The sequence below is a fragment of the Cibotium barometz genome, chromosome 60 (assembly GCF_041138505.1).
Source record: "Cibotium barometz isolate CiBa-2024 chromosome 60, ASM4113850v1, whole genome shotgun sequence".
Classification (NCBI taxonomy): Eukaryota; Viridiplantae; Streptophyta; class Polypodiopsida; order Cyatheales; family Cibotiaceae; genus Cibotium; species Cibotium barometz.
This window is the reverse complement of record NC_141105.1, coordinates 24,226,849-24,298,937: the sequence shown is the minus strand read 5'-3', so window position 1 is coordinate 24,298,937 and position 72,089 is coordinate 24,226,849. Positions and strand designations below refer to the sequence as shown.

General features: G+C 37.8%; 1 protein-coding gene across 3 annotated transcripts; it reads left to right on the top strand.

Annotated features, from left to right (window-relative positions):
* Positions 1-48,896: 48,896 nt before the first annotated feature.
* Positions 48,897-56,231, top strand: LOC147605155 (protein Brevis radix-like 2). 3 transcript variants are annotated; one of them, XM_086793889.1, is made up of 5 exons: positions 48,897-49,236; positions 49,744-50,168; positions 52,464-52,599; positions 53,088-53,341; positions 56,086-56,231. In XM_086793889.1, exons 1-5 carry the CDS (start codon positions 49,114-49,116, stop codon positions 56,162-56,164), a joined length of 1,017 nt encoding a protein of 338 aa, XP_086650015.1. In that variant the 5' UTR covers positions 48,897-49,113; the 3' UTR covers positions 56,165-56,231. The 3 variants fall into 3 exon arrangements, with proteins under 3 accessions (XP_086650015.1, XP_086650016.1, XP_086650014.1); XM_086793890.1 differs by lacking the exon at positions 56,086-56,231 and adding an exon at positions 53,989-54,562 and having other exon boundaries at positions 48,898-49,236; positions 53,085-53,341; XM_086793888.1 differs by having other exon boundaries at positions 48,900-49,236; positions 53,085-53,341.
* The last annotated feature ends 15,858 nt before the right edge of the window (positions 56,232-72,089 follow it).

Sequence of the window (72,089 nt, the reverse complement as noted above, 5' to 3'; positions counted from 1 at the left end):
ACTTATTGATTTACACATGGGCACTAGTCTTATTCATCACATTGACTCTAAGGAACACGTAAAAGATGCATGGTGTAAGATTCCTCCCCAGGCCCTCAAAATGTCAAGTTTCTTCCCCTGTAATCAATTCCCTTTTCAGAATAATAAAAGATCTTGTTTTTACCTGTTTTGGCCTAGAGAGAGAAAATATTCTAGAGAGAGGTAATTCAGTTTTTAGATATCTTTGGATGGAAAAATTTCCCTTAGTATTAAAATAAATTCCCCCGAAACAGAAGTTTAAAAAGAAATTCCTAAGGTGCATTAGAAATAAATTATAATGTGCATAAAAGACCTTAGCCTAAGGGTCAAGATTTTTTGAAAATTTTGGATTATGGTCCAATTAAGGTTCCTATGGACCAATAAGATTAATCCAAATGTAGGGAGGAGATAAATTGAAGAATAAAAGAAAAACCCCCAAAAAATGAGTAAATGCTCACATAAGATGAAGAGTGGACTAAGGACCAAAGAAAAGAATTAAAAATCTGAATTTTGACACCTCTCAGAGTGGGGATCTCCCCTCATGAAGTAGGCGCCTTTTTCTCATCATTACCCCCAATTTTTAATCAATAAAATGAGATATTTTCATCTCTCCTCTCTCCTGTTTCAAAACTAGATCCAAAAAGTAAGTTGAACTGACCCAAAAATGGTTAAAAATTGACCAAACTGATCTGGAAAATTCTAGAATCAGTTACTTGGTTAGAGGCTCACTTTTTCCTATAAATAGAAGCCTCCCCCTTTGTAAAAGCTTAATGGTGTCTATGCACTATTACTCTACTCCTGTCTCCTGAGCCATCTACATTGAATTTTTTAATAATTCAATTGTGTTTTGCCTAATCCTCTCCAAAGTGAATTGGTGGCCACTCTTGCTTCAAACAAGAGTAGAACCCTCAATCCCTCAAGCCAAAGGAGAGCTTACAAGCTCCATGTAAGCTAATTTTCTTACTTTGTTTACAAATTTTTAATGAAAAATCTATGGTTTTCTTGATTTTTAAGTTTTGTAAATGATTGAATTAAATTCAAATGCTATGCCTTTGTTGATGAAAAGGCCACCCCCTTGTCTTCTTTACATTCCAACCTTTCTTAATCCTAGAAAGATTAACTAAGTGATTAATTAAACTCTTCTTATTGTTTTCTCTATTGAATTAAGAAAATTATGTAGATTAGAGTTCTATAATTCTAAATTGGGTTAATTAAGTTAAGTGTATATAGATAAAAATGAGAAATAGTTAACCATACAAAGGAGGTTATGGCAAAATTTTCTAGAATTTTGTGAAAAAGAAGTTTGTTTTTATATTATTCCAAAAGAGTAATTCCCACCATTTTTTCATCTAAAAGAAATAATCTAATTACTCCATGTACATATTCACGTATGAATATGCATGGATATTACTGATATTAATTATTAAATTTGATTTCTATGCATAGAAAGATGCATAAAGGAATTTTTCTATTACAAAAGTGTTATTCTTATTAAATTTGATTTTTATGCATAGAAAGATGAATAAAGGGATTTTTTAAATTACAAAAGTGTTATTCTTATTAAATTTGATTTTTATGCATAGAAAGATGCATAAAGGATTTTTTTTTAATTACAAAAGTGTTATTCTTATTAAATTTGATTTTTATGCATAGAAAGATGCATAAAGGAATTTTTTTAATTACAAAAGTGTTATTCTTATTAAATTTGATTTCTATGCATAGAAAGATGCATAAAGGAAATTTTTTAATTAAAAAAGTGTTATTCTTATTAAAATTGATTTTTATGCATAGAAAGATGCATAAAGGAAATTTTTATTACAAAAGTGTTATTCTTATTAAATTTGATTTTTATGCATACAAAGATGCATAAAGAAATTTTTTTAATTATAAAAGTGTTATTCTTATTAAATTTGATTTCTATGCATAGAAAGATGCATGAAGAAATTTTTTTAATTACAAAAGTGTTATTCTTATTAAAATTGATTTCTATGTATAGAAAGATGCATAAATGAATTTTTTTATTATAAAAGCATTATTCTTATAAAAAAATTTTATGCATAAATAGATGCATAAAGAAATTCTTTTTTTTATATAAAAGTGTTATTCCCATTGAAGTTGATTTTTATGCATAAATAGATGCATAAAGAATTTTTATATCAAATTTAGAATTCTCTTAATTTCTATGTTTAAATTCTGAGTATTTTATAAATGAATAATTAAATACTCTAAGAGAGAAATTCTATCATTTTATACTCACACGGATTGTAAAAAGAAAATTTAGGAAATCTATCGAGATCAAAATATTCAGATAAATGATTGATTTATTCCTCGTTGGAATTCGTAACTAATTTAGAAATTAATTAAGTGAATATTCAAAGAAAGAAATTCAGTAAAATCGTAAACTAAATTATCAAACCTTTTTGAGAAAGATAGTTCAGGAAAAATCTTATCCGACTCGAACCTTGAATTAGACTATGACCAAGAACAAACTCTTTCGTAGTTTCGAGAAAAGAAGGTGTGACCAGTTTAGAAAAATACACTCAAAACTCCGCCAAATCTGAAACTAAGTTTGAGACCCTTCGAGTTGATCTGTGGATCAAGGGTATAGAATTCGAGGAATTCTGGTATGAAATTCATAATTACGATCAAGAAGTTTTTGGGATATTGATTCAAGAATTACTCCTTGTATTCAAAAGAAAATCAAACTGAAAACTTGCATAGAAACCCTGTTTTCTTAAAGGACTGTCTTACGCCAAAATGCTGGAGGGAGCATTTGGTATATGTTTTTCTAAGGGAAGTTTGGTTGCAACAGCTGGCAGGGAGTGTGCAAAGGAGAGCTCACGTGGTAAAGCCTGGTGCGCTTCCGCTGGTACGATGGGCGAGGGCCGATGAAGCGGTCACTGAGTGAAGTGCCAAGATACCTAAGGAGGATCCTGGAGGATTCTGACCAGGCGATGCACGGGCTCGCGGTACCTAGGACACCCATGCGTATATCATGGAAGATATGTATGATGGACGAAATGATTATTGTAATCTGTTACTGGATCTCTGTTGACCAGTTGGTCTCAACGGAGAGTCCAGAGTGATACTATTTTTTGAGAAACAAGGGACTGGATGGAATTTTTGAGTTATGACATCTGTAACCAATAACTGTTTGTCAATGGATTATTTTAAATGTTAAAGTTTTAAAGAGGAGTGTGTGCGTATCTGTATTCGAAAGTAAAAGTTCAGAAAGGCATTCAATTATGGGTGGGTGAGTAATTGTCTGGTTCTACCGTTTCCAGTGGTTGGGCTAACCCATGGGCCGGATGGGGTAGGCTGGAATCAGTGGAGTTTTAATAATTAAATTGAAATAATAGGAATACGCTTAGAATTTGAGTAGTTAAATAAAAACCTGAAGAATTTCTCAAATGAGTAGATCAATGGCCGTGTCATCTGGCTTCGATTAGGAAAAAAGCGTTGATTTTCTCAAATGATTAGATCAACGGCTGTGCCTGATTTTGGTTAGGAAAAAAGCGTTGATTTCTTCAAATTAAGTCAGTGATAGTTTTCCTTCTATTTGGTTTAATCAGGTGAAGGATAGTTTAATCTCTTGAACCCGTTAGAAAATTCGTTAAGAAAATCAAAAAGAGGGAATCATCCTCGTTTTTCGGGCAAGGGAAATTTTCCCGGTTTCGGTTTCGGTTTCGGAATGACCACCAGATTAGTCTCGTGTCTGGACATTTGTTGAGGGCGAGGCTCCGAGTGGGAAACCCTACCCTGTGCAAGAGGAAGCTACTTTTGCTCTGCTAGCCGGGAATCCGATGCGCGGAGGGGCCGCAGAGGGGTCTCACAGCTGGTATCAGAGCGCTGTTGTAAACTTACGAAATAGCGGCAGAAATTGCTTAAAATTTTAAAGATAATCTAGGAAATAATGTTTTCACTTGTTAAGATTATGTTTGAAATGAACTTCATAAATTGAAAACTCATAAATTGAACTGGATTTTTAGATGGATACCCCAAATCTGTCTAGCATTCCTGGACTCTTCCAAAGTCAGGATATGATCACCTTTGCCTTCGAAAATCTCATCAACTCCGCTACAACCCAAGAAAGCAGAGTGAGACTCGCTCGTCACACTTTGAGGATCTATACTTTCCTGATCCAGTAGAGCGATGTCAGCATATGTGGTTCTCTAGAGGGTGAAGTATTCACGTCATTACCAATCAACGACAGAGACTCAGATAGAATATCTCGCTAACCATGATCTTGATATAAGGCTAGGAGTTGTTCATTATATACAACTCTATAATCACTCACCCCGAAATTTTAGAATTTCTTGCCATATTTTTAGACTTCTTAGCCACTTTATTCCTAGGAGAAGAATTACAGCACCATTATCAATGATAAATCGTGTATATCATAGCATGTCTCCATCGCAGTATCGCCTTTTTATGTGTACGCGATTGAGGCGGTGACTTTTGGAGCCGAGACACTTTGTATATATCAAAAACGTTTGATAATAAGTGATGTTTTGTAAAAGATTCCAAATTGTTTTCGTGGTTGTGAATATTGATTAATAAAATTATCAGAGTGAATCTTGTTTTCAAGAATTATGATGGAATATTTATTTGTTTAAGAAATAAATCTCAAAAATTAAATAGTCATAAACCTGATGACAAAGTTAAGTTGACAAAAATATCATTTTGTAAGAATCATGAGGCGCGCGGCCCGTGGTAGATAGCCGGATCCTCTTACCGATGATGAAGAGTAAGATCCGGATGTTCGTAAAGCCCTGCACCGATCCCAACCTAGTCCCTTCAAGGGTGAAGGGGAACAGTTAGGAGAAGTAGTGGAAAATGGATCGAGGCAATGGAAGAGTATTTTGATGTAACCGGTTATAACGAGAAGAGCAAGATGGCTCTCGTCCGCCAGATTGAAAATTGTGGAAATAGCCAGGGTCGCATGGAGGAATGTAAGGTTCCTCCCTTCTAAAATGGGGGAAATACTTAAGATAGTCCACTAAGTCTTGACTTGGAGAAAATTTCCTATTCATCGACACCTTGACCATGTAGAGATTCAAGGATACGATTCATAGGTAAGACCTAGTTCTATCTCGCAGGGGGAGCGCGTGATCTTCTAAACATCAAATCACCCATAGGGCAATTGATCATAAATTAGGCAACTACTAGACTTGATTTCTAGAGACAACGCTTTTTTCCTCATCTTATGCAAGGCACAGCCGCCCGCTGGCCTAGTCTTCTAGAATAGAGTTGCCCAAGAACCTATTTATCTAGCGTAGGGCTTTCACACTTAATCTGTTGGAAAGCTACCCGACTAATCGGGTCCACCTGTCCATAGGATAGTGCCGTCGGGGCATTCCATCCTCCCACTTTCCACCCTACTCACGCATCAATTTGTTTTCTAACTAATCATACCACACTGTTTGACATAAATAAACATGTTCCTTAATTAAGACCCTTTTTCACAAGGTTTGTTAAAACAGCCTTTTTACACAATACAATCATGCCAAAGACAAGATATATTTATATAAAAAGTTTATACATGAATCAATTCCATACAAGCCAAACCGGCTCTCTTATTCTTATACTGCCGATGATCTAGAATTCGGCCTTCCAGTCTCTACATGCTGGGCAAAACCCTACGGGACCATACACCTCATCGTCGGCCGCTGGCGAGGACTCAAGCCGGCCTGTTGCCCTCTCAGGCTCCATCGCTCAATCCTCCCGCCCCTCAGAGGGATGTCTGTGCACTAGGGTGGGCTTATTTACCGCACTAGCCTGGGCCCGCAGAACTAGGTAGCATCATAATCTCTCGCCTCAATCGGCGATCCTTATTCTCCCAATGGTATGAGGGATACCTTGGGCTGTTCCCGGGCCGCCCGGCTACACAAGCACGGAACGGAGTTAGCGTTGAAGCCAAAAAAAAAAAGCTTGCACTCTTTAAAGATAACAATTTCAATGCAATTTATTGAATATAGCATTACACAATTCGTAAAGATAACAATTTCAACGCAATTTACTGAATACAGCATCACATAATTCGTAACTTCATACAATTTTATGTCGTTATTTTAAAAGGAAAAGATACACATTTATTAATACTAATTTAAGGAAAAACTCTTCTTTAAAAAAACTAACCAAGCTAACCTGGCCACCATTTCCTTGAGGAGCTTGAAAAGGGAGGGTTGGAGCCGCATTGGGAGCATCTTCCCTAATCTCGTTGTTGCGCGCTCCTCTTGAGGCAATATTTTGACGTCTCCGAGAAGAGGCCATCTTGGGCATCTCCTTGTAGAGCTCGCTGCCACGATCGAAAGGCTTCAGTCGGATCTTAATTCTGAGATCGTTTGCTCACCGTATGAGCAAAAGATTATAGCGCACAAACCCTTTCTTAAGGCAAAAAAAACCCTTATTAAAGTCTACGCAAAGGGGGGGGATTGTGAGATGTCCTTAAGAGCAAAAACGTGGAGAGGGCTGTGAGGGGTTGCTGTAAGTATCTTCACACGGGGGGGGAAGAAGAGTTAAGGACACTGCCTCCTAGCAAGAGGGGGTGTGAGAGGAAAATTGGCTTATCTGAAAAGAGGCAAATGAGGGGGTGTGAGAGGGGTGGCTGCAAGGGGCGGCTGTACTAGCAAGAGGGGGATGGAGGAAAATTGGCTTATCTGAAAAGAGGCAAATGAGGGGGTGTGAGAGGGGTGGCTGCAAAGGAGCGGCTGTACTACAGCAAGTACGCTGCACAGGGACAGACGGCGGTACGGATGGCGAACACCATATTGGGGAATATGGGAATTTTCCACAAGTTTGGGATACGTGGTCAAAAGTTTGGATTAACCATAACTTGAACACCACTAATCCAAAATGAGCGCTTTATAGCTCTTTAGATTCCATTTTTCAAGCGCTTTCCAACGATAGGTCATATGATAGGGTTTTGAGAAACTTACAAACATGTTATCCATGTCCCCATTTTTAAGTATTCAAAAATGGGAATTGGAAAATTCTTAAATTCACTAATATGGTGTTGGCGGTACAACAGGGCATACGCTACACAGGAATGCCTGTGGCCTGTGGAGCACCCCGGGGTTTATATAGCTGTGGGGTACGGGCGCTGCGCAAAGCGAGGACGAAAGGACGGTGTACCAGCAAAGGCTATGGATCAGTGGCCTGCATGGGTCTAGGGGAAAGGTATGGTGCCGGTTGTCAAGGAAAGGAGTGGTACGCATGTACCTTATCTGGTCTGGGGTAGCATGGGTGTCCATGGGTGTCCACGTAGCGGTGCGTGTGGACCACACAATGGGCGGCCGTCCTTTGGTTCTTGGGCGGCCATCGTACGGGCACCCTAGTAAGTGTGTACGGTCCAAATTTTGGGATAGGGTACCCAAATTTGGGGCGTCCGCCTCGATTTGCGTGTCAGACCGCCCGGGGGGCGAAAATTTTTTTTGTCCGGGAGGTTCTCCTGGTCATTGGGGTTCAGACCGTTCATCAATCGGACGCCCGATCGTGCATTTATTAAGGTTTAAAGGTCGTCGTTTTTTAACTAAAATGACTGAAATTTGCATATAGGCTTGATCCGGTGTCCGTTTTGGATGCTGTAAAATCCTATATCAGGGTAAAATCGCACGCGGATTCCAAATTTGGGCTCATAATTTGAAGATACTAAGTAGAAATGAGTCAAATAATAAAATCATTGATTTTTATACCATAAAAACTCGTAATTACATGGATATTTCTTTATTAGTGAAGATGGGTATGTTACAAGGAACAATTGCGAGACAAATCGTCTCGACCGAAATACCCAGACCTGGTCAGATCTTAAAGCTTACCTCAGGAAGAGGTTCTGTCCTCCGGGCTTCCTAGAAACCAAAATGAATGAGTTCTTGGAACTGAAGCAGGATAGTCGGACGATTGAAGAATACCATCAGGCATTTGCCCTTCTCCTCAAATATTCTCCACTTTTGGATGGAGCAACTGATGGCCAGATTCATTCGAGGGATGAACAAACCATTGGACACTTTAGTAGTGAAAAATGCCAAACCAGTCTCAATGGCAGAAGCTGTCAGAATGGCAAAGGACTTTGCCAAAGCATTTGTTGTTAAGGTCCCGCCAAAGCCTGCACCCTCAAACTTTAAAAGGTTCCAAACCCCGAGAAGTGCTTCAAACTTTCCACCCCAAAGAGGCATCAAGGCCCTAATGAGAATCAAGATGCTGGGAAATTTAGAAGTGAAGGAAGACCCTTCCCTCAGAACAATTTCTCAGGAGCCCCACCTCTTTCAAGGATTTAGAGGGATGAGCTTAGAAGTGAGAATAGGTGTTTTGGGTGTCAGGGTTTTGGTCACCAGCTTAAAGATTGCCCGACTCCTGCCATGTCAAGAGGATAGCGAAGTCAAGGACCTAGAGTGCAGAGACCAGCCCCTTTGTATAAGTGAAATCAGGGTCCTGTCTCGCCAAAATCAGAGCAATCCCAAGAGGACTACCATCTGCCTCTATTCAGAGTAATCTTAGAACTCCCTCCCAGAACTGGGGTATCCAAAGAGAAAGAGTTCCGCCCCAATGTGCAGCAAGCCAGAGCAGTTACAATAGCAGAAGTGATGGAAGAGGAAAAAGGTCAGATTTATGCCGCGATTCAAAACCAAGGGTCAAATCGTCAATTCTCTGTCATCCATGCTCCAACTGAGTATAAGGGTAAGCCATTTAAGCTTTTGATTGATTCAGGCAGTACTCATTCATTTATTTCCCTAGGATGCTTGCGTTTGCTAGTCTTAGAACAGAAATGAGGAAACCTATGCAAGTTGAATTGGCCAGTGGGAAGATTCTTTTCACTCACCATGAGACAGATCGTATTCACTTTCATCCAGATGGGAATGTAATGGACTGCCAGTTCAGATTTAGTACCTTTGGGAGTTTTCGACGGAATCCTTGGAATGGATTGGCTCCACAAAAATCAAGCTGACATTCACTCTCACAATGGAACCATTTCCTTCCGTGATCTTCACGGGAACAAAGTTCAAGGGACTGGAATTTCAGGATCCCCAGATCTGCAATTAGTAAAAGCTTCTAGGTTACTGAAAGGACTTAGAAAGAAGCAGCTCATTTATGTTATCAAAATGAATCCGGTAAACACAAAGTTAAAGGCTAAAGAACCAGAATGGTTAAGTGAGTATGATGATTTATTCTCAGCAGAGCTAACTGAGATACCTCCAATTCGGGAAGTAGATCATGAGATAGAATTGACTCCCTGGAGCTCACCCAGTAGCAGCGCACGTATAAAATGCCAATCCCTGAAGCCATTGAACTCAAGGAACAACTTAGGCAGCTGTTAGAACAAGGGTTTGTAAGACCCAGTTTTTAACCTTGGGGAGCGCGAGTTCTCTTTCAGAAAAAAGAAGGATGGAACGTTAAGACTCTGTGTGGATTACAAAGGTCTCAATCAGCTGACAGTTTTAAGAATAAGTATCCTATCCCCAGAATTGATGAGCTTTTGGACAGACTAAATGGAGCCCAAATCTTCACAAAGATAGATCTCAAATTAGGGTATTACCAGATCAAGATTAATGATCAAGATATCATGAAGACAGCCATCAATACTCGCTATGGGCACTATGAATTTACTGTCATGCCGTTTGGATTGATAAATTTACTAGCTACATTCAATCGCCTAATGTAGGACATTCTCAGAGAATACTTGGATGATTTTGTTCTTGTTTTCTTTGATGATATTCTGATTTACTCAAAGAATGCAGCTAACCATGAAGCTCACGTCCGTTAAAGTTCTTGAGATTCTAAGGAAGCACCAACTCTTTGCAAAAAAGAGCAAATGCACCAACTCTTTTCAAAAAAGAGCAAATGCACTTTCTCTGTCGACCATGTTGAATACTTGGGCTTTCTGGTATCCAAAGACGAAATTTCTCCAAATTTCGCAAAAGTCCAAGCAATCATAGATTGGCCTGAACCAAAGACAGTGAAAGAAGTCAGGGGATTCTTGGGATTAACTGGTTGGTATAGAATTTTTATACCTAAGTATGCTCTCATAGCTTCCCCCTGACTAATCTTCTCAAGAAGAATACCCCGTTTCAATGGTCTGCTAAGTGTCAGAGCGCTTTTGATAAGCTGAAGACCGCCTTGGTAACCAATCCCTTCTGAAGTTGCTAAAATTCTCTCTACCCTTTGAGGTAGTAATAACTGATGCCAGTGGTTTTGCCCTGGGAAGTGCGCTCATGCAGGAAGGTTATGCAGTGGGGCCTATGAATCCCGAAAACTTAGAACGCATGAGAGAAATTATGTTGTCCACGACCTGGAGCTACTTTCAGTAGTCTATGCCCTGAAGTTTTGGAGACATTACCTACTGGGTCAAAGATTCACTTTGATGATGGTGACAGATCATCAGAGCTTAAAGTGGATCTTCACTCAGAAGGATCTAAACATGCGCCAAAGAAGGTGGATGCAGACCCTGCACGAATTTGATTTTGAAATCAAGTACCGCCTAGGCAAAGAAAATGTGGTAGCAGATGCCCTCAGCAGAAAAGCCTCCTTGCTTGTAATCACAGTGGTGTCAAATCCATTGATTAATGAAGCAAGAGAGAAGATCATGCATGATAGATTCTTTGGCCCTATTGCTACCCTACTTATGCAGGAAAGCAAAACTCCTCATAGGAGTTGAATTGAGTTCAAGGGTATAGCCTAGATGAAGGAATTATGTATTATAATAGCAGCTATGCATTCCCATGATGAGGGAACTAAGAGTCAAATTCTGAATGAAGCCCATGATAGCCTTATAGCAGGACATCAAGGTTTCATCAAGACCTACATGTCTGTAAAGAAAGGCTTCTTTTGGCCTAGACTAAAAAAGGATGTACTTAATCATGTACGTCAATGCCTGATATGTCAGAAAGTCAAAGCCGAGAGAGTAAAAATGCTTGGGAAGTTACATCCATTAGACATTCCCGAGATAAAGTGGGAATGTATCAGTATGGATTTTATTACTAGACTACCTCCACTGTAATCAGGTTACAACTCCATCTTCGTGGTAGTTGACAGACTAACCAAGGTTTCCCATCTGATTCCAATAAAAGAAACCTACACTACAGTGGATGTGGCCAGAGTGTTCCTCAAGGAAATCTTCAGATTGCATGGCCTACCCAGGAGAATAGTAAGTGATCGAGATCCCAAATTCACATCAAGATTCTGGACTACTGCATTCTTCGAAGCAGTAGGAACTTTCTTGGATCTCAGCACAGCTTACCAGCCCAAGACCGATGGTCAAACAAAAAGGGTGAACCAAGTAATCGAAGATATACTTCGGTCATGCTGTGGTGGCAGGGAACCCAAGAAGTGGCTGAGCTATCTGCACCTAGTCGAATTTGCCTACAATGCTTCTTATCACCGAAGTATCCAGATGAGCCCTTTCAAAGCTCTATATGGACAAGACTGCCTAACACCATTAACTTGGTCCGACCCATTGATTAGGGTCAAGATGTCCAGACAGATGCTTGACGACATGGAGTAGCAATAGATGCAATCAATCCGCAAGGATATAAAAGCTGCCCAGGATAGACAGAAGTAGTATGCAGATAAGAAGAGGTCAGACCGAAAATTCGAAGAAGCAAATATAGTCTTCATTCGAGTACGCCCCAAAAGAAGTTCTCTATCTCTTGGGAAGCACAAGAAGTTATCCCCCAGATACTGTGGGCCATATTTGATTACAAAGAAAGTAGGTGACTTAGCCTATGAACTTCTTTTGCCTCCTCATCTCAAAGTACATAATGTATTTCATGTCAGTCTACTTAAGAAGTATGTACTAAGCCCGAATCATGTCCTTAATGATGAACTCTTAACTTCTTCAACCCAAGGGTGAATGGAACTCCAACCTGAAGAAATCCCTGATGTTCGAGAGAAGGTTCTCAGGAACATAATTCTGAGAGAATTATTAGTCAAATGGAAGTTCTATCCTTTTGAAGACTCCACCTGGGAGAAAGAAGCCGAACTAATGTGGGATTACCCCCAATTTGCGAGATGAGGACATCTCGCGTTTTTCAAGTGGGAGAGGATGTAAGATTCCTCCCCAGTCCCTCAAGATATCCAGTTTCTTCCCCTGTAATCAATCCCCTTTTCAGAATAATAAAAGATCTTGTTTCTACCTGTTTTAGTCTAGAGAGAGAAAATATTCTAGAGAGAGATAATTGAGTTTTTAGATATCTTTGGATGGAAAAATTTTTCTTTTAATTAAAATAAACTCCCCCGAAACATAAGATTAAAAAGAAATTCCTAAGGTGCATTAGAAATAAATTATAATGTGCATAAAAGACCTTAGCCTAAGGGTCAAGATTTTTTGAAAATTTTGGATTATGGTCCAATTAAGGTTCCTATGGACCAATAAGATTAATCCAAATGTAGAGAGGAGATAAATTGAAGAATAAAAGAAAAACCCCCAAAAAAAATGAGTAAATGCTCACATAAGATGAAGAGTGGACTAAGGACCAAAGAAAAGAATTAAAAATTTGAATTTTGACACCTCAGAGTGGGGATCTCCCCTCATGAAGTAGGTGCCTTTTTCTCATCATTATCCCCAATTTTTAATCAATAAAATGAGATATTTTTATCTCTCCTCTCTCCTATTTCAAAACTAGATCCCAAAAAGTAAGCTGAACTGACCCAAAAAAGGTCAAAAATTGACCAAAACTGATCGGGAAAATTCTAGAATCAGTTCCTTGGTTAGAGGCTCACTTTTTCCTATAAATAGAAGCCTCCCCCTTTGTAAAAGCTTAATGGTGTCTATGCACTGTTACTCTACTCCTGTCCTGAGCCATCTACTCTACTCCTGTCCTGAGCCATCTACTCTACTCCTGTCCTGAGCCATCTACATTGAATTTTTTATTAATTCAATTATTTTTGGCCTAATCCTCTCCAAAGTGAATTGGTGGCCACTGTTGCTTCAAACAAGAGTAGAACCCTCAATCCCTCAAGCCAAAGGAGAGCTTACAAGCTCCATGTAAGCTAATTTTCTTACTTTGTTTACAAATTTTTAATGAAAAATCTATGGTTTTCTTGATTTTTATGTTTTGTAAATGATTGAATTAAATTCAAATGCTATGCCTTTGATGAAAAGGCCACCCCCTTCTCTTCTTTACATTCCAACCTTTCTTAATCCTAGAAAGATTAACTAAGTGATTAGTTAAACTCTTCTTATTGTTTACTCTCTTGAATTTAGAAAATTGTGTAGATTAGAGTTCTATAATTCTAAATTGGGTTATAAAAGTTAAGTGTAGATAGATAAAAATGAGAAATGGTCAGCCATACAAAGGAGGTTATGGCAAAATTTTCCAGAATTTTATGAAAAAGAAAGTTTATTTTTATGTTATTCCAAAAGAGTAATTCCCACCATTTTTGCATCTAAAAGAAATATTCTAATTACTCCATGTACATATTCACCTATGAATATGCATGGATATCATTGATATTAATTATTAAATTTGATTTCTATGCATAGAAAGATGCATAAAGGATTTATTTTATTACAAAGGTATTATTCTTATTAAATTTGATATTTATGCATAGAAAGATGCATAAAGGGATTTTTTTATTACAAAAGTATTATTCTTAATAAATTTGATTTTTACGCATAGAAAGATGCATAAAGGAATTTTTTTTATTACAAAAGTGTTATTCTTATTAAATTTGATTTCTATGCATAGAAAGATGCATAAAGGAATTTTTTTATTACAAAAGTGTTATTCTTATTAAATTTGATTTCTATGCATAGAAAGATGCATAAAGGAATTTTTTTATTACAAAAGTGTTATTCTTATTAAAATTGATTTTTATGCATAGAAAGATACATAAAGAAAATTTTTAATACAAAAGTGTTATTCTAATTAAATTTGATTTTTATGCATAGAAAGATGCATAAAGGAAATTTCTTTTATTATGAAAGTGTTATTCTTATTAAATTTGATTTCTATGCATAGAAAGATGCATAAAGGAATTTTTTTATTACAAGTGTTATTCTTGTTAAATTGATTTTTATGCATAGAAAGATGCATAAAGGAATTTTTTTATTATAAAAGCGTTATTCTTATAAAAATTAATTTTTATGCATAAATAGATGCATAAAGAAATTCTTTTTTTTAATATAAAAGTGTTATTTCCATTGAAGTTTATTTTTATGCATAAATAGATGCTTAAAGAATTTTTATATCAAAACTAGAATTCTCTTAAATTCTATGTTTAAATTCTATGAGTATTTTATAAATGAATAATTAAATACTCTAAGAGAGAAATTTCTATCGTTTTATACTCACACGGATTGTAAAAAGAAAATTCAAGAAATCTATCGAGATTGAAATATTCAGATAAATGATTAATTTATTTCTCATTGGAATTCGTAGCTAATTTAGAAAGTAATTTAGAAATCAGTTGAGTGAATATTCAAAGAAAGAAAGAAATTCAGTAAAATAGTAACTGAACTATCAAACCTTTTCGAGAAAGATAGTTGAGGAAAAATCTTATCCGACTCAAACCTTGAATCAGACTATGTGACTAAGAACAAACTCTTTTGTCAGTTTTGAGAAAAGAAGGTGTGACTAGTTTAGAAAAATACACTCAAAACTCTGCCAAATTTGAAACTAAGTTTGAGACCCTTCGAATTGATTTGTGGATCAAGGTTATAGAATTCAAGGAATTCTGGTATGAAATTCAGAATTACGATCAAGAAGTTTTGGGGATACTAATTCAAGAAATACTCCTTGTATTCAAAAGAAAATCAAATTGACAACTTGCATAGAAACCCTATTTTCTTAAAGGACTCTCTTATGCCAGAATGCTAGAGGGAGCATTTGGTCTATGTTTTTCTAAGGAAGTTTGGTTGCAATAGCTGGCGGGGAGTGTTCAAAGGACAGCTCACGCGGCAAAGCCTAGGTCTTGACTAGCCTCGGTATGGTTAAAAAATGGTGCGCTTCCGGTACGATGGGTGAGGGCCGATGAAGCGGTTCCTGAGTGAAGTGCCAGGACACCTAAGGAGGATCCTGGAGGGTTTTGACCAGGCGATGCACAGGCTCGCAGTGCCTAGGACACCCATGCGTATGTCATGGAAGATATGTATGATGGACGAAATGATGATTGTAATTTACTGGATCTCGTTGTTGACCAGTTGGTCTCAATGGAGAGTCCAGAGTGATACTGTTTTTTGAGAAACAAGGGACTGGATGGAATTTTTGAGTTATGACATCTGTAACCAATAACTGTTTGTCAATGGATTATTTTAAATGTTAAAGTTTTAAAGAGGAGTGTGTGCGTATCTGTATTCGAAAGCAAAAGTTAAGAAAGGCATTCAATTATGGGTTGGTGAGTAATTGTCTGGTTCTACCGATTCCAGTGGTTGGGTGGTGGCTAACCCATGGGTCGGATGGGGGTAGGCTGGAATCAGTGGAGTTTTAATAATTAAATTGAAATAATAGGAATACGCTTAGAATTCGAGTAGTTAACTAAAAACCTGAAGAATTTCTCAAATGAGTAGATCAATGGCTGTGTCTGGCTTTGGTTAGAAAAAAAGCGTTGATTTCCTCAAATGATTAGATCAATGGCTGTGCCTGATTTTGGTTAGGAAAAAAGCGTTGATTTCTTCAAATTAAGTCAGTGATAGTTTTCCTTCTATCTGGTTTAATCAGGTGAAGGATAGTTTAATCTCTTGAACCTGTTAGAAAATTCATTAAGAAAATCAAAAAGGTGGAATCGTCCTCGTTTTTTGGACAAGGGAAATTTTCTCGGTTTCGGTTTCGGAATGACCACCAGATTAGTCTCGTTTTCGGACATTCGAGAGCGAGGCCTCGAGTGGGAAACCCTACCCCACGCAAGAGGAAGCTACTTCTGTTGTGCTAGCAACCGGGAATTTGGTGCGCAGAGGGGACAGAGGGGTCTCACAGCTAGTATCAAAGAGCTAATGTAAACTTACGAAACAGCAACAGAAATTACCTAAAATTTTAAAGTTAAGATTATGTTTGAAATGAACATAAATTGAAAACTCATAAATTGAACTGGATTTTTAGATGGATACCCCAAATCTGTCTAGCATTCCAAGACTCTCCCCCAGAGTCAGGATATGATCGCCTTTGCCTTCGAAAATCTCATCAACTCTGCTACAACCCGAGAAAGCAGAGTGAGACTCGCTCGTCACTTTGAGGATCTATACTTTCCTGATCCAGTAGAGCGACGTCAGCATGTGTGGTTCTCTAGAGGAGGGCGAAGTATTCGCGTCATTACCAATCAACGACAATAGAGACTCAGATAGAATATCTCACTAACCATGATCTTGATAAGGCTAGGAGTTGTTCATTATGTACAAATCTACAATCACTCACCCCGAAATTTTAGAATTTCTTGCCGTATTTTTAGACTTCTTAGCCGCTTTATTCCTAGGAGAACAATTACAGCACCATTACCCCAATGATGAATCGTGTATATCATAGCATGTCTCCATCACAGTATCACCTTTTTATGCGTACGCAATTGAGGCGGTGACTTTTGGAGCCGAGACGCTCTATGTATATATCAAAAACTTTTGATAATAAATGATGTTTTGAAAAAGATTCCAAATTGTTTTCGTGGTTGTGAATATTGATTAATAAATTTATCAGAGTGAATCTTGTTTTCAAGAATTATGATGGAATATTTATTTGTTTAAGAAATAAATCTCAAAAATTAAATAGTCATAAATCTGATGACAAAGTTAAGTTGACAAAAATATCATTTTGTCAGAATCATGAGACGTGCGTCCCGTGGTAGATAGCCGGATCCTCTTAACGATGATGAAGAGTTAGATCCGGACGTTCGTAAAGCCTTGCAGCGATCCCAACCTGGTCCCTTCAAGGGTGAAGGGGAACAGTTAGGAGAAGTAGTGGAAAAATGGATCGAGGCAATGGAAGAGTATTTTGATGTAACCGGTTATAACGAGAAGAGCAAGATGGCTCTCGCTACATTGAAAATTGTGGAAACAGCCTGGGTCGCATGATGGAGGAGCCATTGCGAGACAAACCATCTCGACTAAAATACCCAGACCTGGTCAGATCTTAAAGCTTACCTCAGGAAGAGGTTATGTCCTCCGGGCTTCTTGGAAACCAAAATGAATGAGTTCTTGGAACTAAAGCAGGATAGTCGGACGATTGAAGAATACCATCGGGCATTTGCCCTTCTCCTCAAATATTCTCCACTTTTGGATGAAGAGCAGCTGATGGCCAGATTCATTCGAGGGATGAGTGGACACTTTAGTGAAAAATGCCAAACCAGTTTCAATGGTGGCAGAAGCTATTAGAATGGCAAAGGAATTTGCCAAAGCATTTGTTGTTAAGGTTCTGCCGAAGCCTCCACCCTCAAACTTTAAAAGGCTCCAATTCCCGGGAAGTGCTTCAAACTTTCCACCCCCAAAGAGGCATCAAGGCCCTAATCAGAATCAAGATGCTGGGAAATTTAGAAGTGAAGGAAGACCCTTCCCTCAGAACACTTTCTCAGGAGCCCCACTTCTTTCAAGGATTTAGAGAGATGAGCTTAGAAGTGAGAACAGGTGTTTTGGGTGTCAAGATTTCGGTCACCAGCTTAAAGACTACCCCGACTCCTGCCATGTCAAGAGGACAGGGAAGTCAAGGACCCAGAGTGCAGAGACTAGCCCTTTCGTATCAGTCAACGTCTCGCCAAAATCAGGGCAATCCCACGAGGACTCCATCTCAACCATCTTCCTCTATTCAAAGTAATCTCAGAACTCCCTCCCAGAACTGGGGTAACCAAAGAGAAAGAGTTCCGCCCCAATCTGCAGCAGCCAGAGCAGTTACGATAGCAGAAGTAGTGGAAGAGGAAAGAGGTCAAATTTATGCCGCGATTGAAAACCAAGGGCCAAATCGTCAATTCTCTGTCATCCATGCTCTAGCTGAGTATAAGGGTAAGCCATTTAAGCTTTTGATTGATTCAGACAGTACTCATTCATTTTTTTCCCCAGGATGCTTGCTGCTAGTCTTAGAACAGAAATCAGGGGGAAACCTATGCAAGTTGAATTGGCCAGTGGGAAGATTCTTTTCACTCACCATGAGACAAACCGTATTCACTTTAATCTAGATGGGAATGTAACGGACTGCGAGTTCAGAGTCTTACCTTTGGGAGTTTTCGACGGAATCCTTGGAATGGATTGGCTCCACAAAAATCAAGCTGACATTCACTGTCACAAAGGAACCATTTCCTTCCGTGACCTTCATAGGAACAGAGTTCAAGGAACTGGAATTTCAGGATCCCCAGATGTGAAATTAGTAAAAGCTTCTAGGTTACTGAAAGGACTTAGAAAGAAGCAGCTCATTTATGTTGTCAAAATGAATCCGGTAGACACAAAGTTAAAGGCTAAAGAACCAGAATGGTTAAGTGAGTATGATGATTTATTCCCAGCAGAGCAACTGAGATGCCTCCGATTCGGGAAGTAGATCATGAGATAGAATCGACCCCCGGAGCTCAGCCACCAGTAGCCCAACGCACGTACAAAATGCCAGTCCCTGAAGCCATTGAACTCAAGGAAAAGCTTAGGTAGCTGTTAGAACCCAATTTTTAACCTTGGGGAGCGCGAGTTCTCTTTCAGAAAAAGAAGGATGGAATGTTAAGACTCTGTGTGGATTACAAAGGTCTCAATCAGCAGACAGTTAGGAATAAGTATCCTATCCCCAGAATTGACGAGCTTCTGGGATGACAGACTAAATAGAGGCCAAATCTTCACAAAGATAGATCTCAAATCAAGGTATTACCAGATCAGGATTAATGATCAAGATATCCCGAAGACAGCCATCAATACTCGCTATGGGCACTATGAATTTACTGTCATGCCATTTGGATTGACAAATTCCCCAGCTACATTCAATCGCCTAATGCAGGACATTCTCAAAGAATACTTGGATGATTTTGTTCTTGTTTTCTTTGATGATATTCTGATTTACTCAAAGAATGCAGCTGAAGCTCACGTCCGTAAAGTTCTTGAGATTCTAAGGAAGCACCAACTCTTTGCAAAAAAGAGCAAATGCACTTTCTCTGTCGACCATGTTGAATACTTGGGCTTTCTAGTATCCAAAGACAGAATTTCTCCAGATTTCGCAAAAGTCCAACCGGTCATAGATTGGCCTGAACCAAAGACAGTGAAAGAAGTCAGGGGATTCTTGGGATTAACTGGTTGGTATAGAATTTTTATACCTAAGTATGCTCTCATAGCTTCCCCCATGACTAATCTTCTCAAGAAGAATACCCCGTTTCAATGGTCTGCCAAGCGCTTTTGATAAGCTAAAGACCGCATTGGTAACCAATCCTGTTCTGAAGTTGCCAAAATTCTCTCTACCCTTTGAGGTAGTAAAACTTATGCCAGTGGTTTTTCCCTAGGAGGTGCGCTCATGCAGGAAGGTCATGCATTGGCCTATGAATCCTGAAAACTCAGAACGTATGAGAGAAATTATATTGTCCATGACCTGGAGCTACTTTCAATAGTCTATGACCTGAAGTTGTGGAGACATTACCTACTGGGTCAAAGATTCACTTTGATGACAGATCATCAGAGCTTAAAGTGGATCTTCACTCAGAAGGATCTCAACATGTGCCAAAGAAGGTAGATGCAGACCCTGCACGAATTTGATTTTGAAATCAAGTACCGCCCAGGCAAAGAAAATGTAGTAGTAGATGCCCTCAGCAGAAAAGCCTCCTTGCTTGCAATCACAGTGGTGTCAAATCCATTTGATTAATGAAGCAAGAGAAGATCGTGCAGGATAGATTCTTTGGCCCTATTGCTACCCTACTTATGCAGGAAAGCAAAACTCCTCAGGAGTTGAACCGAGTTCAAGGGTGTATACAGCCTGGATTAAGGAATTATGTATTATAATAGCAGGCTATGCATTCCCAATGATGAGGGAACTAAGAGTCAAATTCTGAATGAAACCCATGATAGCCTTATAGCAGGACATCCAAGTTTCATCAAGACCTACATGTCTGTAAAGAAAAGCTTCTTTTGGCCTGGACTAAAAAATGATGTACTTAATCATGTACATCAATGCCTGATATGTTAGAAAGTCAAAGCCGAGAGAGTAAAAATGCCTGGGAAGAAGTCACATCCATTAGACATCCCCCAGATGAAGTGGGAATGTATCAATATGGATTTTATTACTAGACTACCTTCACTGCAATCAGGTTACAACTCCATCTTCGTGGTAGTTGACAGACTAACCAAAGTTTCCCATCTGATTCCAGTAAAAGAAACCTACACTGCAGTGGATGTGGCCAGAGTGTTCCTCAAGGAAATCTTCAGATTGCATGGCCTACCCAGGAGAATAGTAAGTGATCGAGATCCCAAATTCACGTCAAGATTCTGGACTGCATTCTTCGAAGCAGTAGGAACTTTCTTGGATCTCAGCACAGCTTACCACCCCGAGACCGATGGTCAAACAGAAAGGGTGAACCAAGTAATCGAAGATATACTTTGGTCATGCTGTGGTAGGGAACCCAAGAAGTGGCTAAGCTATCTGCACCTAGTCGAATTCGCCTACAATGCTTCTTATCACCGAAGTATCGGGATGAGCCCTTTCAAAGCTCTGTATGGACAAGACTGCCTAACACCATTAACTTGGTCCGACCCATTGATTAGGGTCGAGATGTCCAGACAGATGCTTGATGACATGGAGCAGCAGATGCAGTCAATCTGCAAGGATATAAAAGCTGCCCAGGATAGACAGAGGTAGTATGCAGATAAGAAGAGGTCAGATAGAAAATTCGAAGAAGCAGATATGGTCTTCATTCGAGTACGCCCCAAAAGAAGTTCTTTATCTCTTGTTGGGAAGTACAAGAAGTTATCCCCCAGATACTGTGGGCCATATCTGATTACAAAGAAAGTAGGTGACTTAGCCTATGAACTTCTTCTGCCTCCTCATCTCAAAGTACATAATGTATTTCATGTCAGCCTACTTAAGAAGTATGTACTAAGCCCGAATCATGTCCTTAATGTGATGAACTCTTAACTTCTTCAACCCAAGGGAAAATGGAACTCCAACCTGAATAAATCCTTGATGTTTGAGAGAAGGTTCTCGGGAACAGAATTATGGGAGAATTATTAGTCAAATGGAAGTTCTATCCTTTTGAAGACGCCACCCACCTGGGAGAAAGAAGCCGAACTGATGTGGGATTATCCCCAGTTTGCGAGACGAGGACATCTCTCATTTTTCAAGTGGGAGAGGATGTAAGATTCCTCCCTAGCCCGTCAAGATGTCCAGTTTCTTCCCCTGTAATGAATCCCCTTTTCAAAATAATAAAAGATCTTGTTTCTACCTGTTTTGGCCTAGAGAGAGAAAATGTTTTAGAGAGAGATAATTCAGTTTTTAGATATATTTGGATGGAAAAATTTTCCCTTCTTATTAAAATAAATTTCCCCAAAACATAAGTTTAAAAAGAAATTCCTAAGGTGCATTAGAAATAAATTATAATGTGCACAAAAGACCTTAGCCTAAGGGTCAAGATTTTTTGAAAATTTTGGATTATGGTCCAATTAAGGTTCCTATGGACCAATAAGATTAATCCAAATGTAGGGAGGAGATAAATTGAAGAATAAAAGAAAAACCCCCAAAAAATGAGTAAATGCTCACAAAAGATGAAGAGTGGACTAAGGACCAAAGAAAAGAATTAAAAATTTGAATTTTGACACCTCAAAGCGGGGATCTCCCCTCATGAAGTAGGCACCTTTTTCTCATCATTAACCCCAATTTTTAATCAATAAAATGAGATATTTACATCTCTCCTCTCTCCTGTTTCAAAACTAGATCCAAAAAGTAAGCTGAACTGACCCAAAAATGGTCAAAAATTGACCAAACTGATCTGGAAAATTCTAGAATCAGTTCCTTGGTTAGAGGCTCACTTTTTTCTATAAATGGAAGCCTCCCCCTTTGTAAAAGCTTAATGGTGTCTATGCATTATTACTCTACTCCTGTCCTAAGCCATCTACATTAAATTTTTAATAATTCAATTGTTTTTGGCCTAATATTCTCCAAAGTGAATTGGTCGCCACTCTTGCTTCAAACTTGCTTCAAACAAGAGTAGAACCCTCAATCCCTCAAGCCAAAGGAGAGCTTACAAGCTCCATGTAAGCCAATTTTCTTACTTTGTTTACAAATTTTTAATGAAAAATCTATAGTTTTCTTGATTTTTATGTTTTGTAATAAATGATTGAATTAAATTCAAATGCTATGCCTTTGATGAAAAGGCCACCCCCTTCTCTTCTTTACATTCCAACCTTTCTTAATTCTAGAAAGATTAACTAAGTGATTAATTAAACTCTTCTTATTGTTTACTCTCTTGAATTTAGAAAATTGTGTAGATTAGAGTTTTATAATTCTAAATTGGGTTAATTAAGTTAAGTGTAGATAGATAAAAATGAGAAATGGTCAGCCATACAAAGGAGGTTATGGCAAAATTTTCCAGAATTTTATGAAAAAGAAAGTTTGTTTTTATGTTATTCCAAAAGAGTAATTCCCACCATTTTTGCATCTAAAAGAAATATTCTAATTACTCCATGTACATATTCACCTATGAACATGTATGGATATCACTGATATTAATTATTCAATTTGATTTCTATGCATAGAAAGATGCATAAAGGAATTTTTTTATTACAAAAGTGTTATTCTTATTAAATTTGATTTTTATGCATAGAAAGATGCATAAAGGAAATTTTTTTTATTACAAAAGTGTTATTCTTATTAAATTTGATTTCTATGCATAGAAAGATGCATAAAGGAATTTTTTTCAATTACAAAAGTGTTATTCTTATTAAATTTGATTTCTATGCATAGAAAGATGCATAAAGGAATTTTTTTCAATTACAAAAGTGTTATTCTTATTAAATTTGATTTCTATGCATAGAAAGATGCATAAAGGAATTTTTTATTACAAAAGTGTTATTCTTATTAAATATTATTTCTATGCATAGAAAGATGCATAAAGGAAATTTTTTTATTATAAAAGTGTTATTCTTATTAAATTTGATTTCTATGCATAGAAAGATGCATAAAGGAATTTTTTTATTACAAAAGTGTTATTATTAAAATTGATTTTTATGCAGAGAAAGATGCATAAAGGAATTTTTTTAATTATAAAAGCGTTATTCTTATAAAAATTGATTTTCACACATAAATAGATGCATAAAGAAATTCTTTTTTATATATAAAAGTGTTATTCCCATTGAAGTTGATTTTTATGCATAAATAGATGCATAAAGAATTTTTATATGAAATTAGAATTCTCTTAAATTCTATGTTTAAATTCTATGAGTATTTGATAAATGAATAATTAAATACTCTAAGAGAGAAATTTCTATCGTTTTATACTCACAGGGATTATAAAAAGAAAATTCAAAAAATCTATCGAGATCGAAATATTAAGATAAATGATTAATTTATTCCTCATTGGAATTCATAACTAATTTAGAAATCAGTTAAGTGAATATTCAAAGAAAGAAATTCAGGAAAATAGTAAGTGAATTATCAAACCTTTTCGAGAAAGATAGTTTAGGAAAAATCTTTTCCGACTCGAACCTTGAATCAGACTATGATGACCAAGACCAAACTCTTTCATCAGTTTCGAGAAAGGAAGGTGTGACCAGTTTAGAAAAATACACTCAAAACTCCGCCAAATCTGAAACTAAGTTCGAGACCCTTTGAATTGATCTGTGGATCAAGGTTATAGAATTCAAGGAATTCTGGTATGAAATTCAGAATTACAATCAACAAGTTTTGGGGATACTGATTCAAGAAATACTCCTTGTATTCAAAAGAAAATCAAACTGAAAACTTGCATAGAAACCCTGTTTTCTTAAAGGACTGTCTTACGCCAGAATGCTGGAGGGAGCATTTGGTATATGTTTTTCTAAGGAAAGTTTGGTTGCAAAGGGCCGATGAAGCGGTCCCTGAGTGAAGTGCCAGGACACCTAAGGAGGATCCTGGAGGGTTCTGACTAGGCAATGCAGGGGCTCGCGGTGCCTAGGACACCCATGCGTATGTCGTGGAAGATATGTATGATGGACGAAATAATTATTGTAATCTGTTACTGACCAGTTGGTCTCAACGGAGAGTCCAGAGTGATACTATTTTTTGAGAAACAAGGGACTGGATGAAATTTTTGAGTTATGACATCTGTAACCAATAATTGTTTGTCAATGGATTATTTTAAATGTTAAAGTTTTAAAGAGGAGTGTGTGCATATCTGTATTCGAAAGCAAAAGTTAAGAAAGGCATTCAATTATGAGTGGGTGAGTAATTGTTTAGTTCTACCGATTCCAGTGGTTGGGTGGTGGCTAACCCATGGGCCGGATGGAGTAAAAACCTGAGGAATTTCTCAAATGAGTAGATCAATGGCTGTGTCTGGCTTCGGTTAGGAAAAAAGCGTTGATTTCCTCAAATGATTAGATCAATGGCTGTGCCTGATTTCGGTTAGGAAAAAAGCGTTGATTTCTTCAAATTAAGTCAGTGATAGTTTTCCTTCTATCTGGTTTAATCAGGTGAAGGATAGTTTAATCTCTTGAACCCGTTAGAAAATTCGTTAAGAAAATAAAAAAGGTGGAATCGTCCTCGTTTTTCGGGCAAGGAAAATTTTCTCGGTTTCGGTTTTGGAATGACCACCAGATTAGTCTCGTGTCTGGACATTCAAGGGCGAGGCCCCGAGTGGGAAACCGTGCCCCGCGTAAGAGGAAGCAACTTCCGCTGTTGCTAGCAACCGGGAATCCGGTGCGCGGAGGGGGCAGAGGGGTCTCACATGTGAGATCCCTGTTCCCACCGCGCAACGGATTCGGGTTACTAGCAGCGGAAGTAGCCCTTCTTGCGCGAGGCAGGGTCCCACACTCGGGACCTCGGCCACAGATATCCGGACAAAAGACTAATCCGTCGGTTTTTCCAAAACCGAACCCAGAAAAACTTCCCTTATCCGGAAAGCACGGGCGATTCCTCCAGGATAACTTTTTACTCTAACGTAGTCAAGACCATTAGTGATCAAACTGATCACCTATAAAGATACTCGGTCAGATCAAGGAAGAACTTGCACTTGGATCATTGGGATCAACGCTTTTTTCCCCATCAAGAGGCACAGCCGTTGATTCCTATCCATAGAACAATTACTATCCGGGACTTACTTCATCTATCGTAATAACAGAAATTGAGTCTCGATTTACGGATCCATCAGTCCAGCCTAACTCCATCCGATCCCATGGGTTAGCCAACCGCCCAACCACTGTAGTGATGGGATCCAATTTGGAATTTGGTTAGGTTTTGTCCCGGGTACCAAGGAAAAGAGTTCCAAGGTCCCCTAGCCGGAAGTTCATGCAAACATAAAACTAGCCACACCACTTACACACCCAATATGAAATTGCCTTTTTCTTAGCATCAACTAACTTTAAAACAATCCTTTAATGAAACCATAGTACCACTGATCACAATCTTCCAAATTATCCGATTGATTCTTAATTTCCCATCATTCCTTCATGCGAGTATCTATGGCATCATTGGCAACTAGAACGCTCACCACCTGTCCACTCAGGGGCCTTTTCAATAGTTCCTAGCCCAAAATACTCGGTAATATAATCACTTATAAAAATAAAGATGGACTCTCGTTGAAGATCAGCAAGATCAACCAACAGATCCATATAAAGAGCCATGGACTCATCCATTGAAGACCAGCAAGGTCAATCAGCCAGATCCATGCCCGGTTTCACAAAACAACTCTTACTCCTTGTTCCAATATCTTCCTCGACGCACGCGTGGGTATCCTAGGCGACCCAGAGCCCGAGCACCGTATGGTCAGCACCCTCTAGGATCCTTCGCAGGTGACCTAGCGCTTCACTCATAGGCCGCTTCCTTGGTCCCTCATCCACCGTACCGGAAGCTCACCATTTTAATCGAACCGAGGCTGGTCAAGACCTCGGCCGACTTTGCTACGCGAGACATCCTCCATTGACTCTCCGTCAGCAGTTGCAACTTTATCAGTTAGGTCTCCACGACCTTAATCACAAGACGGTCAAAATGCTTCCCCAGCATTCTTGACATAAAACAGCCATTTACAACAAACAACATTTACAAACAGTTTACAAATACAGTTTCTATATTAACTCTCATTTTTCCACATTATCCCTCATTAATCCACATTACTTATTCCACATTCCATTTATATGTGTACTCATCCCATCACATCATTTTCCATCTCATCACTTCAGATTCCTTCACATCACATATCATATATTCACATACATATATCCACATCCATACCCACATTCACATCCATACATCCACAACTACATTCATGCATCTATTTTCACATCCACATCTACATGCACATTCACATCCATACATCCACATCTATATGCGTACATTCACATCTACATGCATACATCCACATCCACATCCACATCTATATGCGTGCATTCACATCTATATGCGTACATCCACATCTATATGCGTACATTCACATCTACATGCATACATCCACATCCACATTCATACATCTACATCTACCTGCATACATGTACCTCCACATTCACATCCACATCTATACATCTACATCTACATCTACATTCACATACATTAACATCCACATTCCACATTCACATCTATACATCCACATCTACATCCACATTCACATACATCCACATCCACATTCCCATTCACATCTATACATCCACATCTACATCCCCATTCACATACATCCACATCCACATTCCCATTCACATCTATACATCCACATCTACATCCCCATTCACATACATCCACATCCACATTCCCATTCACATCTATACATCCACATCTACATCCACATACATACATACATCCACATCCACATTCCACACATTCACATCTATACATCCACATCTACATCCACATTCACATACATCCACATCCACATTTCCATTCACATCTATACATCCACATCTACATCCACATTCACATCTATGCATATACATCTTCATGCATACATCCATTTTCACATTCATACATCCACACTCCCATCTCCACATCCACACATCCACATACATACATCCATTTCCACATTCCCATTCATATAATCCTATATGCCTTCACATCTAATCTTTTACATCACATCCATTCTCGCCCTATCCCAACCCATATACATCTTATCCTATCACATACACTTCTTACCTCATCCCATACACATCTTATCACATCTTAATTCATCTTATCACCTCCTAACTTATTTCATAAGCATCTTATCACCTCTTTATCACATCTTATACACCTCTTATCATATCCTATCACATCTCATATCTATTTATAGAATACAAGAGAATTCTTATATTTGATATAAGATTTCTTTACACATTTATTTATGCATCAATTCTATTTAAGGAGATTAATACTTTCGAAGTAAAAATCAATCTTTTATGCATCTTCCTATGCATAAATTCATTTTAAATGAAAATGACACTTTTGAATTAAATTTCAATCCTTTATGCATTTTCCTATGCATAAATTCAATTTAGATGAGAATGACACTTTTGAATTAAAAATCAATCTTTTATGCTTCTTATGCATAAATTCAATTTGGTAGGAATTACACTTTTAGAATAAAAGAATTTCTCTTATGCATCTAAGTTATGCATAAAATCCATTTATGATGAAAAATCACACTTTTAGTATAAAAAGAATATCTTTTATGCATACCTCTATGCATGAAATCCAATATGATAAAAGTAACACTTTTATAATAAAATAATCAACTTTTATGCATACCTCTATGCATGAAATTCAATTATGATAAAAGTCACACTTTTATAATAAAATAATCATCTTTTATGCATACCTCTATGCATGAAATTCAAATATGATAAAAGTAACACTTTTATAATAAAATAATCATCTTTTATGCATACCTCTATGCATGAAATCTAATTATGATAAAAGTAACACTTTTATGTTAAAATAATAATCTTTTATGCATACCTCTATGCATGAAAATCAATTATGCATAATTAAAAATCAATTTCTCTAGGATTACAATGAATATCTTTCAATTAATCTAGGATGATAATTCCTAGAATATGGTAGGAAGTCCTCTTTTCATGCTTTGAATGAAATTATTTTATGCGTAATTTTTATAAAAAATTTGCCATGGCTCCGTTGCTATGACTGATAAATCTCAATTTTTCTAAGGGATAAAGCTTATCATTAAGGAAATAATTAGAATGATCCCTAATTGGATCATTAATCCATAATGGATTGAATCATCAATATTCATGAAATACATAAACTAAAAGCATAGAAAAAAGCCATTAATTTGGCCTCAAGCATAGATTAATCTTGGATTAAGGAAAAGCTTTATGAAAAGCTTCATTTGGATTGAGAATGGGTCATGAGTATGACCATTTCTTGAGTGAGAGAGAGAAATTACATAAAAACCATTTGAATTAAGCATAAATATAAATTTATGTAATTCTTAACTATCATTAATCAATTAACTTCAATAGCATTCATCAAATTATGTAACTCTTCACTACCATTCATCAATTAACTTCAATATCATTAATCAATTAACTTCAATAGCATTCATCAAATTATGTAACTCTTCACTACCATTCATCAATTAACTTCAATAGCATTCAAAAACCATTCCAATTAAGCTTCTCAAGCTTGAGAGGGGTTGAGAAGAGAGAAGCATTGAGAAATTATAGAAAAGATCAAAATTCACCATTTACCTTACAAATTGCTTGATTCTTTGTTCACGGTAGAGGCCCCCAACCAATCAATTGGTTAAGTATGTTGATGGAGCCACCAATGGGGATTGAAGAAAGAGGGAAGCTCCAATTTCTTCAATTTGGAGAGAATTTTAGAGAATAGTAGAAATTAGCATTATTTCAGCATAACTCTAGTATAGTAAAATTCTTCTATTTTTTTCAAAGGACTCATGTTCTATTTATAGGAGAGGGAAGCTCTAACCAAAGCTAACTGAATTCTAGAATTTTTCCAAATTCAGTTTGGTTGAATTTGGCTAGTTTGGTTACTTTTTTATTCGGTTTGGTTCCATTTTGATTTGGTTTGGTTCAAGAGAGAGGAGAGATAAAAATATCACATTATTTTTGAGTTTAAAACTCATTCAAGCATGTGAAATATGCACCTCCTTTAATGGACTCCCCTTCCTTACATATGTGTCAAAATGGAATCATTATACCCAAAATATCTCATATTATTAATGTTGCTCATAGTTTTTTACTAATAAACCTTGTACATTTTTAACTCTTCATCTTATGTGAGTATTTACTCATTTTTGGATACCCAAAATATCTCATATTTTTAATATTGCTCATAGTCAACTCTTCATCTTATGTGAGCATTTACTCATTTTTGGATATCTTCTTTTACAAATTGGGTTTATCTCCTCCCTACACATGCATTGATCTATTGGCCCATAGGAACCTTAATTGGACTATAATCCAAAAATTTCTGAAAATCTAGACCCTTAGGCTAAGGTCCTTCATACCCATTTCCAATTAATTCCAATTGCACATTGGAAAGTTCTTTTTGAATTTCTGTTTCAGGGGAACTTATTTTAATAAGATGAGTTATTTTTCTATCCAAAAATATTCATAATCTGAATATTCTCTCTCTAGAATATTTTCTCTCTATGTCAAAACAGGCAGAGACGAGATCTCTTATACTTCTGAAGAGGGAATTGATTACAAGGGGAAGATGCTGGACATTTTTAGAGGCTGGGGAGGAATCTTACATTCTCTCCCACTTGAAAAAACGCGAGATGTCCTCATCTCGCAAACTGGGATAATTTCGCAAGATGCACGAATATGAGACTAAGAGAAAATTTAATTAAGATTAACCACACCAAGAAAAGTCTCAAAGAGAGCAAGACTCAAGACAAGAACAAAGATTTCAACTTTATTCATTCTTGGAACATAAACAGCAAGATAGAAGAACTTTTTACAATTCCATAAGCCCGTCCATCATATGGTCACAAAAGCAGCACTCACAAGCTGCACACGTATAAGGTAACTCATCTATGGGAATAATTCAGCTAGTTATTGCAGCACCTACCTCAGTGGTATGAGGTGATCTAACAAAAGGACCTCTAAGAGGCAAGCCGAACATGGGATAAAGGCATATCTTCTGGTGAGGAAGAAAGCACGCTAGTAAGAAGACCCGCTCAGAAAATCCACCATGCCTTGATCTCATCACGCAGTAGTATCAGGGACCCAAACCCAAAGCTTCAATAACCATAGCCAAGCGGACATTGTTACGGAAGTGCTGTCGCCCCCACGGTGTTACTCTAGTTATATCTCAACAGGTCCGCCATTTGGTCTGAGCTACAGAAGTTCCCAAGCGAGGAAAAAGTGAGCGCTCATACAGTTCTATAAAATCCTTCTTCACAGACTCGCTTGCGTCTTGAAGGTGAGAAATCATCATGGATAAAACCAATTCCTGCTGCCAAGCCATAAAGGAGATTAAGAAGAAAGGAGATCGATGGAAGTAAGATTACTGCGAGCGACAAGTAAGAGTTACGACTTATATAAAAGAAGGAGCTAGCGTAACCTAGAAGCCAACGGTATCTTGCCACTGAAGTTTTACCGTCTTTCCATGATTTGGGTTTGGCACATATTTCTATAGAAGGCTTACATGAAATACATTATGAACTTTGAGATGAGGAGGTAAAAGAAGCTCGTAGGCTAAGTCACCTACTTTCTTTGAATTCAGATAAGGCCCACAATATTTGGGGGATAATTTCTTATACTTCCTAAGAGATAAAGAACTTCTTTTGGGCCGTACTCGAATGAAGACCAAAACCTTGATATCCAAAACACCGATTTTCACTTCTGAACTCATTGTTCTGAATCCCTAAAACAGGTGGGACTCCTGAGAAGTATTCTAGGGAAAGGGTCTTCCTCTTTTAAACAAAATCTTTCTTTTATTTTAGAGAGGGAATAATTATAAGATCAAAAAGGGAGATTCTTACTCCTGTATACCTCGAAGGCTGGGGGAATCTTACATTCTACCCCACTTAAAAAAATGCGAGATGTCCTCATCTCGCAAGGTAGATGACAACTCTTTTTCTTAAGATCCAATTTTATTCTGGGGTTCCTTATATTCTGGTCAACCCAACAAAATACTGGGATAAATATCCCTTATATAGAACTCATCATTAAATAACAATTCATTCAGATCATATCATTCATATCTTTAACATGATAATTGTCCATTAGACCGAAAAATTTCCTTCTGCTGAACATTCGTCCACACGGGAATTTCAGTCAAGTAAGCTCTCAATTTGTCATCCCTTAACTTGATCTACCGGTCAAGTGTTAACAGTAACAATTTGACAGCACAACCCACTAATCTCATAGTGATTTGCTGAAATCATTATCATCATTCTAGTTATGAATATCATCACAGGGACTCGTCCCATTCATCCTCATTGTGATTTCGCTCAGGTTATTATATTTCAACTAAATTTCAGAAATCATCATTTTTCAATCAGAATCCAAATCAATTCATCAATTCTCAAACAGAATTAAAAATCATATCAACCACATTCGAAATCATCATCTGGATAGCATTAATGCTTATAATTTCAAGTCTTAGATTTACTCGTATATACTGTCGGTAAAGAGCTGCAATTATACCCTCGGTATATACGGGTAGTCATGGTACTTGGAACTATAAGGTAAATACCATCATGTCTAGGCCTCAAGCAAGTCCGGGATTCCAATAATTGCGGTACTTCCATTTGAAGACCCAATTACTAATTTACAAATTTTTAGTTTGAATATCAAATTGTATGAATTATATCACACAATTATAACCTTTTTGTGCTTCTTGATAAATTTTTGACATATTTGGCTTCTCAGTTGATCTTTATTAACCAATTTGCTCTGATACCAACTGTGAGATCCCTGTTCCCACCACGCAACGGATTCGGGTTACTAGCAGCGGAAGTAGCACTTCTTGCGCGAGGCAGGGTCCCACACTCGGGGCCTCGGCCAAACGGATATCCGGACAAAAGACTAATCCGTCGGTTTTTCCAAAACCAAACCCGGAAAAACTTCCCTTATCCGGAAAGCACGGGCGATTCCTCCAGGATAACTTTTTACTCTAACGTAGTCAAGACCATTAGTGATCAAACTGATCACCTATAAAGATACTCGGTCAGATCAAGGAAGAACTTGCACTTGGATCATTGGGATCAACGCTTTTTTTTCCATCAAGAGGCACAGCCGTTGATTCCTATCCATAGAACAATTACTATCCGGGACTTACTTCATCTATCGTAATAACAAAAATTGAGTCTCGATTTACGGATCCATCAATCCAGCCTAACCCCATCCGCCGATCCCATGGGTTAGCCAACCGCCCAACCACTGTAGTGATGGGATCCAATTTGGAATTTGGTTAGGTTTTGTCCCGGGTACCAAGGAAAAGAGTTCCAAGGTCCCCTAGCCGGAAGTTCATGCAAACATAAAACTAGCCACACCACTTACACACCCAATATGAAATTGCCTTTTTCTTAGCATCAACTAACTTTAAAACAATCCTTTAATGAAGCCATAGTACCACTGATCACAATCTTCCAAATTATCCGGTTGATTCTTAATTTCCCATCATTCCTTCATGAGAGTATCTATGGCATCATTGGCAACTAGAACGCTCACCACCTGCCCACTCAGGGGCCTTTTCAATAGTTCCTAGCCCAAAATACTCGGTAATATAATCACTTATAAAAATCAAGATGGACTCTCGTTGAAGATCAGCAAGATCAACCAATAGATCCATATAAAGAGCCATGGACTCATCCATTGAAGATCAGCAAGGTCAATCAGCCAGATCCATGCTCGGTTTCACAAAACAACTCTTACTCCTTGTTCCAATATCTTCCTCGACGCACGCGTGGGTATCCTAGGCGACCCAGAGCCCGAGCACCGTATGGTCAGCACCCTCTAGGATCCTTCGCAGGTGACCTAGCACTTCACTCATAGGCCGCTTCCTTGGTCCCTCATCCACCGTACCGGAAGCTCACCATTTTAATCGAACCGAGGCTGGTCAAGACCTCGACCGACTTTGCTACGCGAGACGTCCTCCATTGACTCTCCGTCAGCAGTTGCAACTTTATCAGTTAGGTCTCCACGACCTTAATCACAAGACGGTCAAAATGCTTCCCCAGCATTCTTGACATAAAACAGCCATTTACAAACAGCATTTACAAACAGTTTACAAATACAGTTTCTATATTAACTCTCATTTTTCCACATTATCCCTCATTAATCCACATTACTTATTCCACATTCCATTTATATGTGTACTCATCCCATCACATCATTTTCCATCTCATCACTTCAGATTCCTTCACATCACATATCATATATTCACATCCATACATATATCCACATCCATACCCACATTCACATCCATACATCCACATCTACATCCATGCATCTATTTTCACATCCACATCTACATGCACATTCACATCCATACATCCACATCTATATGTGTACATTCACATCTACATGCATACATCCACATCCACATTCATACATCTACATCTACCTGCATACATCCACCTCCACATTCACATCCACATCTATACATCTACATCTACATCTACATTCACATACATTAACATCCACATTCCACATTCACATCTATACATCCACATCTACATCCACATTCACATACATCCACATCCACATCCACATTTCCATTCACATCTATACATCCACATCTACATCCCCATTCACATACATCCACATCCACATTCCCATTCACATCTATACATCCACATCTACATCCCCATTCACATACATCCACATCCACATTCCCATTCACATCTATACATCCACATCTACATCCACATACATACATACATCCACATCCACATTCCACACATTCACATCTATACATCCACATCTACATCCACATTCACATACATCCACATCCACATTCCCATTCACATCTATACATCCACATCTACATCCACATTCACATCTATGCATATACATCTTCATGCATACATCCATTTTCACATTCATACATCCACACTGTTGAGATATCGAGCTCTAGTGAGGCGGTGGACACTGATGACCCGCCTGGGGGATAGGCCCCACACTTACACCACTGGCATGGTTGGTGAGATCTTGGGTGATATGCGGCCAGTGGGATGACAGGCTGTGTGACAGCCACTCTAGAGACTGGCATAGTTATAGCGCCAGCTCATTTAGTCGGGTTCACACTATAGAGAACCCGTGTATGTATTTGGTTGAGTACCTTTCATATTGGGTGTACTCTTATTCTTGTATATGGTGTGTTGAGTGTTGAGTAGAGAAGAAGAAGATTTTCAGCCTCTCACCTTGTGTGTTCTCTATTAGGGTTTTGTGAGTGTGTGTGTGTGCTTGCAAGAGCTCAAGCTCTCTTCCCCCCTGCATCTTTTCATGGTATCAGAGCCTGGTTCGTGCTAAGGGCTGAGCTGCAAGCAAGAGAACCACAGGAAGCGGTACGAGGGTAAGAGCTTCAACTACTCTTCCCTATTGTGTTGGTGACTACACCCTTGTCGGGAGCTCTACGGGAGGCACCGGCAAACGATCTCCGATTGAGGAGCTTTCTTCGCGAGAGTGAAGCTATAGGGCAACTATACAATACTTCGGACTGTCCTTCGGACTGAAATTTGCGGGCCACAAAAGCATTTCGGGCGCGTCTGGACCTCCGTTTTTCAGAAAGTAGGCGATTTCGAGCACTGCGGGTAAGTCATCGATTCTCTGCAGAACTCTGTTTTAAGAACTGCAGGAAGACAGATTGACTGTGCAGACACTTTGGGTGCTGCAAAGAGGTCTACAGTTGCCATTGGGTGTATGTATGTGCATTGAGGTCACTGGTTGTGACATTTGAGTGGATTGCAGTACCGCTGTGCAGAAAATACTGCAGGTTGTGCAGAAAAACCAGAGTGCAGTTTCTGGTGAAATTGTGTGTTTGGCAAGATGTCTAATGATGGCATAACACAGATTGTGGCTGAGAAGCTGGATAAGAATAACTTCCATGCTTGGAGGTTCAGGTTAATGAATTTCCTAATGGGAAAAGGCTATTGGGACTACATAGAAGGTGAGCATGAAGAGGCACCGGAGATACCGGATATAAATCCGACTGCTGCAGATGTGAAAGAGTTTAAAGACTGGAACCAAGGAGCCAGGAAAGTAATGTATTGGCTTTCCATTAGTATACAGGACACCATGATTGGGCACATTCAGGATGCCAAGTCCCCCAAGGAGGCGTGGGACACCTTGGTAAAGCTCTATGAAACAAATACCAAGGCACGTAAGATACAGTTGAAGAATGAACTTCATACTGTGGAGAAAAAGAGCATGTCTGTGAATGACTATGCGCTGAAGATAAAGGGTATTGTGGAATCCCTTGCATCTATTGGTGTGTCAGTAGATGATGATGACAAGGTGGAGGTCTATCTACGTGGTCTCGGAGGGCCACAATACAAGGCGTTTAAGACGTCTATTCAGACTCGGGAAAACATTCCCAACTTTACAGATTTGGTGTCTATGCTGATTATCGAAGAGAAGAACTTGGGTGAAGACCAACAGTCTTCACAAAGCAAAAACGGTTCAGAGCAACAGGCCTTCTACACGAGTTCAGGAAGAGGACGAGGTAGAGGAGGCCGTGGACGCGGTCAAGGAGGTGGCCGAACAGGTAATCAGAATTATGGCCAGCAGCAGCAGCAGCAACAACAGTCCCAGAATCAACAACAACAACAACAACACGCAGGTGGAAGAGGCAAATTCAGAGGCAGGGGGAGTCAAAGAGGCCGTGGAAATTGGCAAAGGCAATATAATGATGCACGTGAATGCTATTATTGTGGTAAGCCTGGACATGTGCAGTCAGAATGTTATAAGAAGCAGGCTGACATGCAAAATGGAAAAGTGCAGCAAAACAACTATGCATCCTCAAGCAGAAATAATGAGGATAATGAAAGGTTGTTTGTTATGCAGCATGTTGTGAATGCCATGTCTGAAAATGTTGATGCAGCACAAAAAGATAATGTATGGTATGTGGATTCAGGCGCTTCGAACCACATGACGAGTCATGGGGAATGGTTCAAGGAGATGAAAAACCCGGAAAGGCCAAGTTTTGTGGAAACAGGGGATGACACTGCTCATCCAATTGCCCACGTTGGAGATGTGCCATTGTCTATGCAGGATGGCAAAGTGAAGTACCTTGCAGATGTACTTCATGTACCAAACATAACAAAGAATCTGGTTTCAGTTGGCCAGATGATTGAGCAGGGTTTGCAGGTTAGGTTTAACCCTGATGGGTGTTATGTCGAAGACTTTAAAGACAAGTGCAGGTTGGTTGCAAAAGGCAACAGAGTGGGCAGAATGTTTACGTTGAATGTAGACATGCCTGAAATGAGTGCTGCAATGTTTGCAAATGGTTCAGGAGTTGTTGCAGACACAGACATATGGCATAAAAGAATTGGACATGTAAATGTGCAGAGATTGAAGTCTATGCAGACAAAAGGAATTGTGACAGGGCTACCAAAATTTAAAGTGGAAGGTATGCAGAAAATATGTGAAGCATGCCAATTTGGGAAGCAAACAAAGCATGTGTTTCCACGTAACAGATATGTGAGCAGAAATGCACTAGATGTTGTGCATTCAGATGTATGGGGTCCTACGAAAACCGTGTCTATGGGAGGCTACAGGTACTATGTCACTTTCATTGATGACCACACAAGAAAAGTGTGGGTATATTTCATGAAGGAGAAGAGTGAGGTGTTCACTCACTTTCAGAATTTCAGAGTTTTGGTTGAAAAGCAAACAGGGAAATATGTAAAGTGCCTAAGGTCAGATGGAGGGGGAGAATACTTCTCCAATGAGTTCTCTGAATTCTTGAAGAAGAATGGTATTCGGAGACAGTTCACATGCAGATATACTCCGCAGCAAAATGGAGTTGCTGAGCGGAAAAACAGGCACATTGCTGAGATTGCGCGAGCATTGATGGAAGAGAAAAATATGCCGCATTGCTATTGGGCTGAGGCTGTTTCTACAGCAGTATACATCATGAACAGGACTCCAACTGCAGCCATACATGATGTAACTCCAGAGGAGAGGTTTACTGGCAGAAAACCAGATTTATCTCATCTGAAAGTCTTTGGATGCATTGCATATGTGCATGTGCCAGATGAGCTGAGAACTAAGCTGGATCCGAAAGCTGAAAAATGTGTGTTTATTGGATATTCCCTTGAGCAAAAGGGATACAGGTGTTATAACCCTGCTACACGTGAGTTGAGGGTAAGCAGGAATGTTGTCTTTGATGAGATGAGCAGCTGGTATGCTGCTGAAAAAGAAGCTGTTGGGGCTGATGTGAGTGGAAGTGTGGTTGCACAGAATGTAGGTCAGCAATCACAGTCTTTGAGTGGACCAGGAGAGTCCTCATCTAGTGGGTCTGTTGATAGACCATGGAGTGGCAGGCTGCGTCATAATACCAGCCCTGCAAATGTGATTACTACATCACGTAAAGGAAAAGAGAAAATGGTTGAGCCCCTTGGTATGCCTGACATTTCTGCAGGGCATTCTCATGTTGATGGAGAGTCTAGTGGCTCAGATATGAGCCTTGATGAGGAGCTTGGGATCCCAGCTATGAGAACACCTGGTGTAAAGAAGGCTATGGAAGCCATGAATGAGAAGCTGCGAAGATCTGGGAGAGTGAAGAACCCTGTGCAGAGATTTACTTATGATGGTTATGTGGCACATCACTATGCATATACGGCAAAGGTTGTGCAGGTTGTTGAGCCCACATGCATTGATGAGGCTATTGGAAATGTGTGTTGGGAGAAAGCTATGGATGAGGAGATGGATGCACTATATGGAAATGAAACTTGGGATTTAGTGCCATTGCCTGAAGGCAAGAAAGCCATTGGATGCAAGTGGGTGTACAAAGTTAAACATAGCAGTGATGGAAGCATAAACAGGTACAAGGCTAGATTGGTAGCCAAAGGATATGCGCAGACATATGGGATTGATTATGAGGAAACTTTCAGCCCAGTTGCCAAGATGGCAACGGTGAGAGTTGTGATAGCAGTGGCTGCGTCAAAGCAATGGTCTTTACATCAGATGGATGTAAAGAATGCATTCTTGCATGGGGATTTGCAAGAAGAGGTGTATATGTTGCAGCCACCTGGTTATGAGGATGAGGGTCACCCCGAGCATGTTTGCAGGTTGAAGAAAGCCTTGTATGGCTTAAAGCAAGCACCAAGAGCATGGTCAGACAAGATTTCTGAATATCTTGTCACTATTGGCTTTCATGTAGCCAATGCAGATTTCTCATTGTATGTGAGACATGGTGATAGAGGGGTTGTGCTTGTTGTCATCTATGTAGATGATTTGATCATTACGGGGGACCATGATGCAGAGATCTTTGATGTAAAGATCTTGCTTAGACAGAAGTTTGAGATGAAGGATCTGGGGGAGCTCAGATATTTCTTGGGCATTGAGGTGATTAGGTCACCACATGGTATTGGATTACTGCAGAGACAGTATGGCTTGGACATGTTGTCCAAGTATGGTATGACAGGCTGTAAGCCTATTTCTGTGCCATTGGATCAGAATGGCAAGTTGAGTGCAGATTCAGGAGAGATCTTGGAGGATCCTACTATGTACAGGAGCATAGTAGGAAGTTTGATCTACATGACGATCACCAGACCAGATTTGAGCTATGCTGTTGGGTTGGTGAGTCAGTTTATGCAGGTTCCACGAAAACCGCATTTGGATGCTGTGAGACGCATACTGAGGTATGTGAAGTCTACTTTACATTGTGGACTATTCTATGAGACTGGGACAGAGATATGTGTACATGGGTACACAGATGCTGATTGGGCTGGTAGTATCTCAGACAGAAGATCTACCAGTGGATTCATGTTTTCTTTGGGGAGTGCTGCTGTGACTTGGAGCAGCAAGAAGCAGCCTACGGTTGCTCTATCGAGTACGGAGGCCGAGTACAGAGGAGCTGCTATGGCAGCATGTGAGGTAGCTTGGTTGAGAAAGCTACTTGCAGATTTGGGTCTATCAGTGGATAGACAGGTTGTCATTTTCTGTGACAACATTAGCAGTATACAGTTGGCCAGGAACCCAGTCTTTCATGCTCGTACGAAGCACATAGAGGTCCACTACCACTTCGTCAGAGAGAGGGTCTTGGCAGGAGACCTTGACCTTGTTTATGTCAGCACAGAGGATCAGGTAGCTGACATTTTCACCAAAGCATTGGGTACAGAGAAGCTCCGCAGATTCAGGGCTTCGCTTGGTGTACATGAGATGGAGTTGAGCTCGAGGGGGAGTGTTGAGATATCGAGCTCTAGTGAGGCGGTGGACACTGATGACCCGCCTGGGGGATAGGCCCCACACTTACACCACTGGCATGGTTGGTGAGATCTTGGGTGATATGCGGCCAGTGGGATGACAGGCTGTGTAACAGCCACTCTAGAGACTGGCATAGTTATAGCGCCAGCTCATTTAGTCGGGTTCACACTATAGAGAACCCGTGTATGTATTTGGTTGAGTACCTTTCATATTGGGTGTACTCTTATTCTTGTATATGGTGTGTTGAGTGTTGAGTAGAGAAGAAGAAGATTTTCAGCCTCTCACCTTGTGTGTTCTCTATTAGGGTTTTGTGAGTGTGTGTGTGTGCTTGCAAGAGCTCAAGCTCTCTTCCCCCCTGCATCTTTTCACACACTCCCATCTCCACATCCACACATCCACATACATACATCCATTTCCACATTCCCATTCATATAATCCTATATGCCTTCACATCTAATCTTTTACATCACATCCATTCTCGCCCTATCCCAACCCATATACATCTTATCCTATCACATACACTTCTTATCTCATCCCATACACATCTTATCACATCTTAATTCATCTTATCACCTCCTAACTTATTTCATAAGCATCTTATCACCTCTTTATCACATCTTATACACCTCTTATCATATCCTATCACATCTCATATCTATTTATAGAATACAAGAGAATTCTTATATTTGATATAAGATTTCTTTACACATTTATTTATGCATCAATTCTATTTAAGGAGATTAATACTTTCGAAGTAAAAATCAATCTTTTATGCATCTTCCTATGCATAAATTCATTTTAAATGAAAATGACACTTTTGAATTAAATTTCAATCTTTTATGCATTTTCCTATGCATAAATTCAATTTAGATGAGAATGACACTTTTGAATTAAAAATCAATCTTTTATGCTTCTTATGCATAAATTCAATTTGGTAGGAATTACACTTTTAGAATAAAAGAATTTCTCTTATGCATCTAAGTTATGCATAAAATCCATTTATGATGAAAAATCACACTTTTAGTATAAAAAGAATATCTTTTATGCATACCTCTATGCATGAAATCCAATATGATAAAAGTAACACTTTTACAATAAAATAATCAACTTTTATGCATATCTCTATGCATGAAATTCAATTATGATAAAAGTCACACTTTTATAATAAAATAATCATCTTTTATGCATACCTCTATGCATGAAATTCAAATATGATAAAAGTAACACTTTTATAATAAAATAATCATCTTTTATGTATACCTCTATGCATGAAATCTAATTATGATAAAAGTAACACTTTTATGTTAAAATAATAATCTTTTATGCATACCTCTATGCATAAAAATCAATTATGCATAATATAAAAATCAATTTCTCTATGATTACAATGAATATCTTTCAATTAATCTAGGATGATAATTCCTAGAATATGGTAGGAAGTCCTCTTTTCATGCTTTGAATGAAATTATTTTATGCGTAATTTTTATAAAAAATTTGCCATGGCTCCGCTGCTATGACTGATAAATCTCAATTTTTCTAAGGGATAAAGCTTATCATTAAGGAAATAATTAGAATGATCCCTAATTGGATCATTAATCCATAATGGATTGAATCATCAATATTCATGAAATACATAAACTAAAAGCATAGAAAAAAGCCATTAATTTGGCCTCAAGCATAGATTAATCTTGGATTAAGGAAAAGCTTTATGAAAAGCTTCATTTGGATTGAGAATGGGTCATGAGTATGACCATTTCTTGAGTGAGAGAGAGAAATTACATAAAAACCATTTGAATTAAGCATAAATGTAAATTTATGTAATTCTTAACTATCATTAATCAATTAACTTCAATAGCATTCATCAAATTATGTAACTCTTCACTACCATTCATCAATTAACTTCAATATCATTAATCAATTAACTTCAATAGCATTCATCAAATTATGTAACTCTTCACTACCATTCATCAATTAACTTCAATAGCATTCAAAAACCATTCCAATTAAGCTTCTCAAGCTTGAGAGGGGTTGAGAAGAGAGAAGCATTGAGAAATTATAGAAAAGATCAAAATTCACCATTTACCTTACAAATTGCTTGATTCTTTGTTCACGGTAGAGGCCCCCAACCAATCAATTGGTTAAGTATGTTGATGGAGCCACCAATGGGGATTGAAGAAAGAGGGAAGCTCCAATTTCTTCAATTTGGAGAGAATTTTAGAGAATAGTAGAAATTAGCATTATTTCAGCATAACTCTAGTATAGTAAAATTCTTCTATTTTTTTCAAAGGACTCATGTTCTATTTATAGGAGAGGGAAGCTCTAACCAAAGCTAACTGAATTCTAGAATTTTTCCAAATTCAGTTTGGTTGAATTTGGTTAGTTTGGTTACTTTTTTATTCGGTTTGGTTCCATTTTGATTTGGTTTGGTTCAAGAGAGAGGAGAGATAAGAATATCACATTATTTTTGAGTTTAAAACTCATTCAAGCATGTGAAATATGCACCTCCTTTAATGGACTCCCCTTCCTTACATATGTGTCAAAATGGAATCATTATACCCAAAATATCTCATATTATTAATATTGCTCATAGTTTTTTACTAATAAACCTTGTACATTTTCAACTCTTCATCTTATGTGAGTATTTACTCATTTTTGGATACCCAAAATATCTCATATTTTTAATATTGCTCATAGTTTTTTACTAATAACCCTTGTACATAGTCAACTCTTCATCTTATGTGAGCATTTACTCATTTTTGGGTATCTTCTTTTACAAATTGGGTTTATCTCCTCCCTACACATGCATTGATGCTATTGGCCCATAGGAACCTTAATTGGACCATAATCCAAAAATTTCTGAAAATCTAGACCCTTAGGCTAAGGTCCTTCATACCCATTTCCAATTAATTCCAATTGCACATTGGAAAGTTCTTTTTGAATTTCTGTTTCAGGGAAACTTATTTTAATAAGATGAGTTATTTTTCTATCCAAAAATATTCATAATCTGAATATTCTCTCTCTAGAATATTTTCTCTCTCTATGTCAAAACAGGCATAGACGAGATCTCGTATATTTCTGAAAAGGGAATTGCTTACAAGGGGGAGATGCTGGACATTTTTAGAGGCTGGGGAGGAATCTTACATTCTCTCCCACTTGAAAAAACGCGAGATGTCCTCATCTCGCAAACTGGGATAATTTCGCAAGATGCACGAATATGAGACTAAGAGAAAATTTAATTAAGATTAACCACACCAAGAAAAGTCTCAAAGAGAGCAAGACTCAAGACAAGAACAAAGATTTCAACTTTATTCATTCTTGGAACATAAACAGCAAGATAGAAGAACTTTTTACAATTCCATAAGCCCGTCCATCATATGGTCACAAAAGCAGCACTCACAAGCTGCACACGTATAAGGTAACTCATCTATGGGAATAATTCAGCTAGTTATTGCAGCACCTACCTCAGTGGTATGAGATGATCTAACAAAAGGACCTCTAAGAGGCAAGCCGAAAATGGGATAAAGGCATATCTTCTGGTGAGGAAGAAAGCACACTAGTAAGAAGACCCGCTCAGAAAATCCACCATGCCTTGATCTCATCACGTAGTAGTATCGGGGACCCAAACCCAAAGCTTCAATAACCATAGCCAAGGGGACATTGTTACGGAAGTGCTGTCGCCCCCACGGTGTTACTCTAGTTATATCTCAACAGGTCCGCCATTTGGTCTGAGCTACAGAAGTTCCCAAGCGAGGAAAAAGTGAGCGCTCATACAGTTCTATAAAATCCTTCTTCACAGACTCGCTTGTGTCTTGAAGGTGAGAAATCATCATGGATAAAACCAATTCCTACTGCGAAGCCATAAAGGAGATTAAGAAGAAAGGAGATCGATGGAAGTAAGATTACTGCGAGCGACAAGTAAGAGTTACGACTTATATAAAAGAAGGAGCTAGCGTAACCTAGAAGCCAACGGTATCTTGCCACTGAAGTTTTACCGTCTTTCCATGATTTGGGTTTGGCACATATTTCTATAGAAGGCTTACATGAAATACATTATGAACTTTGAGATGAGGAGGTAAAAGAAGCTCGTAGGCTAAGTCACCTACTTTCTTTGAATTCAGATAAGGCCCACAATATCTGGGGGATAATTTCTTATACTTCCTAAGAGATAAAGAACTTCGTTTGGGCCGTACTCGAATGAAGACCAAAACCTTGATATCCAAAACACCGATTTTCACTTCTGAACTCATTGTTCTGAATCCCTAAAACAGGTGGGACTCCTGAGAAGTATTCTAGGGAAAGGGTCTTCCTCTTTTAAACAAAATCTTTCTTTTATTTTAGAGAGGGAATAATTATAAGATCAAAAAGGGAGATTCTTACTCCTGTATACCTCGAAGGCTGGGGGAATCTTACATCACACATGGGATACATTAAATCTTGTGTTTAGAGCTAAGGCAAAGAAGCAGGAAATTCACTTAAAGATTGAGTTCTATGGTCTAGAAATGAACTTGAATGAATCTTTGGCTCAGTTTGTCAGTAAAATGAAAAGCATCATAACCCAGTTAGATGGCATAGATACTAAGATTGGAGATAAAGATGGAGTTGCAACATAATCTTAAAAAGCATGTCAAAGGAATACAATGCACTTGTCACAACCTTGAAGAATCTACTAGAGCCAACATTTTGATGGATGTGTCACCTCTGTTTTGGAGAAGGAGAGAGAATTAAAAGAAAGCAATCCCAACATTGTTGAGCATGCATGTTCAACAACAAAAGCAATTTGAAGTGTCACAATTGTGGTACAAAATGACACTTTCAAAATAAATGCAGGTTCAAAGACAAGCCAAAGTGTAATCACTGCAACAAGTTCGGACACAAAGAAGAAGATTACAGATTGAAGAAAAGTGAAGAAAACTTTATGGGGACTACTTCGACCACCAACTATGAAGAGATCCCTAGAGATCAACTCTTCTAAAGAGCAAGGAGGCAAACACCACCACTACTCTAGTCATCTGTTGTAAAAGAGGGGTCACCATATGAGTAGACACCAGTCTTATCATTTCATCTTGTTTGTTGTGTGTATCTACCCGACCACCTGAGAGTAGCCAGTTGAGCACCTAGGGGGGCTAATTATTGTTGTAACTCACATCCAGCTACCTTGAGTAGCCCAGAGATATGGCACCAAGGGAGGGTGTTGAGAAGTGTGGTGCCATAGAGCACATGTAGAGGCAGGGAGTGAGTACGTGAGGATGAAGCCATATGGCAAAAGTGGATTATCCCACATGCATGGACCAAGCAAAGATGTCCTCTACCCATATAAAAGGAGTCATTTTCAAGCAATGAAAGTACAACATCTCAAGCTTCTCTATGAGTGCAAGTTAATCTATCTTGCAACCTAATTAGCTTGTGTCATCACTTTGTTTCACATACTCTCATCATGATCATGCTTAGGCTTCATCCACCTTAGGATTAAGTTAATCATGTGTCATTAGTGTGTGCTTAGTGTGTCATTATTCTAATTAGCTTCTTGTAGGAGCTACCATATAAATCTTAACACATTGAGTATTATGCCAGTATTGCTCATTAGAACTACATTTAATAGTAAGCTACTAATTGTGCTACTATTTCTCGTTAACAGTGCTAAGATTGTTCACTAGCACTACTTTTAGCTAGTGCTTCCTAGCACTGTTTCTAGGGCTTCCTAGCATTGCTACCACTGCTTTTATTGCTTATTACTAGCACTAGTAGCACTACTTATAGTTCTTACTAGCACTATTAGCACTATTAGCACTGCTTTTAGTGCTTACTAGCACTATTTTTAAATTGGCTCTGTTCAATAGAAGTAGTTCATGATAATTTTTAATTATTATGATTGAACAGAGCCAATTAAACACACACTAGCTTATATCAATTTTTAATCATGAACTACTTCTATTGAACAGAGCCAATTAAACACACACTAGCTTATATCAAAATTGAAAGAGCCAATATTCATAGAAATAGAAGTAGTCCATGATAAATTTTAATTAATACAATTGAACAGAGCCAATTAAACACACACTAGCTTATTATGATTGAATAGAGCCAATTAAACAGACACTAGCACTACCAACACTATTTTTAGTGCTTATTAGCACTACTAGCACTACTTTAATGCTTATAGGTAAACGTAGTTGATTGTTTCCTTTGATTATGTCATTATAAATATTCATATCAATAGAAGTAGTTCATGATAATTTTTAATTATTATGATTGAACAGAGCTAATTAAAACACACACTAGCTTATATGATTGAATAGATCCAATTAAACACACACTAGCTTAAAATAATCCTCTAACCCATTAGAGACTAGATAAATTATTGATTAATCCATCCTACCAATTCTACTAGGCACATTACCCTTGATTAAATGATCAAACTTGTCTAACCCCAAATGAACATGTATAGGGATGTAACATATGATTTTCTTTTCAGATTCGATAATAAAAAATGATAATATAATCGATTAAGACAACATGAAAGCTTAGATACATCTATTTTCTACTTTCCACCATGCATAAACAATCCATACATTAAGTTTGCATGCTACAAGTTGATTTTTTATCAACCATAACTCATTGATAATGGGATGCGCGCAAGTGTGTAAATAAGTGAAACTTGAACTTGGAATATTAGCTATCATCATCATGAGAGCATTATATCCCTTTAGTTCCCTATTAACTAGGCTACTCGTAACACATTTTTAGGACTAGGGAAGTGAGGATGCCATCCAAATCATGACCCATGGACAAGATGTGAAGATGGGCACTTTATCCAAGTGCAGGGCTGTCATCCAAGGGCTACTTGACTACATGGATGCGGGTCACAAGTGCCCCTCGTGTGAAACCCACTAGTATGAAATACGAGGTAATTAAAACTTCATCCTTGTAATGTTTACATGAATGATACATAAATTTAGCATTTATATTTATAGAAGGGTTTCTATTTATGTAAGATGAATGCTATATAAAGTAACATTTATATAGAGAGGAGGATTTCTACGGTTTGAGAGAAGACGGGTTCACTTCATCCTAGAGCCAGCTCAACTTTTGAAAAAATTACTTCGTGTTGAGAAGAACGAAGTACGGAAAAGTAGTTGGGAGGCCTTTCCTGGTCGTCATGGTGATGAGAGGGAGTGGTCGTCAGTGAAGAGGGAGCTGGTCACAACAAGTGCCCCTTTTATGAACCCCACTAGTATGAAATACGAGGTAATTAAAATTTCATCCTCTTAATGTTTACATGAATGCTACATAAATTTAACATTTATATTGATAAGAGGGTTTCTATTTATGTAGCATGAATGCTACATAAATTTAACATTTATACTGAGAGGAGGATTTCTAGGGTTTGAGAGAAGATGGGTTCACTTGATCCTAGAGCCAACTCAAGTTTTGAAAAAATTACTTCATATTGAGAGGAAAGGAGTAGGGAAAAGCAGTTGTTGGAAGGCCTGTTCTAGTTGTCATGGTGGTGAGAGGGAGTGGTCGTCATGTGGTGAGAGGGAGCGGGTCACAAGTGCCCCTTTTGTAAACCCCACTAGTATGAAATACAAGGTAATTAAAATTTCATCCTTATAATGTTTACATGAATGCAACATCGATTTAACATTTATATTGACATGAGGGTTTCTATTTATATAACATGAATTCTACATAAATTTAACATTTATATTGAGAGGAGGATTTCTAGGGTTTGAGAGAAGATGGGTTCCCTTGATCCTAGAGCCAACTCAACTTTTGAAAAAATTACTTCGTATTGAGAAGACATGAGTAGGGAAAAGCAACTGTTGGGAGGCCTTTCCTGGTTGTCATGGTGAGAGGGAGTGGTCTCCTTCATTTCTCAATAAATAGTAGTAATTAGATGAAAGTATGAAGATAATGCTTGTTCAAATTGTTATTTCCCCTTTAGGTTTCAACCCAAGGTGAGAAGGATCATGTAAGGTTCACTCAGAAAAGTCTTTTAGCCTTTAGACTTTTATGTAGTACTAGAGACAAACCGTCCTTTGATGTATTTTCCACAAATAAGATTGAAAAAAACCTAAAGTCTTTTAGCATTTAGGCTTCTATGTAGTACTCCAAACAAACTGTCCTTTGATGTATTTTCCACAGCTAAGATTGAAGAAAACCTAAAGTCTTTTAGTTTGAGGTTTCTATGTAGTACTAGAAACAAACCGCCCTTTGATGTATTTTCCACAGGTAAGGTTGGAAAAACCAATTGAATTTTTAGCTTATCTTGAAATTAATAGTAGCTAAGATTTTAAAAATTGTTGTTCTGAAACAGATTGATGTTTATATTTTTGAAAAGTAGCCAAGCCGAAGACATCTCTTTATTTTGACTTGTTGAGCAGCAAGATATATTCTTATAACAATATTTCACACGCAATTGATGATCGTGGATGCATGTTGAAACTTGAGAGCTTACTCAAACATGATAAAACAAACCATTATCGCACACCAGGCCATCGGCCCCACCAACGGCCTACATAGGAAGTGCACTAAGAACGGGCCTTGAGTCTTACTTAGTGCAGGGTTGCCTTTGTTGAGACGAGCTACAAAATTGTCAGTAATCAGTTTAAATCAAATATTTTTTAGAATTGTAGTGTAATTTCTGACGGGCTTTTAGAATTTCCCTAAGTTTTTAAGGGTTGAGATGTCCCAAAAAAGGGAGGCACGAGCAGGCTTGATTTTTGACGGGCACCCTTGCCCTTCAAAATTAACGGGTTTGATGAAACATAGCAAGTTTTGTTATTTTTTAGTGTAATTTTTTATGGACGTTTTAAAAGTTTGCCTGTATTTTACGGCCAAAATGCTTTTTAAAAAACGGGCGTGACGCCCATCAAAAAGCAACTACGGGCATGAGGACAGTAAAAAAGCAAGCACGACTTAGTGTGATGAAGTTACAACCTACAAGTACTATTTAAACACATACTTGTTTAATACTCTAAACTCGTGACTCTTAATGTGTTGATAAGTACAAGTACAATGTATACAGAACAGATTTGACCTTAGTTTGACATTAGTACGTGCAAGTGCTAAGTACTAAAATACTTAATACTCTAAGCTCAGCTCTATTAAATATTAACTCTATAAGTAAGGTACGTGAACTTAAATATTAACTCTATACGTAAATCTATGCACATATTTTTGCTCATTTTCTATCGTCAATGAATTATTCCAAAGAATTATCCAAATTCCTTTGAAATTGTGCACATTAAAAGCCTTTTAATTAAAAATATATTTTGCTGTGTTTCCTTTGTTTTTTAAAGAAAAATTCTCTGAATTATTCATATTTATATTTATTCGTTTTTACACAGTTATATTTATCATATTTATGATAAATAACATAAATATGTATTATAATCGAGGGAGTGATTATACACTAGAATGTAATTAAAAGTTTAATGAATTATACTTTTTTTTAATATAAACACACAAGCAGAAAATAATGTTTATTTTCAATTTCTCATAATCCCCTTTCTTCTTTATTGCTTACCCTCTCCCTAGTCAGGATTGATTCTTGCTTGACCGCTAACCCATGCTTTTAGCATCACAAATCCCCTTAATTAGGCCATGATTAGCGAATTGCTTCTTTAATTGAGCACCTTTGATGTAAGTAATGACGATAGCTTACTGAGAGTTCCATCTCTTGTGTCTCTGTTTTTCACGCAAGCAATATGCTGGCCTGTGCTGCCTGCTCCAAGCATGTCAATGGCAGCTCTGTTGATCCATCCATGGATGAAGATGGCATTCCAAAGTCTCCTGCTATAAGAGAGTCAATTAGGTCTCTGAAAAACCAGGTAACCTTTAACCTAATTAATTCTAGAAGCAGTTCAATCCTTTAATCTTTTCCAATTATAGCATTAAAAAATGGTGTAATTTGCCAGCTTTGTTGGATAGCCTGCAGCACATGGTTAAGCTATAATTACAAGCTCCTTCTGAACCCTTTTATGGTTAGCTCTTTGATGATTAATTAAGGTTATTAATTACAAGCTCCTTCTGAACCCTTTAATTATGGAAGTGCTTGAATAAAAACCACTTGCTCTCTCCCATGGGAGCTTCATGTGGGTCTAATTTGTGCTTGTAGTTCTCCTTAATGAGTAGAGATTAAACACTGCTTTGAGCTTATGGAGCTACTAATCATGAAGAAGAATGCCCCTAATTTTGCTCATGGGGCTCTCTTGTTTTGAATTTGAATCGCTTAATGATGAGAGATTAAGCACTAATATGAGCTTGGATAGAGGTTAATGATGAGATGGAAGCTCCTAATTGTGCTTATGGTGGGCTCTTGTGTGCAAAATTTGCAGGTGAAGAGGGTGGCAGCGAGGATTTCATTGGGGGCATATAGGCACTGCAAGCCATGTGGAGCACAGGACTTCAATGGAGATGAGGGGCAATGCACTGTAGATTCAATGGACATCATGGATGCATCATCCGAGGTCTCCATGTCAAGCTCTGCACAAAGCATGGGGTCTAATTATTACTCAACACCCCCTCAAAGCTTCAAAGGGACTCCTACTAGAAGGCACACTAACCATGCCTACTCTAAGCACAATAATTACAATAAGGGTAGTACTAATCATGGCAATAATCTTCCTAATACCAGTGGCAATGGTGCCCCTGAGAATGGCTCCAAAGAGGATGAATGGGTTGCTCAAGTGGAACCAGGGGTCTTGATCACACTTGTCACCTTGCTTGATGGTGGAAACACCCTCAAACGGATTAAATTCAGGTTAGTAATTTTCTACTAAACTTCTCTATTTATCTTCATATTGTGCTAACTTCTTGGGATTAGTGCCTCTTGAGCCTTACAAGTTAGAAAGCTTTGATTGTGCTTTATGTGCATATTGCCTTTAGTTATAAATTGCTTCATGGGAATTGCACAAATTAATTTTATATAAGGGACAAACTAATCCCCATAAATTGCTTTATGGGGATTACACAATTAATTTTATATCAGGGACAAATTATATGCACAACTTAAAGGACCTTAAAGGGGGTAGAGTCTACACGTTTTAGCATTTAGAGATTATTGTATATGGAAATGTGAGATCTACCTTTTGATTTAGAAAAATTTTGACTCTTTTAGCAAGTTTATTTAGGGTTCTTTTTGCAGTTTAAGGTGGTTTTTATATGTAGTTGAGAGCTCAACCCTTGCCATGGTTTGTTTTCTGACAGCCCTCATGCCCCTCATGCCCCTCATGCCCATTTTGGGCATTTCAACCTTTAAATACACCCAAAAATTTCTTATAAGTAGCACTAAATCTTGATAAAAGTTCAAAGTTTGGGAAATCATGACATTTTGAAGGGAGACCATGCCCACCAAAAATCGACCTTGAGCCTAGTGGAAAAGTGAAGAAGTACAAATACTCCAAAGGCATTTGTGTTCTTACAGTTAACACACTCAAACCAAAAACGAATTGCATGTTTTTCCCCTCATGCAACTTGGCCCTTTGGATCTAGGCCCTAGAGGCCCTAGCATTATTGTTGCTAGGGCACCCTTTTAATTAGTTATCTTGAATACACCCTTGACACTTGAGCCTTAAAGAAACGACAAGCCTTAGTGCCCCCTTTATACAAAATGTGAAGATGGAGATTGTCTTGGGATTTGCATCACTATAATATATACCTAAGTATGTATAGTTTTCCATGTGGCTCAAGATCATGTGAAGAATAATTTAAGAGAAAAAGAAAGGGGAGAGTCAAAACCTTAAGTTAAGGAAGTGTTAGTTAGGATGTCACTTGTGGATACTAATGGACTTCAATGAAGTCTTGGACTTCCACCAATTAAAAAATAATGAAGATCACATCCTTTGGTCTTAGTGTCCATGGGTAGTCCTTCAATTCTTTATTGTGTTGTTGGGGCTTCCAACATTCATCAATTTATTGAGTTTATCAAGCTTCAATTCTGACATTTGGTTGATGAGAGAAAGCAAGGCATTTACTCTTGTTTTCCATTCAAAAAAATGTGCTTCTTGTTTGACCTTAAAACTTATGAATTAAATTGTAGAGATAATTATAGAGAGACGCAAGTCCAAAAGTCTAAGAGGGTATAAAAATTTGACAAAGAAACATGGTCCTTTACTCCTATTTTTTGAATGATCTCCATTCTTAGAAATTGAAGAAAAAGGAAGCGCCAAAGCATTAATTCTTATAAAATTGATTATATAACTTTTTTCCATTCTTAGGAATGTACTTTTACTAAAAACATCTCCAATGGGCACACGAATACGCCCTTAGTCCTTGATTTTTTTTGTGCCTCCAATGTAAGGTACAACTTCTTTAAACCATTTATCTAGACTTCTTTTTCCATAGTTGTCTTTTGTGCCATTAATTTATGCTAGGTGTGCCTCGTCTCTTTTTCTTCTATTAGTTAATAAGTTTGAAAGTAGACTTTACTAGAAGACGGTAAACTTTAGAGATTAATCAATGAAAACATCAAATTATGACTACAAACTTCAATAAATCAATGAAAACATCAAATTATGAGTGTTTTTACACTAAAATAGTGAAATTGAACAATATGTTTAGTGTGAAAACCTACATATCTCACAGGTTTTTTCTCAAATCACTCCAATCAACTCACATGACACACATTTTGTTTTGTGTGTAATATGGTGCATATCTAATGTGTTGATATGAGGAAAATGTGGTGAGGTTTCTTTTTCTTTAAAACATGTATAATTATTTTTCTTTTGTTGATAAGGTCTCAACAATACATGAATGAAGCCACTTCAGTTAAAACAGTTAAAATAGTGCTTGACACAATATTTCCTATGACTCTATAATATTTATATTTACATAAGAGAAGTACATGAATGTAGCTTACAAAACAGTTTAATCATTTGTGTATGATTACATGGAAAGGTACATAACATGTTTGCATGTTAAATATTAAGTTGTGAAAATTTCTATGTACAAAATTAAAGCGAATTTGTGGAGTTATTTATTATTATATAGGAGCTATCCTCTTTTGAGTTATTAGGTAAATTTGCAAATGTGACTAAGAACGTGAATGGCCTTACAGCTGTGAGATGTTTAATAAATGGCAAGCACAACAATGGTGGGCGGAGAATTGTGATAAGGTGCATGAGCTATATAATGTGCCTAAGTTTAGTAGGCTACCACGATCACTACAAACACCTTCAAGGTCAAAAGACGAGGTATGATGCATGCTCTTTATTTGAATTGTTTTTTATGGCATGTAGATTTTTAGTTTGGTTACTCATGTTAGCAACCTTTCTCCTTAAGAGTAGCTCCATTTGATTAAGATAAGTAAAAAATAAATCTAATATTTATAGGATCCTTTTAATATTGATTTAATGTAGCATGAGTGTGGTACTTGGATAAGCTAGATAAGATTACAGAGAGCACCCTAACACATATATTAGCCTATGTTACATAGGTACGAATTGGTCTGTGCGTGTGTTGTTTTATCTAATTCCAAGCCAAACTTTTTTTAAAAAAATGGATTCATTCAAGTATAATTGACCACTTTTCTTCCAAGGTAAGTTTAATAAGGTATTCTTTCTATCATGTTAAAACATGTGTTCTTTGAATAGGTCATACTTTAGACATGTTTAATGAAAAATAGATAAAATGGTTACTATTAATTTTTCTCGATTTATGGGTGGGTTATGAGGATTAGAAGGGGCAAAAAGAACATCATGATGATGTGAGGGCAAAGCACTTGGGCGGCCATGCAGAAGACTCTTCGTGGACATGGCCCTCGGAATGGGACGCAGCAGCTAGCGAGGCTGCCGCCCACCACTGCAATGCCAAAAAGGAGGGCGCCCGGGAGGACCCTCTCTCCAACGAGTGGGTGCAAGAGGATGAACCCGGAGTCTACATCACCCTCACATCTTCTTCACGAGGTGCTAGGGAGCTCAAGCGAGTACGATTCAGGTTAGCCTCATGACCATGTGCTTAAGTTAATACATTCATTGTTTATCTCATTGAGTAAATGATAAAAATATCCTTATTAATGTGAAGATTCTTTTTTCTTTCTTTGTGTGTGTGTGTGGGGGGGGGGGGGGGGGGGGGGGGGTGTATCTGCATTGCTCTAGCTCCACAGGACTTCAGGATTCTCTCTCCCACCTCTCGTAGACCTTGTTCAAATGTCCAACTGCATTTCATGCCCACCCTTCCCTTGTGTTCCCACGAGGTTCCCTCATTGATCAGTAGCTCGTGTCATCATGGTCATCTAGTGACTCTTTGTATGTGTGGGGGGTGGGGTGGGGTGGGGGGTTTTGGAGTTGTTATAGTGAGTGCTACATGCGTATCTCCATTGCTCTAGCTCCAGTGGACTTCAGGATTCTTCCACCTCTCCTAGGCCTTGTTCAGATGTCCAAATGCATTTAATGCCCACCCTTTCCTTGTGTTCCCACGAGGTTCCCTCATTGATCACTAGCTCGTGTCATGTTCATCTAGTGACTCTTTCCCAAAGGAAAGTACTCAGATCACTTATTTGTATGCATGAACCTTCTACACCTATGACAAATGACTCATGTACAATTTAATTTGATATATGCCCATCACCATGAAATTTCCAGGGGCAAAGGCTTACCATCCGAAGTGGTAAAGTTTATGAACTCATTAGTGTGATGCATGAGTGGCCACACCAAAAACATCTACGGACATTGTAGACATGTTATTGCCTCGGACCTCTATAGCCTAGATGACTACATAAGGGTTCACAAGAAGAGTAATTTTCTATAATATGTAGAGATGAAAGCCTTTAATGTTCTCACAATAGTTTCTTTGTCAGATTAAAGGCCATTATAAACCTGGTATTGCCTTTACAGGAAGAGTAATCTTCTATAATAGACAGATTAAAGGCCATTACAGACATGGTATTGCCTTTACAGGAAGATTAATCTTTTGTAATATGTAGAGATGGAAGCCTTTAATGTGCTCACTATGGTTTCCTTCTGCTAAAAAGAATCGAATGGTTCACAAGAAGAGTAATTTTCTATAATATGTAGAGATAGAAGCCTTTAATGTGCTCACAATGGTTCCTTATGCTAAAAAGAATCAAGACTGAATACACTTCTTGCTTTGTTTTTGCAGACTAGCACTTAGACTAGAACCCTTTCGATGAAAATTTTATTTAACATAAATTCTTCATATGAAGAGAAATTCTTAAGAGAAATCCTTTATAGGCAAAGAAAATACCCTCTATTTTTTAAGTTTCTAGGTCTGTAAGTCCTCTTTCTTCTCTTTGAAAATAAAATGGGTCAGAAGCCACCCTTTTGACGTAGGTGTAACGATTTCACGTGTGACATTTTGCCACTTGATTTTGGAGAGAGAGAGAGAGAGAGAGAGAGAGCAAAAAACAAAGTTATATTAACGTCTTCAAAAGAATCAAAGGGTCTATGAGACAAAATGATGTGTACATATAGTGTCCATGAAATATCATCATGGATGAAATAAGAAAAAACAATAGTAAACTAGAACTGAAAATTGAAATCTAAGATCTCAGACTCTGAGATTATACAAGATGAAAAATCTAGTCCTACTATGCTAGGTATAGTGTACAATAAGTGATGGGATATAGGAGAGCTGGATAAAAGCAGTCAATCAACCTTGTATGCCACCATCCAGGATTTCCATCACGGGTAATACAAGAAGGCAAGAGATGCCGATAGTCTGATGTGAGGATGTTATTGGATGACAGGCCATGATCTCTTGAATCTGGGGTTGATGTGTTAAGGGTGGTCGAGGTCCAATGGGACGAGAGTGTCTAGCTCTCTGGAGTGTGTGTGCCCGATTTGATGTGACTCTTGTGGGCCTACTGAGGTATAGGTTCTTGTATCCACTGTGATGGGCTCTAGTGCCTCCATATCCACCCCTCTAGGCTAGAAAACACTGGTGATGGTAAGCTGAGAGGGAGGCTGTTGGGGATACGGATCTCTGAGTAGTGACTCTCTGTGTCGGACTCAGCTCTAGTAGGAATATTCCAAGGCACCTTTCATCTAGGTACTCCATGATTCGAGATAAGGGTCCAAAGCTCTCTCTGAATAGACGATGAAATCTCCCTCTGATCCCATAGTAGACTGGACACTAGCAAACAGAGTGCTCCTCTTAACTCAACCTTCGTCTGTCAAAGTCTACATGTCCTATCCTCTCTGGGTATCTGCTTAGCTCTGCCAGTCTCTATCCTCAGTCTAGAGGATGATACCCTAAGCTGGATGGCTATCCTCATAGCATGGGATATGAAGGCATCGAGATAACTTGGTCTCTGTATGAAACCATATGTTGTGAATCTCAAGAAATTATCTATGAAGTATTGCATCTTGGTAGGCAATAGGCATATGGGTGTGATCCATGTGTTACGTGTGTATAGCCCTAGTAGATTGTATCAGATCACCACCTGCCGATTCATGTCCTCATGTGTAAGTGTAATGTATGAAGAATCTAGATCATACTAAAATGGAGGGAGGGGGGAGAGAGAAAGAGAGAGAGAGAGAGAGAGGTGGGAGGAGCTTTACTATTAATCAGATCTCAGCTTTTCGTTCCTTGATACACTAAACATTCTTTTAAAGTTACAAAAGAATCAAAATTATTAAAATTACCTCACTTTTCTAATGAATCTTTGTATCACTTGGTTAAAACATTTTGAATGATTACATTAATTTGATCTTATACAGTCGAGGAAAATTCACAGAGATGCAAGCAAGGCTGTGGTGGGAGGAGAATCGTTTAAGAATTTATGAACAATATCTTTGATGGTAATCTCCTTTTCTTTCTTGTAAATTCCATGAATATTTATTGAAATGAAATGTTTATGATATCTTTTAAAGCTTTAAAACCCCTTCATAAAAGCTTGTTTCAAAATATTACATGGCCCCATGGTGTAATATTATTTTCAAATAATCCACTACCATTTTATACTATGAATTTTACGTGTATTCCTCTCAAAGATATCTGAACAAAATATCTATTAGAGTGTGCTCTCGCCCCCTTTTTTTGTGGCATGTATAATGGGTAATGCCTTAATATGTTTATTTTTCAATCATTGTTTATTAAGGTGGGTGAGTGTGAAAACTTCTAATCAATCCAACTCCATCTAATATGTGCATGCCATCATGGTGACGTGATTGATTCAATTTCACACTATTTATTAGGGTAGGGAGAGTTTGAAATTCATAATTGTTCATTGATGATTACCTCACCCTATTAGATGATCTACTAATCAGAGACAACCCACCATCCACATCGAGTCAACCATCTACCAACTCACTGGTGTAACAAATCTCTACCACTTTGCCCTTGGTTAGCTTTTTCTACATGCACATAGTAACCTCATGCACACTACACTCCCTCATGCATGTCTAAACCTCTCCTTGGGCCTTGTAATATCCTTCATGTCTCTTACCTTTTTTTGCCAATTTAAGCCACCCAGGTGCAAGAAAATTCCCTTTCTCAACTGTAATCTCCTATTTCTTAAGTGGAATGCCCTCTTTCTTGAGTGGAATAATTGCCCTATTTACATCTTCCGCCTCTTCCTATTGGCTCCTCCAGTTGTCATGCAAACTCCAAGGCTAGCTCCCAAGGTAAAAGGGAGTAAGAAGGCATTCATAATATGATTTACTTTTGTAGTTATGTGGTTATGTAGAGAAACCCATTTAACTTGTCCTTATTATTGTGATTTTGGTGGTTCATGTCCTAGTGTGAGAGCGCTTGGTGAGAGAGAGAGAGAGAGAGAGAGAGAGAGAGAGCATTCACATGCCTTTATGCAGTAGGCTCTAGTGGTACTATCAGGTAGTTTGATGTGCACGTGTAGGAAGGGAGCACTAGTGGGAGTAGGTGGCTCTAGTCCCAACCTGTAAGTTCTCTTGCCAAGTGGTAGATCCACTAAATCCCAAGTGCCATTTTCTAGAATGGAATGAATTTCATCTTGCATGGCCCACCTTTCTCCATCACCCCTCATCTTGGCCATATTTGGAACTTTCATATTTGCCTTAACATTAACCATGTCTTATACGATATGTGGAATGGGATTACGGATCTAGTTACGGCTTCACCATCTTTAATATCACTCACTCTCACCACTTCCATGGCCCCATGTTCAAATCAAGTGCTTACATTAGCCTTGCTAAATCATGTGTCAATGGGTCTTATCTTCAAGCCACACTGCAACTCCCTACTAATGTGGTGCGCTAGCTCGTCCGTGTCGTGTTCTCAATTAGTTGTCACACTAGAACACTTCTTTGCTAAGGGGGTGAAGGAAGAGCTCTGTTTGCCTAGATGGAGGTGAATAGAGATTGGCCTTCATGATGGTTCTCTCTCACAAAAGGCAGGTAAGAAGAAGCTAATAAGAGGAAGAAACCTACAAGCAAACCTATTTAAGAAAGAAACTACCTAGGCAAGTTCTCTTTATCTAGATGGAGGCGAATAGATATTGGCCTTCTCACGGTGGTTCACTCTCACAAAAGGTAAGGGAAGAAGAAGCTAATAAGAGGGAGCAACCTATAAGCAAACCTATTCAAGCAAGAAAATCTGCAAGAATCCAATAGCATACAAGTAAGAATAGAGAAGAGAAGAGCTCACATGTATGAACGAATGTGTATTGCCTGTTGACTTATATACAAGTGACTAGTGCAATAGGTCACCCATACTTAGGCCAGCCAAAATTAAAAAATGGTCCGGCCACTACTAGTCTTAAGCAAGTGTGTACATGAAGTCCTTAGATTTTCCCTATTTGATATTAAGCTCATGGTGATAAGGCCTCTTTATATGTTCCAGTGCCATCTCACAAAACATAGGTACCCGTTTTCAAGCAGGTAATATGGCAAAGTGCCTTACAGTAAGTCGAGCGAGTTTATGAAAAACATATTAGCATTAGCATCTTTCATAAAAGTAGATTGTTTGATTGATTGGCTTGGTTGTCTCAAAGTAAAATACATATATATTTGTGGGTTTAAAGTTTTAGCTAGAGCAAACTATGAGACTTGTAGAAGGCGACCTTATAACATGCTCAATTGCCTTTACTATGAAAATGATTGTAAAAGCACTCCCAAAAAATGATCTTTATCACTCTTGCTCTGTTTGAACATGCTAGGTGATTCTTAAAGAAGGTTAAAGTGTAGTCTATATTGGTTGACCTGTCATTTTAGGCAGAGCCCCAAAATTTTGCACGATTTTTGTTCTACCTCTAATAAGGAGTTTATAAGATACTATGTCCCTATGATTCCCTCTATTTGTGATCCCATAAATCAACAGAGAGTAATGATGCATTCACTGGGAAAGAACATGGTTCGTAGTATATTTGTTGTTCAAAATATTTCATTTTCTAGATTTGAAATGAACTAAATTCATGGAGTCTTAGTTGCTTGGCTAAATTTGTGTCTCTTGATCTTGCTACTTGTCAGCCCTCAGAATTTTCAAACTTGGAAGAAATTTTGGCAATAGATTTGTAGAACAGAAGAATTTGTAGTCCTTATGAGCTCCCACATGTAAAACATGCAATTGGGACTTTGGAAATTATTCTTGCAAATCACAAGTTATTAAAGAATATTGGGCTACTAAAAAAAGGGAGTCATGACAAAGAGCAACACTTGATACACAATGAGGATAACACCACAGTAGATGTGCACAAAAGACAAAGCATTTGCAAGGTTATGGCACATTGTTGCGCTAAGCAGACAATGGACATGAACTTAAGTACTCAAAAAGAAATCTTTTAAGATCTTCTTTCCCATCCTACTTTCAACAAAAACATGCAAGACACAAGAACAGATGTTGAAGCAAAAATACTATCCAACATTTGCAACACTCTAAATTGTGTGGTGAAGGTGCCAAGACCAAGAGATGAGCTTTTTTAGAAGAGATCAACCTTCATGATGCTAATGAACAGTGATGACCATGAAATAGAAGATGTGAGTGTCCAAAAGCTGTAATTTTTTTGGGAATCCACCAAGAGGAATCTTTACTTAGCAAAATCTCGTCTTTTACTTAACAAGAATGGAGTGTTTTCCTTGTCTACATGCCAAAGATGGCCAACAAGCACCACCAAAACCACATAAGAGATCAAGGACCTCATTTTTGCATTTTGGACATCCGAGACAAGGGTCTCTCCCAACAAGAAAGATGTTTATCATAAGAAGATAGGTTGATCTGCCCATATGAAATATGTAATTCATCTTCTTAAACGAGCCTCAAGTGAGAATTTATGTGCTTTATTTAGTTTCTTAATAGTAAGGTGTGTGCATGCTTCTTACCACCCATTGCCTTTGATGACTTCATTAAACACTTCATATTGGAAAAACTTTACAATTTTTCTTTTTTTTGTTTGCACTTTAGAGCATAACAAAATAGTACACATAGTGCTTTTAAGCTGGCCATGCATGCTACTTTATTACGTTTTATATAGTTCAAAGTTTAAAACCTCCTTACTTTAAAGTAGACGAAAGACTATTGTCCTGTGGAGGTACCCTTAAAGATACCACTTTTGACTGCTTTTAGTGATTTGATAGAATCTCCAAAAATTAATTTTTTTCTTGAAAGCAATATAGAGACCAATATCCCTTAGATCTATCCTAAATGATTCTACTACTTTCAAAGCGATGCATGTATTGCTATGTGGTGTTTTAAAGCACTCTCTCTTCTTCTAGTCAATGATGTACACTACTTGTGTTGCTCTAAAAGTGATTCTTTACTTGGGATATCCCAAAGGGTTGCTATATGTTCCAAGTTACTACTTTAAAGTGCTTTTATAACATTGCATAGAGTGTTTTGTAGTTCACATACTACTTTTTAAGCAGTGAGAAGGAATCCCTAGAATAGCTTGAACTGCTAAGAGACTGCTTTGAAACTAAAATATTTCTTTTCAAGTAGTGACCAAGTGCTTGAAAATCACTTTGAGTAGGAATCCCTAGAATAGCTTAAACTACTAAGAGACTGCTTTAAAACTAAAATATTTCTTTCAAGTAATGACCAAAGTGCTTGAAATCCCTTTGAACTACTTTTACAGCAGTATACAATTTGATTTGTATTGGTTGGGTAGCATAAGTTACACTTTCACTTTAGTGGTTTTAGACCCTTTGTTTGGTACTACTTTTTACGCTGCTTTACGGTGTTTAAAAGGAAAAAGTTAATGCTTTCACAATGCTACCTAATGATGCTTGTATGTAGTGTGCACTCTTCCCACTATTAGTAAGCACTCATGGTTTCCATCCTAGTTGTAAGTCTCTTGTATACTGATTTAAAATAAATGTAAGGACTTCTTGTAATTCTCGAATATTTGTTAGTCCTAGTTGTAACTCTCTTGCATCAATCCTAGTTGTAAGTCTCTTGTATATACTGATTTCAAATAAATGTAAGGACTACTTTGTAATTCTCGAGTAGCATGTGCAATCAGTAATAAGTAGGGATATTTGTTAGAGTGCATGCTTGAGGTAGTGTAATTTGAAGGTACAGATTAATCTATAGAGCAGTTTGTATTATGTATTTGCTTCACGACAGGACGAGCTCTTTCGTAGATTCCATGAACGACATCTAGAGTTGGAGATCTCGCAACACTGTTTTGAAAACTTGAAGTTATTTTTTGTGTGCAGCTTAAAGGACCGCTATACTTGTTGTATTGCACGTGTTTAAATGATATTTCTTAAGGATGCAATCAATTAGATGCGCCATCACTGACTTGGCATCCATGGGGCGTTGTGTTCCTATAGTTGTGATTTTGTGTGCAAATTAAAGGATCACTACATTTGTTGTATTGTGCATGCTCAAATTATATTTCTTAAGGATGCAACCAATTAGCAGATGCACATGGGGTAGTGTATTCCAGTAGTTGTGATGTATGTCGAGATGAGACAGGGATCCATGGTTGTAAATCCTCAAAGAATGCATATAAATTGTGATGCATGTGGTAGAAATAACGTTGTTATATCCATGAGACTAATAAGGATTTGCAAGTGTCTATTAAGATCTTCCTACACATGAAAACAAGAATTGATGAAGAAGGGAGAAGAAGACACAAAAGGATATGGTATGCAAGAAGATGCTTTTTGTAGGGATCTTGTGTTCCTTTTCCAAACACACCTTACAAGTTTCATTAGGCTTCATCTATAGGTGGCAAGCCCAACAGTTTAAGGACTATGTATTGAGATTCCTACACAATGTGGTAGTGTCTATTGTGGACTTCTTTAAATTTACTCTAAGCAAAATGAGATTCAATCTTGTTGAGATATCGAGCTCAACTAGTGTTGCTGGCAGACATTGATAAGCCACCTGGGTGATAGCTTCCACACTTATATGAATGGCATGGTTAGTGAGATTATGATTGATATGTCGCCAGTGGGATGGCAGGTTGTGTGACATCCACTTTGGAGTACTAGAGTTATGGCATAGTTATAGCGCTAGCTCATATAGTTAGGTTCACACTATGGACCGTCGACCATTGTATGTTATTGTAGGAGAGTACTTTCCCTTTATGTATATACTCTTGTCTTTTAGTTATATGGTTGTAGAGAAGAGAAAAAGATAGAAGAAAATTTAGCCATCCATCTCTCTCGTGTTTTTCACTCTCTTGTGTGTGTTTGCTTGCAAGGAACTTAAGATCTCCCTCTCCCCCACATTCTCTTTATGGTATCAGAGCTCCGGTTCATGTGAGAGGTAAGGAGGCAAGAACAAGCAAGGAAGGAAGCGGTACAAAGGTAAGAGCATCATCATCTCTTCCTCTTCTTGTTTAGGTACAACACCCCCTTGGTAGCTCTAGGAGCTACACATCTCCGATTGAGGAGCTGTCTTCATAAGCTTGGAGGTGTCTATGTGGTGCATAGTACTTTTTGTACTATGTGAGTACTTTGTATTGGGGTTTTGTAACCAGATTTGTGTTTCGGGTGCGTTTTGAACACTATAAGGTATTTTTGGCAGTTTCAAGAAGTTTTGGTAGAGAACTATCTTTGGGTCAAAATATGGTTATTGCAGTGCAACAGTGCATTTTAGGAGTGTAGATAGTGTTTGCACATGTATTGTTGATATTAGGTGTATTTACATGTACTCTAGTAAGATCTAGTACATGTACTCTAGTAAGATCTGGTGACATACAAGTTGCGCTGAAGTACTACTGCGAGTCACATAACATACTATTGTGTTACAAGTTGCATATAAAAATTATCTATTTGTAGGTTTCTGATTATTACAAGCTAATATGTATGGCGAACTCAATCATATTGTTAGTGAGGAGCTGGACAAGAATAACTTTCATGCCTCAAAGTTCAAAAAGACCATTTTCCTAATGGGTAAAGGATTGTGGGACTATGTCAAAGGAGACAATGAGGAGCCTCCAGAGTTGTTTGAAGAGAATTCCACTCCAGCAGATATAAAGGCATTCAAGAATTGGAATCAGGGTGCAAGAAAAGTTAAGTATTGGCTTTTGATTAGTGTCACATACACAATGATATGACACATACAGGATGCCAACACTCCAGCATAGTTACATGGCAAAACCGAGTATAGATGGTCCAAACCAATATAAAGGCAAGGAAACTACAGCTAAAACAAGAGCTATATATTGTGGAAAAGAAAAGCATGTCTATCAATGAGTATACTTTAAAGATCAAGGGCATTGTTGAATCCCTTAGGTCTATCAATGTATTGGTAAAAGATGATGATTTAGTGAGTGTTTATTTGAATGAGCTTGGCAAAAAGTACAAGCCATTCAAGACCTCCATTACAGTAGCAGAGAGAATGTTCCTGACTTTCAGGACTTGGTATCTATGCTGATCATAGAAGAAAAGTCTCTAAGTGAGGACTCTTCTTCACAAAGCAAGAACACATCAGAACATGCCTTCTACTCTAATTCAGGTAAAGGTACAGGTAGAGGTCATGGTCAAGGACAAGGTGGTGGCCGACAAACGAAACCAGAACTCTGGACAACAACAGTCCAATGATTCATAGAGTAGCAATAGCAGCAATCATACATAGATGGAAGAGGGCAGCAATCATACACATGGAAGAGGACAATCTAAAGGCAAGGGGATAAAAAGCAAGATGATATTAACAGTGGAAAGTTGCAACAAGGCAACTATGTATCATCTAGTAAAGAGGGTGGTGATGACAAAATGGGCATTGTTTGTGGTGCATCACATGCTCAGTTCCAAAACAAGAGATGTTCTCAAGATATATGATATGTGGATTCTAGCGTCTCTAACCACATGACTAGTCATGGTGAGTGGTTTAGAGATATGTAGAAAATGAAAAAACTAGATTATGTAGAAACAAGTGATGATATTATGCATCCCATTGTGCATATTGGTAAAGTGTCATTGTCTATGTGGGATGGCTAAATGAGTACTTGAAAAATGTACTTCATGTTCCAAATATTACAAGAACCTGGTTTCTATTGGATAGATGGTTGAGCAGGGTCTACAAGTGAGGTTTAATCCTCAAGGATGTTTTGTACAAGACTTTAAAAATTAGTGTCGCTTGGTTGTAAAGGGTAACAAAAATTAGTGTCGCTTGGTTGTAAAGGGTAACAAAAATTGCAGAATGTTTACTTTGGATGTGAACATGCCTAAGGTAAAGGTAGCCATGTTTGCGCATGGAATATGTGTCATTGTAGATATTAACATATGGCACAAGCGCATTGGTCATGTGAATATACAGAAGTGGGTGAAGTCTATGCAAGCTTAAAATATTATTGCAGGTTTGCCAAAGTTTAAGGTTGATGGTATCCATAAAGTATGTGAATATAGAGAAGTGGGTGAAGTCTATGCAAGCTTAAAATATTATTGCAGGTTTGCCAAAGTTTAAGGTTGATGGTATCCATAAAGCATGTGAAGCATGCCAACTTGATAAGTAGGCCAAACATATTAAAAGCATGCCAGTACAAGGCCATTAGATGTTATACATTCAAATGTATGGGGACCAACTAAGACTGCCAACAATTGCATGTTTCAGGTATTATGTTACATTCATTCATTAATGACCACACCAGGAAAGTGTGGGTTTACTTCATGAAGGAGAAAAGTGAGGTGTTTGCTCACTTTTAGAGTTTTAAAGTCTTGGTCTAGAAGGAAAAAGGCATGCAAATAAAATTCATGAGATCAGATGGTGGGGGAGAGTATTTCTCTAAATGAGTTCAACGATTTCTTAAGAAAGCAAGGAATCAAGAGACAGTTTACATGCAAGTACACTCGCATGATGGTGTTGCAAAAATAAAAAATAGGGACATTACATAAGTGGCACATGCCTTGATGGGGCTGAAAAGAATATGCCACATTATGTTCGGGTAGAAGCAAGTGTTGTGTGCATTATAAACAAGACACCCACTACAGTTATTCATGGTATAACGCCTGAATAGAAGTTTAAATGCATAAGGCCGAATACATCTCATTTGAAAATGTTTGGGTTTATTCCAAATATGTATGTTTCTCATGAAGGAAGAACAAAGTTGGATCCAAAGGTAGAGAAATGCATCTTTATTAGTTATGCTATGGAGTAAAAAATAGGGTAAAATATACGATGTCTCCATGAATATATAAGTGTAGGTGGGTTGGTGATCATTCCTCCTATATAAATCTAAAATTATAAAAAATGGGACAAATGTTTTAAAAAATGCCCTAAAATTTCTAAAATTGGGCGAATATTTTCTAAAACCCCTCAAAACGGCCAAAATTTGGGCGAATGTTTTAAGTTACTGGGTAATTTTTTGTAAAAAAATCCCAAAAAATAGCCAATTGGCGAAGATTAGCCCCTATTTTTTTCATTGGCACAGAAAGGTTATAGGTGTTATAATCCTACCACTCATGAGATACAAGCAAGTAGAGATATTGTCTTTGACGAGATGTGTAGCTGGTATGCACCAGCTTCTCTCTTACATGTAGCAAAGAGTTGGTCTTTACATAAGATAGATGTAAAGAATGCCTTCTTGCATGAAATGCCTTCTTTCATGATGGTGATTTGCAAGAAGACGTATAAGTGATGCAACCACCAAGTTAAGAGAGTGATGCAACCACCAAGTTAAGAGAGTGATGCATACCCAAATTTTGTGTGCAGGCTACACAAATCCTTGTATGGCTTGAAGCAGGCACCTAGAGTATGGTCAAACAAGATTAGGGAGTATCTTGTCACCATTGGATTTCAGATATCCAATGCAGATTTTTCACTTTTATGTGAAAAAAGATAGATAAAGGGATCATACTATAAGTCATCTATGTGGATGACTTGATTATCACTGGTGATAGTGATGCTGCAATACATGATGTCAGAAGGCTTTTGAAGCAGAAGTTTGAGATAAAGGATTTGGATGAACCTTCTATGAACATGTAGGGAACAATAAGTACAAGCTCCTTGACACAACACCAACTCGTTTCTGCTACTCACATTTAGTGAGAGCAATCAAGTTTTCTATACAACCAGTAGAGGGTTTAACCAACCTCTATATGCTTTCAATTAAAACACATGAGGAAATCTACAAGTTTCCTATACAACCAGTAGAGGGTTTAACCAACCTCTTTATGTTTTCAATTAAAACACATGAGGAAATCTACAATAGCATGCCATTTGATCTTTTAGCCACTTTATAGCTAGACTTGTTATATAATGAGTCTTTTCTAACACTATGGTATCCCTTGTCTCTTCTGTACACATGAGAGCAAAACTTTCAAGCAATCTGTAATCCTTGCTTTGAATTGATTTGGACTACTTTAAGGCAGTCTTTACTCAATAGTGAAGCATGCTTTAATAAACTATTCTAAATTGCTTGTGATTGCTTGCTTTGAATTGATTTGGACTACTTTAATGCAGTCTTTACTCAATAGTGAAGCATGCTTTAATAAACTATTCTGAATTGCTTGTGATTGCTTGAGGTTAGTCATGAACAACTTTGGGCTACTTTAAAGCAGCATGTGCTTTACTTTGAAGAACGCTTCAACAAACTACTTTGTAGTACTTTGGAATACTTTAAACTAGACTATGCTATACTTTTAATTATACCTTAACAAACTAATGTGGAGTGATTGTGACTAGAACTAGTCGTGAATTGCTTTGGATTGCTTTAAATCAGTCTATGCTTTACTTTGAAACATGCTTTAAACTACTGTGTATGTGAAGCTAGCCCTTCTAAACTGCTTTGGACTGTGCTTAAAAGTAGTCTGCAACGTTATTAAAGACTTTTAAATATGATCTTACAACAAACAAGAAAGATTGCTTATGACTACTATCTGGAAAGAATTGGTGGCAAACTCCAAAAAATAATAGTTGTGTTGAGAACATGTGGAATCAAAACACTTTGCTGGAATACTATAGTATATATTATGATCAAAATGTTTACATAATCTGGGATAGGTTTACAAAAACTTAATCAAAATGTTTAGATAGTAAGGGACTTAGTCTAGTGTGCACAAAAGTCAACATGAGAATGGTATTTATATCCCACTACGTAGTGCAAAGCACATCACTTTCTTTCTCTTCTCCTTTGACTTCCCTCTACCCTTAAGGAACTACTACTAGCACCGTGTACATCTCTTGCAATATATCATGGATGTTGATGCTAAAGATATCTTTTTGCCTCAATGCTCGTTAACTCTCTTCCTTCCTCTCTTGCTTCCTAGCCCACTCTTTTTCTTGCTCTAGTATCTCTCTGAAACACATATATTCAACACTTAAAATGTTGCCTCCGTTGTCACATCTCATCTTTATGTATCTAATCTATGCTTGTGACTCCTCATCTAATTTTGCAACAAATACGTCTCTACCTGTAAATGGTAGTCATTTATCTAAGCACATCCATAAACAAAGAACTATGCACGTATTGATGAGAAAAGTTTACAACCTGCATGGACCCATCAATTTGAACTTTGACAAAATTTTGTATGGCCCACATTTGTTACATATAGTTGTATGGGCTATCATCTAGTAGGATTGTATTCTTCTCAGTATATCCTTGAAATTTATCCTAGAATGTTTGCAATTTCTTAAAGAAGATTGGCTTTCCCTCTGGAAAGTCAAAGTCTGTAATATGACACCTCTTTTGGCCCTAAAACTCTTTGATGTGCTCCACACCACAAGGAAAACATTCTTAAAACCTTCTGAAAATATTCTCATCTTTATCCTCTCCCTCTCTCTCTCTATCCTTCTCTCTTTGCTCGTATCCTACTCTCTCTCTATATCCTCTCTCTCTCTCTCTCTCTCTCTCTCTCTCTCTCTCTATATATATATATATATATATATATATATATATATATATATATATCCTCTCTCTCTCTCTCTCTCTCTATATATATATATATATATCCTCTCTTTATCCTCTCTCTCTCTCTCTATCCTTCTCTCTTTGCTCGTATCCTACTCTCTCTCTATATCCTCTCTCTCTCTCTCTCTCTCTCTCTCTCTCTCTCTCTCTCTCTCTCTATATATATATATATATATATATATATATATATATATATATATATATATCCTCATCTCTCTCTCTATCCTTCTCTTTGCTCACTCTCTATATCTTCCTCTCTCTCTCTCTCTCTCTCTCTCTCTCTCTCTCTCTCTATATATATATATATATATATATATATATATATATATATATATCCTCCTCTCTCTATATATCCTTCTCTTTGCTCACTCTCTATATCCTCCTCTCTCTCTCTCTCTCTCTCTCTATCCTTCTCTTTCCTCACTCTCTCTATGCTCCCTCTCTCTCTATGCTCCCTCTCTCTCTATCCTTCTCCTCTCTCTCTCTCTCTCTCTCTCTCTCTCTCTCTATATATATATATATATATATATATATATATATATATATATATCCTCCTCTCTCTCTTTCTGTCCTTCTCTTTTCTCACTCTCTATATTCTCTCTCTCTCTCTCTATCCACCTCTTTGCTCACTCTCTATAGCCTCCTCTCTCTCTTTTTGTCCTTGTCTTTACTCTCTCTCTCTCTCTCTCTCTCTCTCTCTCTCTCTCTCCATCTCTTCACTCATTCTCTATAGCCTTGTATGCTTCTCTTTGCTCACTCTCTCTATCCTCCCTCTCTCTTTCTCTCTCTATCCTTCTCTTAACTCATATTTTATGTAGAGATCCTTCGAGTCTACAAACTTAACACTACCTTATTCATCCACACAATATAGAAAATGTCAATTCTTTATTGCTTTGTATAACATGTTGAGCACAAACATTGTTGAAACTATCAATAATATCTTATTGCAAAACCCCAACATGCATTGCTCTCGCCCTCTCTCTCTCTCTCTCTCTCTCTCTCTCTCTCTCTCTCTCTCTCTCTCTTCATATGTAAAATAAGATCAATATATAAACATAAACAATTGTTAAACCCAATCACTTGAATATTCACAAACAAATATGTTCATTGCACTACAATGACATCTTTTTTCAAGACACCCCCAACAAATATTCACAAACAAATATTCACAAATATGTTCATTGCACTACAATGACATCTTCTTCAAGACACCCCCAACAACGTCCTCTTTAGGATCAATACAAACAATGTTCGTGCCTAATTTGTTGGCTACCATAGCACAATCTCCACATCCTACATAAAGCTCTACTATCACTTGCCCTTCTTTTGCATGAAGCTTCAACAAGCTATCCCAAAAGTCATATCCACGTTGACATCCACTTGCAAAGAAAACATTTCTCTTAATTCCATAAAAAATATAACACACTTAATTTGGAGCACTTATATATTTGTACCATACCTCACCATGCTATCCCATCTTGACGTCTTGCCCAATGCATCTCGTGATGCAAGAATCAATGATATAATCATGTGAGAAAGATTGTGCATGGTTTATTTCATCTATGCTCGTGAAGGTAGCAGTGGGACAAGGGTATATATCTGCACAAGAGTATGAGATAAGTTATTGTATTGCAAAAAGTGATGTTTAATGGCAACCTCTATGGTTAGTGTTGCTTACCTCTTGTCCAAACGCCTTTCCAATCTGCGTTGTGTACACCACACATACACCAAGGTGTCTAAGGAGAAGCCAGATTGCTCGGCTTGCACTATAATGGTTGTCACTTGATACATAGTACTAATGCCTATATAATAGAGCCATTGCCATCTAGGATGGTCTCACAAATCTGAGGCGATAAAGGCTCCTCTCCATCTACATGGCATAGACATAAAATGTGAGAATTTTCACCAAATGTATATCTAAGGTCTTAATGATGGAAAAATCCTCTCATCACTCACATGTACAGAGATTCTATGGCAGGATAATATCATCGGGGTAGCCATAAATGGAATCTCATGTGGGCAACCTCACTAGAATACAATCACATGTTGTGCTTGTGCTTGTGCTTGTATTGACACCTTTAATAATATTAAAGGTCCGGTTTCCCTCTTTCACCATTTGCAACATATCAAAAAGACATACTAGCTCCTTTGGACACTCCTGGTTATGCATTGCATGGCCTATCTTCAAAGAATCCCCAACAAATACCCTCATCTTTGGAGAATCATGTCCTACTACACCATGTTGAGAAGAGTTACACATTAATTGTCATTACAGGATATAAAAGACACACGTTTACAATCCTTACTACACGTGTTCCCATAATTGATTATTACACCTGTCAACACTGAGGCTTCTATACGTCGAGGAAATATAACGAGACACTCTTACAGTAGAGGAACTAGCACTTTGATGTTCGTGAACACCGAGGACTATTGTCGAGGACATATAACGAGACACTCTTACAAAGCATGAATTTTGTAAGTGCATGTACTACACATATACAAAGGGTACATTTTGTAAGTGCATGTATTACACATATACATTACCATTACCATTTCTAATGAGTAAAATCATACCTAGAAAATTCATTTGGATTGGGGTGAGAATACCTAGGCTAGGTGGATTATTATGTCGCAATGGTGTATTTGGTGCTTCACCTCTTGCCAAGCTTATTTGGATCCATAACTTATTCATCTACATTAGTATTCCAACCCTATAATAATCAAACCCCTTACCTCTTATTTCCAAGCATCTTTGGACATATAACTAAATCATCTACATTAGTATCCCAACTATTTAACAATAAAACTAATGAATCACGAGTAAAAGAGTGCCTTGCATGTGTTGCTGCATGACCCACTTCATCAACTTTTGGGGTTGCCTTGATCTTGTGAGTGCTATCCTCAAAATCTCTTTCATCATACTTTGATGCAAAGACACTAAAGGCATCTTCTTCCCCTCATGCCTTTACTTTTTTCTTTTCCTTCGTTGCATCCTTCTTTGGCACTTTTGCCCCTTCATCATCCTCTTTATCTTCATCATCCCCTTCATCTTCCATAAGACCTTTGCCCTTTTCTTGAACATGTGATTGGTCATGTAGAGTTCTAGTCTTCTCATGATTCTAAAAGATATAAGAAATAATATTTAAAAAAACTGAAATATCTAATTATATTGTGCATACCATCATTGATTGCTTTTATTTATAGGCCCGAGTATACATCTCCTTCTCACTAAAATTTTCCATTTGGAAATTCAAAGAATAATGGGCATCTCTTGTATATCCATGCATCATCCCAAAGGTCTCAAAGTTGCTTCTATGCATACATAGTGCTCTCATGTCATGGATCATCATTTATAATGGCATGCACTACTGCAATATATTTCTCAACATGGCACTTACAAATCCATCTATATATAATTGTTTCCATTTAGTTTACAAATATAAGAGCATAATAAATCAGTAAGTGCGCTTTCTAGAATGTTATGCACCTGAACAAAGCATGCTTAGTAGCTTTGATGATAGTAGGGTTTGAAGCTACCATGCCTTATTTTTTCAAGGATCCCACGCTTAGTAGCTTTGCTGAGATAGCACGCTTATTAGCTTTGATGACAACAAGGTTTGAAGCTACCACGCCTTGTTTTTTTTAGGAATCCCACCATTTTCTCAAATAGCTTCCCAAAATACAGTCTCTTAAGATCGGCAAGGTCCTTTTGAAATGTATCCGAGAAAATTATTTTGTACTTATCTATTATTTCTACAAGGATAGCCACACCTTGTGCTCCAATTGCATGCCATATGACTTCACTTCTTAGCCAATCCCTAAATAAACTTGCATTTGTTGCATTGCCATTAAAATTGTTGTTCATGCAAAATCCGGTGCTTTGTATATATCAAGAAAAAAGGGAAAGTAACTATTGCTTACTTTTCAAGAGTTGTAAGTCCTTGAGCCTCTATGAATCTCCATCAATAAAAATATCTAAAATTATTGCTTTCTAGTCATTTGGCAATTACCTAGATGCTAAGCTGTACAGCCTATCCTCTGTCAAATAATCTGGTTTCTCATCCCAATTAACTTCCACTAGTCATAACATAATACCAAAATTAAACCACAACATTAAAACCATAAAATATCGTTGCCTAAAAAGACAAAGAGGAAAGAGTGTAGGCTTTCTTACTCAAAAGAAACCTTCCCCTTGTGCAAGGTTTGCAATCACCGCCAGCCGTTCTAGTAGCATGCCTCCACTTTCTTTCATCTTTATAAATTGTTGTTTTTCATTTGTCTTTAAACTCATTTGCAAGCAAGCTATCTACTAGGGGGTCAATATCTCGGGTGGCTCTGCGAGGTACTCATCCTATTATTCAAAAGTTACAACATTAGTTTGATAGTATGTAAATGTTAATCATATATTACAAGTGTTAGAAGATAGAAGTTTTACCTGGAATACTATTT

Bases quoted from the DNA above. Each gene is read 5' to 3' on its own strand.
- LOC147605155 (XM_086793888.1), top strand. From the start codon at position 49,114: ATGCTGGCCTGTGCTGCCTGCTCCAAGCATGTCAATGGCAGCTCTGTT. The intron at 50,169-52,463 runs GTTAGTAATTTT...ATGGCCTTACAG, and splicing joins CTCAAACGGATTAAATTCAG to CTGTGAGATGTTTAATAAAT. The intron at 53,342-56,085 runs GTTAGCCTCATG...GATCTTATACAG, and splicing joins CTCAAGCGAGTACGATTCAG to TCGAGGAAAATTCACAGAGA.